Below are 54,076 nucleotides of genomic sequence, written 5' to 3' on the forward strand. Positions count from 1 at the left end.
TAAAAAAAAAACATGTTTTGGGGAATCCCCGCACATAAAAGTCACAAGTCCGATAAGTGGACATTGATTGTATTGAACAGCCTCTCATGAGAGGTGCGTTTAGTTTCAAGCAGGCTGAACAAACAACATGAAAACATTTATTTAGGAGTCAAAGAGGGTGTCACTGCAACAAAAAAAGCAGATTCCATGATTAATGTTGTGTGTTGATTCCTATACTGTATTGAATTGTTCCATTTTAATTCTGTACGGTTCTAACCAACGTTCCCTCTAAGGTGCTCTCGTGCGTAATTACGCACAGCTGATACGCTCTTCGCGCAGCGAAAATCTACGTTGCACACACAAAAAAAAAATCCAACCTAAATTGAAAATAACATAAACACGTAAAAATTCATTCTGCGCTATTCTCCACTGTGCGTCAGTGAGTGGCCGGTGACTGGCTGCTCCGGCTAATGATGAGATTCACATGTTTTTACGCATCTAATAGACGCCATTGTAATCGGAGTTCCAGGACTCTCGGGACCACAGTACACACATCCTTTGCTTGTTGATTTTATGTTTTATTTGTTGATTTTTATCGCTTGTTTTTATGTTATTTATTTTTATTGTGTACTTTGACATTTGCTTTCAAATGTAAAGTGCGTTTAAAATAAAATGTATTATTATGATGTTGCTCAAAGTTGTCCGAGGGACTTCTGAGGGAGTTTGTGTGTTTGCTCAGACGCATGAAAGATTAGAGGGAACATTGGTTCTAACTCATTTCACGGCCTACAGACTATTATTACATATAATAAATCAGGACTGCTCACCTTCAAAAAATCTCTGTAACGCTTCTGATTCATCTACCACGTCCATCCTAGCGGGTTCCACATAAAAAATCCATTAAAGTCTCCCCTGGTCCGAACGAAATCAATTCGGATCAGGGAAACTTTGACACGCGCATCACCGAATTCGGTTGAAATCCTCGGCTCTTCTCGTTTTAAGTTAAATCCAGGGCTTCGTGCATCGAACTTCTTTCTCCCGTTCGGCAACTTTGCGCAGGAGTCGCGTCTCTTCGCGCAACGCTTCCAGCGACGCCTCCAGATAAAGGAGACTATTCAGAAAGTTAGGTCGTTTTTTTTCCCCGTCTTTAAAATTAAGGCGCCGGCAAAAATCCAAACATGCGCAAAGTTAAAAACGCTTCCTTCAGGCGCGCCCTCGCCTCCTCTCCTATGAGGCTCATAATAAACATCGATTTACGCCACTATTGTTAAAACATAATCTACGTTATCCTGCGTAGCGTCGGAAAAACCTGACGGGGATAAATGAGTCTTTTAAAAACTGCGTAAATTGTTGGTTAAAGTTTCTCCCCGGGTCGCTGCTGTGGACTCTTCCTCCTCTGCCTCTTCCTCCTCTGCCTCTCCCTCAGACAGGATGTGAGCAGCACTGAGTCGGAGGAGAGGAGTTCCAGCAGGTGAGGGATGTGCGCCTCCAGGCTGGGGGGGGGGGGGGGGGGGGCTGTTCAGACGGGCCTGCCCTATCGTTTACTTTTCCTATTGTAATTATTCTACTGGACCTTGTTTTAACAAATCTGCAATAATTAGTCGACTACTTTCATGACCGATATACTATTTAATTCATTTTTTCTCGCATGAGCGACAGAAATTCCAACAGTTTTTCTTTATTCCTTCAGTAAATCAAACATCATTAATTTAGGAGTGGATTCAGAAAAAAAAAAGCACCAGTTTATGTAACTGGGTGGAATGGGGGGGGGGGGGGATCCCTGCATGGAAGAAAGGGTCAAAGTTCAAATAAAGGGATGAGTTCATGAATTTCCATTTTTGTCTGCTGGATTAATGTGAAACTTGGGGGAAATTTGAAAATGTGAAAAATCTGTATTTATATATTTTTTTAATACAGATCCTCGCCCAAAATTGTGAAATAATATGTTGTAAGTGCGAGCAGTAATATTAAGAGGGTCAAATGACTGGCTATAGCTGCAGGTTAGTGCTGAGTGTTAAATCAAGTTATTTAATTAAAGATATACTTTTTGGGGGTCTGTACTTGCTCTTTTTCACTTGCTATATTACTTTTGACATTTATAATAAACATTTGAGACAAAGAAATCAGCAGTTTACGACCATTAACGATGGAACTATCTGCTGGTTGTATATTCTACTGTATGTATTTCCCCCTAAACATTTTATCAAGTGAAGCTGACTCATTTCTTTTAATTGTAATCTTGTGTTGGTCAGTTCTGTCCATGATACTGCAGATCTTCCCAGAAGGAGTCTCCCTCCCACCTCTCTGGTACCTGCCCCTGATGCGTCTCCCTTTATTCTAAAGATAGTGGCTGTTACATGGATTTAGCAGGCTCCTGATGCTGATATGTAATTTTGCTGTAAGATAAATAAAACGGATTTCACTTTACCAAGAAAGTTAATTATTAAATATTAAAAGCAACACCCCCTAAATATTTTCGTTCACCCTAATTTAGCAAAAACATCTGATCCAAGCAGCATCAGTAATTTAAAAGATTTCTTTGGTGCCATTTTTGGACTCTTCCATTTCTATTCATACAGTAACAGGAGTGTTTTGTATCAAGACTTCCCAAAGGGAGGACTTGAGGGAATGATCCATCTCTCAAAACCTTATCAGCTGCACCCCCCCTTAGAACAATGCCACTGTGTGCAGCCCTGCAGCCTTGGCGTCCCCCACCCCTCACCCACATGTGAGATGCTGTTGTGTTGTCTTGTTCCCCCACAGCTGGAGCATCTCCCCCTCCACCCTCCACCCCTCTGCTTTTCCTATATTCAACCCAGACAACGCCTCCGTTCTTTCGGCCACACTATCTAGATTGTTTCAGAGGACAAGCACGAAAGAGAAACAGATAGAGGCTGCAGGGGACAATGAAACAGCTGGCTATGCTATAGCAGTTCATTTTGGTGTTCGCTCAGTGTCTATGTGTGCGTGTGAGTAGCCACTTGTCATGACTCATGCAGTAGTCCTGTCTGTTGTGTGAATGTAAATCCTGTTGAAAAGTCACATTTTGAAGACTGAACAGTTCTCCACACGGACAAATTTGAAGTAGCAAATAAAGGTGGATGAGGTCACACAACAATCAGAAACTGAAGCGGTATTTTTTGCCATGTCGAATGTGGGCTAATTATATGCGTGTGATTTGTCTCAGGTATATCTAGAAACCCAGAAGAGGACCCAGACACCAGGGATCAATAACCATTAGCAGTTTCACATGAGCATTTTGGTGAAACACACATGGCAACACATCCTGGGAAATTTGAGATGACTTTTTTCTTGAATTAATTATGGCCACATTGTAATGGTAGGCCATCAGAGGCAGAGGGCGAGCCGTGCCTTCACAGTTGTAGGACAGGTAAGTGTAACCGGTTCATTAATAAGTGTTTATAATTACACAAAATTGTCAGTGTGTCATGTTTCTATTATACCTGGTGTGTCATATGCGTGCAGACTTCAGGTCCTCCAACTACTTCTTCTATGGTTTTATTTCTTCTTCGTGTGTCTGCGTGTCTGTTATAAATACTGAGTTCTCCCGCTGCCTCTTCCCTTTTCGTATGTGATCGCGGAAGAGTTTGGGCCGGATCGTATGCTAGCGACGCATATTGATGTTTTATTTTATATGTCAACCAGATTAAACGGAGAGTGCCTCCAAAGGTTCCCGCTGTCTGCCGTGGCTCCTTCCTGCATCACACGCTGCACGAAATTACACAACGCAGAAGTCCACCGGTCACATAAGCCAATCAGCAACTTCATTAATGATAGGTGTTAATGGCCAAGAAGCAAAACAAATTAATGCATTCCATTCTTACTATGTGTCGAAGACCTCGGGGCAATTAGTCCGCCGAGGAACGTCATTATTCAGTGGCTTTTATCGTCATTGTGCTGCACTCTTGTTGTAGTTCACTCCCCTACCACTAGATGGAGACGTTCGCCGCTTTGAGTCAAAGGAGAACAAACAGAAGAAGAAAGTCAAAATGGCGCCGTCCAGACCAGGTAAACAACTAAACAATCCAAATGAAGTAAATATTAAACTCCAGAGAGTGAACGTATCTTAAAGGAGAACGGAATCAGTACTTCCACTTTGTCACCTCCGCCATGGAGGATCTATTTTTTGACGGCGTTTGTTTGTTTTTGAGCGGGATTACGGAAAATCTGCTGGATGGATCTTGATGGGAAAAACAATCTGAAGATGGGTTTCGGTCTAATTTAGAAATCTTTTTTTTTTTTTTAGAGTTACCTATATTATATAGCCATCTGGATACCAACGTTTGGAAAATGGGCAAAAAATGACGCTTCTGTCTGTCTACAGGTGGAGGATCATCCGGTGTGGTATCCTTTACACGTCAGTCAACCGAGAACATAAATCTCGTTCAAGCACTGAAGTCTCTCTTTGCCGTTGATGTCGAATGTTAGCGCCTTAACTCCTAATCCAGTTGTCATCAGTTATTTTCCAGCTATTGGCGAGACTGACTTCAGGCTACCTTGCCTTCTATTTCCTGTCGACCCTCAGCCTGATCATCTGGAAGAGTGAGTACTGCCTGTAAGCTTAAGTCAGCCCCAGGTTCCTGTTGCCCCCGAGGGTTGGCGTGGATGACAGAGAGCAGTGAATGTGCCTGTCGCTGTCAGGCTTGGTGCTGTCCTATCCTTCTGAGGCCCTGGCCTGGGATGTCGGTCTGCTCTTCCTCCTGGCTGCTCTGGATTTACTCCGTTTGTTCTGCGGTAAGAACCAGTTTCAAGAGCTGTGCCTCTGATGGAGGATTTTAGGTGCATGTTAGACGGCATTATACCAATGTAGTTTTTCATTTTTCTAAAGTTTGGGGACAGACTAATCCAAATTGAAGCTAAAGTGTATCAGATATGACGATGTTACCCTGGCCCCTGTCTGCAGGCGTGAGGGGCACCCTGACAGAGAGCGAGCTCTACATTCTGGTGAACCTATTCGTGACGGGGACAACCATCCTGCTCACGGTCTACTTCTTGGCGTGGCAGACATACGTGATGAGGGCAGATGTGATCATCAGCAGTGTTTTACTCAGCTTCTACGGCTTCGATGGAGTCTTGGCTTTGAGTACTTTGGTCCGACTGACCAGGTCAGTTCCACTCTCACAGGCCAATAACTGAAAGACGACAGGCAACTTACAATATCCGGTGTCAAACAAGTACTTTATGATTCGAGACTGGCCTACAGTTTAGGTTCCATTTATTTTGACTGACATGCGGACAGAATCAGCATCTCACACAAGTGCTTTGAAACAGCAAACAGCACGAGGATTTCCTTTTGTTCATGAAGCGCTAGTTCCCTTTGAATTATTAATATGGGTGGTGTTCATTCAACGGACACTTTATACCTCGTGCAATGATGTCACATCCTAAAATTTTCCTCCCACGATAGATCGGACAAAGACTAAACTAAATGAATCCCTCAGTCATTTCCAGGTTTTCTTTTATAATTAAACAGTATTTCACACACATGCTGTCACACAAGTTGGTCATGTAGTTTAGTATGATAATAACGGAGACTCTTCTTTGTGTCTTTCAGTTTCAATTCATGATGAAGCCTCCTCTTCTTCGTCGCAGACCTCTTTGATACCGCCAGAAAGGACTTGGAGCCATTTATTTTTGTGTTACAACTCAATTTCCGAAGAAGACGGAACCCCCGTTTATTCATTGTTCCATAAAAATGTAATTCCCATTTTTCCAGTGGGACAGCGGCAACAAAAAAAAATGGAAAAGTTGTGAAATGCTAAAAGAAAACAGCTGGGGAGACGTCTCAAAATGAACGAGGTTAGAACGGGTTAGAAACACGAGCATTCAGAGAGGAAGTGTCCAACTCTGAGAAAGACTTAAATCATTTCAGTTTTTAAAATAGTTTTGTGAAATTGCAAAGAATTTGTGGATTATAAATGAGATCATCTGCAGTCACAACATTATTAAATTGATTCAGAGACTCTGAATAAATCTTTGTAAGTCAGGGATAAGGCTCAAAACCAATGTTGAATGGTCGTGAGCCATTATTAATAGTTCCACATCTTTAAGCCTTTAGAATAAACTATATTTACGTTTAGAGTGTTTTAATGAAGAATATAACATTCCTTTAGTTTTGTTTTAACTGTGCTAATCTGTATATATTTTTATATTTTCTAGGCATAATAAATATTCTACAACTACCGGCAACAAGTGTCATGATTGATCACCTTTCCTCCAGTAGAGGGCAGTATTGATAAAGATTTCAACAGTAAAAACATTTCATTGTAAACAGAGGACATTTTTATAGACTTTAACATATTCCTACTGATCTATAAAGTATTTACAGTTGAAATATAATCACTTCTCTCGTACCACAACATTTGAGACAGAAAAGTTATTTTTAATCTCAATGATTTTCAAAATGCATTTTCTATAATATTCAAAAGTAATATTTTTAAATCAGATTGGCTCTGATGGTCAGCACAAAGGTCTCAGAGCAGTTGTCATAAAGGTTCGGTTATTTCCTAATCCACATTCTTCAGAAAGGTAATGATTAAACCACATGCCAAATGTTTCCAAGGTAACCAGCATCAAAACAAATCATATTTCAGTATACAAGCTCACACAGTCGTATCACTGACTATAGGTCACTTCTTTCTATGTGCATGCATTTCTATTTCCACCTTTTAATATGTCTCAGTGTGTTCTCTTTTATTAAAACATGATCATATATGTCGTTCTCCACAAACATGCAGTATTTTACCCAAAAGAGGGAAACTGCATTATGTCTTTGCAGGATCAGAGCGGTGCAAGCTGGACAAAGGGGGGCCATTCTTATCCTGATCCGGCCGGTGACACTGAAACCTGGGAAGTGTTCCACTCTGTTGCTTCTCTCTCATTCACCTGCTGAATGGAACTCGTTCAGACCAGGCAACTTCTGCAAGAAGTAAAACCAGTTTAAATAAAAGAAAAAAAATGGTGGAAGCTACATATATGATTTATTATCATTTATTTAAAACGGTATTTGTTAATAAAAAACAACATATTAGAAAAAAAAGATGTGTATTGTTGCCTTATAAATGCCACCTAAGGCATCTCAAAACCCTGTTTCCTAATGTTGGACACAGAATCGCCAATGAAAAAAATAACATATGAATATGTATTTTGTAATCTATTACATTATAAGAGGTAACTCCAGAATTCAAGGCCACATGTAGACAATATAGATCAATGTCTCCCACAGCGTCGGTATGAATGATCGAAGCACATTTAACGATGAGTCGATACCGGGAGCTGCTCGGTGATTCGGTGCTGTTAAGGGTTAAAGCAGGTGAATGAAACGCGAGTGAACTTCGTCACGGCCGCGCGTCCCACCTCCTCCTCCTCCACTGGGGGGGGTCCGTGGAGCTCCTCCCCCCCACCCCCACCAGGTTGAGTTACCTGTGCGCCGCTCACAACCTATCGCCTCCTCCCGCCGTGGCTCCTCAGCGACCGGATTTCTGGGAACCGGCGACAGACGCTCGCGTTCCGTGTTGATGACAACGGCAGCGCGTCTCGTCCCGGGCGTCAGCTGTTGCGCTTCCCGACAAACAGGCCGCGGTTCGGACGGTCTCCCGCAGAGGTTCTGGTCTTGATCGGGTCCTCATTGCGCATCCCGTCCAGAAAACTACACCGTGAGTTGTTGCAGCGAGGTTAAAGTTACTTTCTAATTTTAATCCTCAGCCGAGCTTCGTAGGATTCGATGTTGGTTTAATTAAATACAAGTTGACAGGATTTTCATTGGCTTGTTTCAAACTCATTCCCATCCAGGGATCCTGCAGCACACGAGTGATTTCAGACAATAGACGTTTATCCAGTTCCTGCAGGTGAGCAGGTGAGCAGGTGAGCAGGTGAGCAGGTGAGCAGGTGTGTGTCCCTCTGGCTGTTCCGGCCTCCTCCTCCTGCCGCAGACGACAGACACGCAATGTAAAATTACCCAGAGGTGTGTTGAGCTGAACTCGTGACGTGCCATCTGTCTTTACCAGCAGTACATCGGATCTGGGCTCCAGCCCTCGGCAGGAATATTTTTGGATCATGACTGTTTGAAGTGACTTTTATACTATTTAATATAAGGGTGCTTTCACACTGCCTTACATCTGGAATTGGGTTGTCTTAAAATAACGTTGTACTTGACTCAAATTGCAAGGGAGCGGAAAAATACATGTTTCTGCCGTACACTTAAGTCTCCACGTCCCACGACCACAATTATAGCATTTAACTCTATTCTGAGAGCAAATCTTTGTCTTTATTTATTTTTTGGTGCAAACTGGACACGAATAGCCTCATAACACGCTCCCTATTAACAACCAATAGAGAAACAGGGCTTAAGGGCTTCTACGTGAACATGTGGATTGTGAAAACGTTTCCCAGTTCTCTTTGAACTTGATTCAGAGCGTGCACACACACCTGCGCACCCAGAATTCACCTGCAACATCAACACCAACAATGTGATTTGACCAGACAGCTGCAGAGGGAGAAATACATCAAATCAGATACCTGTTATCTCGTGGAAAATGCTGGCTCAGGAGAGTGGAGCAAAGTCCAGATTGCTCCTATCAGAGTGGCTGATATTCATTCAGATACATTGTATAAGCGATCGATAGTGTAATAATATAAAAAAGCATTGATAGCGTTCTGATGGGACCTCCTGTTGCAGCCTGCTATTGGCGATATTGAAGTAAATATTTGGGTAGAATGAAATTGCCGTGATAATGAGATATTTAAAAACAGATTATTAGGCTGGAGTTGTTTGTTTGAGGGGCTCAACGTTTCTAATTAATGCCAAGGATTTTAATATGTTGCATATATATGAGCTGCTAAAGTTTGTTCTTTTGTTTTTACTTCCTGCATCAAATCAAATCGTCACAGGGTATTTTTTATTTTTTTTTATCTCTGACTGCATAATCCCACGTCAAATTGGACAAATGCATCTCAATATTCTCACAGCTATTCTCTCATAAATAATTTATTCTCACTCAATTGCAGTGTGAATATGACACTTGTCGAATATATTTCTATAAAATATGAGAATTCAAAGAAGCAGATATTATCAGTAACTTTTGAAAGGAACAGAATTATAGAACAGAGACACCTGATAAGTGTCCTTAACATTCAGCCTCCATTCATTGAGGTTCTAACTAAGGGAAACTTAAGAATGAATCATACTTGTACAAATGCCACTTGCCGAATAAATGAATAAAAAGCAAGTCATTTATAATTTCTAGCATCTCTCAATGAAAATGCAAATTTTCCACAACCCAAAACTGTTTGTAAAGAAGTATGGTCTGGTGAAAGTATTACTGCCCAGCTGGCCGTTTTCACTTCTCCAGTGAACTGTTGACGTGGATAAACTGAGGCTGTGGCCTGAAAACAGGTCTAGAAAGCTGATATTATACCACCGAGACAGACTTATTCTATTTACCAACACTGCACCAACTATTGTTATTTACCTTCTGTTTAAATCAGCCACGGCTTTCCAAGATCGGCATGATGCTACCGGTACGGTTGTTCTCTCAGCTCTGAAATGAGTGGCATGTGATGTAAGGTCTAATGAACAATTATGTCATAAGCAACAAGGTATCAGAGGGGCAGTGTACACTGTGCAGCCGAAGTGTTACAGTCGCCACCTTGTGGTGAGAATGAGGCACTCGGGTTATTATTATTTTTTGTCTTATCGTTATTTTTATTGTTCAGGTGTATTAATTTAGGAACAGACAGTTTTTCTTGAACTTAAAACGTCTCCGTATCAGAAACTAATAACTGCTGGAGAATTAAACTTGGGACGGGAGGCGATCCAGATCATGTTATAATTTTATGTAATTGCCTTAGATTAAGCGTTACTACCGAAGAAAGAGCGACGCTATAAGCTGCGTCGGGTGGAGGTGTACAAAGAGCACACCTCCACACCAGACAGGCATCCTGCACTCCTGCTTTACCTCCCTACTGAAACCTGGCTTAGAGCCAGAGCTGAGAACAATAGTGTGAGAGGAAGATGACCAAAAAAGATACGGACAGAATATGTACGTTTACCTTTAGTGCAGGCGTTACCTCACTAACGTAAATATGACTCGTTTTCTTTGTTCGATAGCGTTTCTCAGTAAGATTTGTGTTGTGTATGTTTGCGTATCTGAGCAACCCTACGTTGTCTGCAGAAACACAACAAACAATAATTTGTTCTGGCTGTGAGAGTTGTCGAAACTGTAGTTTCTTTCAGACGGCAAGAGGAGATTAGCTCTCGAGTTATGTTTATGGCCTGCTGAATGATTAGCCCGGAGGACCCGTCACCTGGAACTGTCAGACATTGATTTTCCCCATCTGTATGCATAGGTTGTAGCTAGTTATGCAAAAATAGGTTTGAGGTTCTGAAAGGTAGTAAGTCCTGTTTTGAGGAAGTTCCTCATGATGCTTCTGTGGACTTCAAAGAAGATGATCCGAACCTCAGCAGCAATAAATAATAATAATAAGTGATACATGGCTCCTTGGAGTCTCGAAATCACACAAGGAAGAAGGTGATTATTAACACCAGTGTTACATATAATTCACCTCCAGGGCACTGCCGAGGTGTCCTTGAGATCGATGTGTGATATACATATGACAACAAAGAGCTCTTAATCTAATATTTTAATGTTAATCTAACCCTATACTTAGTGATTTATATAATGTTCTGATAATCTGAGCATGGATGGACCCACTCTTGTGTAACAGTCATCAGGTGTTAAGTGTTTATCCAAAGTGCACGCAAGCAGGCCTGATATATATTACATAATCTTGTCACCACACAGTCAAGGGTGCGTCTCCACGTCTATAGGGCCACCTCTTGTGGTGCTGCTCTCATTATCAAACAGTTACTGCGGTTGGGTGTGAAACACAACCAGATTAATGCAGATGTAGTCAACAGCAGAGTGGATCTCATTACATGTGGCATATCAGCCTGCTGTCCTCACACTGTCCCAGATCGGTCCCCCGGTTGGCGGCAGCACAGGCCCAACACCTGGCTCTCCACAGGCTGTTCAGCAGCACTGGGTGTCGGCTTTGCATGCTGCATCCAAAAGGGTTTAATGGACTGGTTAATGCAAAAGGCATGCATGTCAAAACATGACCAAACGTCTTTTGGAACTTCTTCATTTCACAGTCCCCACAGAAACTCAGATGTCTTACTGGCCTTTCTGTCATCAGAAGCCACTCTCATGCTTTCGCTTATTCTCATCCTCTTCTTTCCACAGGTGGATGCCTTAAGTCATGAGTGAGCAGGGATCTCCGTCAAGGAAAGCCAAGTGAGTGTTGCACGCATTCCTTCTTCCCTTTACATATTGACCTTTCTGTGTGTGCTAATCGTGTTGCTGTCACACCGGAGAATTGCGGAGCCACATTGCAGAAGGTGGTGCGGGTCACGGACCTCAGGCACAGAGCGCCTCTGTTGAGAGTTGTTTGCTTTGCCCGGTATCCTGGCTCCAGACTTCCCACCACGTCCCACACCCTTTACTCCCTCCCACCTCTCTTCCACCCCCCCACCCCCCTCTCTCTCTCTCCCTTGCGCTCCCTGGCTGATCCATATGCTCAGAATCTCAGGCTAATCTCATCCAGCGCTGGCCAGTCTACTCGGTCTTATTTTACAGAACAGCCTTCGTGAGAAGCAACAGTGTGGGAGTTTCTGGGGGTCGTGACACTCGCATGTAGGGGTGCAGGGGAGAGGATGAAGAGCATGCAGCGTAACCATGTCCCCGCTTCTTGTACTTGCAGTGGCGTGGCCAGAACCGACAGCAGGCTCAGCGCCAAGGCCCTCTACGGTAAGATACTGCTGGGAAGGAGTTTCCAAAACTTTGCGTTTTATATATCTGCCATCTTCAAGTTCTAAAACTGTCCTCTTATTTCCTCTGCATGAGGAACCGATTACTCCAACGGAATGTAATTTAGCTTTAGGGGGATGTGCCACACACTCGTACTAATCTTAGAACGGTTTTCTGAATAGTCTTTGTCATTAATCAAAGCTACTTTTTCTATAAATTAGAAAACATGTTGAAAATGTAATTCATTTCTTGTCGTACTGCTGCCCAACAAAAGTTAAAACGTCCAAAAGAATGGCAGTTTCCTGCTGCAGCCCAATACTCTCCAAAGGTGTAATAATCCGCAGGTGGATGTAAATCCCCAACAGTGAGTCCCGTAGATTTAACAGTTGCTAAAAGCAGAACTGTCAGCAAACAACCGTTTAAGCAAAGTGCCTTAAAGAAAAGTCATGGTATTCTATTTTGGTAGGAGTAATTCACTGGTTGACTAAAGTACACAATGCAAGATTTATCCTTTGATCCCTTTCTCACTGTAATTCATTATTAGGGTGTGAAATTCAGGACTATACTGGGTTCGAATCCCATCTCCGCAGAGTTTTTATGTCCTCCCTGTGTCGCTTTCTCCGGTTTCCTCCCATCTCCAATTCAGGTCAATTGATTACTCTAATTTGTCCATAGGTGTATGAGTGTGTGCGTGAGTGGTTGTTTGTCTCTGTGTGGCCCCGCGATGCTCTGGCGAAGCATTCGGGGTGTGCGCCCCCCCCCCCCCACCGATAGCAAGCTGGGCTAGCCTCCAGCAACTCCCGTGATCTGCAAAACAGAAAAGCAGAAGAAAATCTATGGATGGATGTAAGAATGAACAATAGATTATTCATTCTGCCCCTCTCTGCTGCCAAAGTCCTGCTGAGGGACGCCGTCATGTCCGTCCTCCCACCTCTGTCCGTCACTCAGGGTCACAGCAGGGGGCGGGGCATGTTTCCAGCTTTGTATACACAGTGTACACACATGGATTTTGTTGTTTGGTGCACTTTTCTGTTGTCTGCCTTCATTTGAATTGAACAATATGTTTGTGTAACTGTGTAGCTCTACTTAGTGCTACGTTGCTGAGTCACCGGTTTGGCACGACTGTGACACAGTTATGTCAAGATGTGACGAGGTGTTTTACTCCTGACCTGCTCGTGCTAGGGAGTGTGTGTCTGTGACTAGCACATGCTATGTTATGTTAGCCAGGGTGTGTCTCTTTTTAATGTGCGGTTGGAAATGGGAGAGGGTGTGTCTTTCAGGCGAATGAAAAGCGCATTGAAAAGTGGAAAGGAAGAGGCGGGCTCTCTTTCTCCTCTGGTTCTGCCTTGCGCTTGCTCGGATGTTAGGTCGCTGGTCCTTGGCAACGCCGCCTTCCGCACTGCAAACATAGAGGAACATTGTGTGACACGTATTACACCTAGAGAGAACCCCATACACAAGTATGACAGGAGAAACGGCGTTCACGCATCACTGCAGTGCTCCAAATTTAGAATGGCTTCAAACAACAGATGCTGTTATTGTAGGGACGCAAGATGTTCCAATGGCGTCTTACTGAGCACCTCTTTTCTGTGAAGTATTCTTGTGCCGCACGCACACACACACACGCACACCCACACACTCCCGTGGTCTCTGTGAAGTATCCCACTGTATGTGTGCTGTTTTTCATTGGCTCAGCTAGCGTGACAGATGGTCGCCACTGCGGCTGCAGGATGACGGCAACATGCCTCTCCTTCTCAACTAGAGGCAGGAGAGTTCAGAGCATTGGGCACCATAAAAAAAAAAACGGAGATATTTGGAGAGATATGCAAAATAAACACACAGAAGAACAACGGCAAAAATTTTGATCTTAATCCCCCATATACAAAACCTACATGTGGCTACGTACAGCTGATAACCGATGCAAATGAGGCCCCGGCCCGTTAACCTGTTAACAGCATCAGCCAGTAAAGACCTGTCATCCCAACACTTGAAACCGTGGGGTTGAGTTTCTTGGTTTGCGGTTGGGGAGCTGTTGGAGATCTGACGGGAGCATCTCTGTCAGCTAAAATGTGTTTGAGCTCAGACTGAATTAACACACGGAAATCCTCACTGACAGATTTGAATCTCACCCTTCTCCACTGGTTGGTCTGAATTCAATTTATTCAGTTCTGTCATCAATGGCTCTATTTGACCTGTATCGTTATTATTATAGGTGATTGGCGCCGTTTGTTTGTCTGTCCGTCCGTCTGTTAGCAGGATTACTCAAACCGTTCTGGACGTCACTTGATTTAATGATTAGAAATTTTCTGTAAAATTCCAGTCAATGGCGATTCAAAATGTAATCTGTTGATTATTGACCAATACTTATGGAATTTGACACAGTCATGTAGCGTGGGAACCCCTATCTCACCACCGAATTTCATCTTAATCGGCTCCACAATGAGCTGCTCGGCGGAGGTCTGCGCTCTCTGAGTGCTTTTCTCGTGTGTTTTGCATTAGTCCTGATGATATTTGGACAGTTATCTCTGCATCGTTTAAATGATCTGGGTCATTTATTGGTTTCAGCCATATTTAGCTGGATTGCCTTGGCGATCTTCCTGCTAAGTGGCTGTTTCAGAACTTTGAATTGATTGGCATGAATGTTGGTCATTAATAAGACAAGGGGATCAGCTCAACTTTCAGAACACCTGATGCTTGCGTTTCACTGGGGGGGGGGGGGGGGGGCAGGGGGGACAGGAAAAGGTAAAATACAGGCATGCATCATTTGGACGGTGGTGGTGGACGCGTAGATGTAAAGTAAACAGTGCTAAGTAGAGAGTCAGAGCTCAGTGACCGATGCTTATCAATCTGGAGATATCAAATATTCAAATGGGCTTTGGACCTTTGAAACATGTAAAGTGTTCTATACAAAAAAACAGAGTATTTCTGTTAGAGTCACCACAAAACAATGTCTGTCTGCAGGGTAGACAGAGATCTGGTCTGGCAGTGGAGCTGATATAAACCTGTCCTCAACTGAATGATCACATGTTGTGCTGTGGTGATAACAAACGCTTCGACCGCGTGAGCTGAGGTTCTGATGGCCAAAAGCAGCCGATGAGGAAATGGATGTGATGCCGCAGAGAAGCAAAGTCCACGATTTCACTTTGACTGCAGTAAATCGGTGCCACGGATTAGCCTTAATGCAAACAAGGCTCATTTGATATTTGATAGGAGGCTTTAATAAGAAACTACTCAGAATGTATTTTAGGTTTATACTGAATTAGAATTACGTCAGCAGTTAGCCCATGAAGAAAAGCATACAAACATTATGTGCACCTGCCACTTCCTTATTGCCCCGCTGGCCGACTGGGCTCTCTCGCATTCGCGTCTCGTCTCTCCTCTGGTGTGAAACGTCCAACATGTGGTCTTCAGGTCGGTGTCGCTGCGGATCGTAGGAGGCACAGCAAAATCCGTTAACGGGCCTGTGTGGTTCGTCAGTTTCTTTCTTTGATTGTAGATGTTTTTCTCGTCTACAGAACAGAGGAAAAAATATTCCAACTCCAATTTCATCATGCAAGAGACGTCGCAGTATCATGTTGAGGTAAGATCTGCTCTTGCCATTATGTGTTTTTTTTTGTGTTTTTTTTAGAGATAAAGCAAAGTAACTTTGTAGAAATGAACAGCTCGGTGAAGATCGGAATCTCAAATGCAAAGATCAAATCATTTTAGTGGCTGTAAAAATGAAATCAGTTAATGTTTAACAGCTGTAATTTTTAACCTCACAGTGTTCCTCATTGTGAAGCCGCAGACGCTTGCTGTTTGCTTTACATTGTTCTATTAATCGTGTTTCTCTGTTGTTTATATTTAGCTTTTATATACATTTTCAGTTAACTTGGTGTTATTATTTTGTTTGATACCAGTGGCATCTATTGAACCCTGGAAGTAGTATGAAATAATAACATCAACTGAACTGAATAAAATTGGAACGCAAAATATACTAACAGTATTTAAATGAATACTTGCCGCATTGTATTAACTCAGTAGTTTTAAACATTATGAATATTATGTCCCCAGTTTTAATCTAGTAAAGGATTTCCTGTATTATTTGATTATTATTATTGATTCCTGTCCGTATCTAACCAAACAAGAAATGTGCTCTGTAGATACACCTGTTTGAAGTCTCACTGTGTTGCCACAAACAAGATAAAACTATACTGCAATATACCTGCTAATTAGTTTTATGCCATGCGCAGCGATAAACACTGACTAACGGGAACTCATAATAGTAATAATAATAAATCAATCAAGGCTGCCGTTGCAGTGGCGGGGATCTGACCTGATGTTGGACCATGTCCTCTGTCCATGCAGATAGGACTTGTAAAAACGCCTCGTCATTACCAGTAATCCCTTATAGCTGTATGCAGAACTGTGGGGGTTACAGCAAGGGAGATATGGGGTTAAATGGTGCTGATGTCATAATGAGAAAGTAGCATGTTAGCAGGTAATAGCTGTAAGAGAACCGGGCATAAACACGCAGTAACTTTTAAAGGACAAGTGTCACATCTTTATGTTCAATCTGAAGGTGGAGACAGCAGCATTTTATCTTAGTTTAGCTAATCTCATTTTAGCATACAGACTGCAAACAGGGATGCAAATATTGAGGCGAAATCCGATTCACTAATTAATTAATCTCCTCTATTTTTTTCAATCATACAGCAAAGTGTGTGTTGTGGTTTTCCAAGGGAATGTATGCATGTTTGTCGACTACAGACACTTGTTGTTTGTGTACAAAAATCATTCCCGATCATTCATCCCACGTACACTTCCAATACCTTCACAAGCACAAATGTATTTACAAACCTGCTGTTTTCCAGCATCTCTCCACGTTTGTTATGGACAAGACTGAGTCTATCGCCACTGTGGACGATGCCATCAAGAAACTGGTCCTGTTAGATTCAAAGGACAAAATCTGGACCCAGGAGATGCTCCTTCAGGTCACCGACAAGGCAGTCAGGCTGCTAGACTGCGATACTCAGGTACAACGTCAGATCTGTATGGACGTCGCTGTCAGATTTAGGCAATCTGGAGATAATTGATCTGTTTGTTACTCGGCTCTGTGAATAAATACGTGAACCGAAATGATGACATGCACCTTTAAGTTATAGTTAGTCCAATGGGGCTGGCTTAATGTACAGTTATATGAATAGCATTTACATTCTAACCCTAATCCTCTGTCTGCTGGGATTAGCTCTAGCCCCTAATTTATGAAGGGTAAACTAACGGATAGAGTTTCTGAAAATAAAAAAAAATGCAATATAAAGCGACCATCAGATTGTTTTTGTCGTGAAGGCTGAGATGTTTGTGGTCGTGTCCACTCAGCAACTCTTATTTACTTTCTGGCTGACAGTTTGGCAGAAGATTAAAATCATTATCGCTGCTGCAGCCAGGAGGCAATTAGCATATCTTATCATACCGACCGGTGGCAGGAGGAAATTCTCTAGCCGCTGCTTGTTGCTCCTCTGCAGGAGGAGCTGGAGAACTTCCCTCTCTCCACCATCCACATGAGCCAGACCGTCCTGAATCAGCCTCGCTACCCCTCCGTGCTGCTGCTGATGTGTCAGGACAAGGAGCAGCACAGACCCGACATCCACTTCTTCCACTGTGACGAGGTGGAGGTGAGTCTTAGTTTCAGTGACGCTGACTTGGCCCAGTTTGCTTTTACTTTGTGCATGCATGGTTGGCTTTGTGTTTGGTGCCAGGTGAAGCTGCTCCTGTTGGGCCACCAAATCAGGTTTCACTTCCGTTGCTGACAGTATGCAGGCATCTTTGCGCTGAGAGGCTTTCTTGATGGATGGTGTCCTCCCTGTGGTTTTATAATCTACTGTAAAAATAACTCCTCTCGACAGTTCAGAAGGGTCAAATGTTGAGCTGAACTAAACGACCACAAAAAACGACGTCAGATTGCTCCTCAGTTTTGTAGCGGCCAAAGACGTCGATTATCAAAAATCAAACGGGAATGCACTGAGTAAGTCCAGTAGCCTTTGCTGTACACATCAAATCTAAATAATGGAATATCAGGAGCAAGAAATAAGCCAATCAGCGCAAAGAATGCAGCAACGGACGAGGATCGAGGGAAATAGAGGAAGAAGAGACAGAATGTTTGATTCTGGGTGTCTCTCCAGGCCGAGATGGTTCATGCAGATATAGACAGTGCCATCGGAGACAACAAGCATGGAAAGAAAATGAGGCTTCAGACTCTCAAGTGAGAACAGTTCTTCATTGTACAAACACACACACACACACACACACAACGCTTCCTCTTCTTGTCATCAAACACGACACTCACCTGGAATTAGCAGTTTGACACCCCATGATTGAGTGCTGCTGGTTTCAGTGCCTCATCCTCTTCCTCCAGATTGAACCAGGAGAAAATGAAGCGTCACAGGGAAACGATCCTCCCACCCTCGGGCCCTAAGGGCCCCACACCTGCCGCGAGGGGACGAGTGGCTACTCCGAATGTACTGGGTGAGCACAGACCTGCGAACATGAAGTTCAGAACTTCACATCCAGTAGATGCGTCAGTCTTTTTGTTTGAATGCAGAGAGGCGACACTCCGTACACACTGACACAGAGTCACAGGAAAAGCTGGCCCAGCGCATTGAGAAAGATGTGGTGAGTGTTTTCACCCACAGTGACACACAATGTGTTGCAGCCCTCATGCTAAACCCCTGGACGGTGTCTCCCACAGCAAATCCTCAACTGTGTCCTGGATGACATAGAGATCTTTGTGTCACGGTTGCAGAAGGCAATGGAGGCGTTTTCTCAGCTCAACCATCGCAACAAGAGTAAGAAGAATAAGAAGAAAGGACCAGCAGGTCTGTCTCCCTTTCTTCTCATGCGGTGCCGTGGATGCAGTGACCATATGTTCGTGTTGCTCACATTGCACCCTTTGTGTCTCTTTGTATCCTGATCCTGGTGGTAGAGGCCAGCTGAGTCAGCACTCACCTGCCAATCCTGAGGAATTATCTTCTCTCTGTCACTTCCCAGGAATGCATTTCTGCCATGTTACACACACAGGATTATTTTGTCACTGTTGAGTTTTTTTTTTTTTTTTGCCTGACGAGGTCAAAGTATTTGAGATTTTGAAAGTAGGCAGTGTTCAATATAAAAGGAGCACAGACGAGTCGGAAATATTGAACATTTAAGGGGATTGAGACCAATCGTGTGAGTTTAGTAATGGACTGATAGTGAATTTGGGGAACGTAATAGTATTATTGAAACATGCTGTGTGAGCCTGAGCTTTCGTTTCAACACGTATTCCCTGCATGTGACATACATGAAGGGCTCTGCAATATGACTTCAAATCAATGTCATCATTATTTGGAATTATAATGAATGTAATGAATTTCCTGGCCCTGCATCGATGTGTCAGGGGGGAAACACACCTAAACTAAATGTTGTTTAGCTGCGTGTCATCCCTGACTACAGAAACCGATGCACTGAAAATGATTGATTCTCTATGCAGAGAATCAGTTTCTCAACTATGTTCAAATCCCTCTTCAACCCATTCATGGTCATTTGATGTAAATGGGCTGTATTTATTTTTTTAAACAAAGGTTTCTGTAATTTTGAAGTTGTTCAAATTGACACGCGCTAGCTGAATTCTGGGATTTGGAGTTGTGAGTTGGGAAACTATGTTCTTGAACGCTACACAGAGAGTGAAAACCTGTGTTTCCTGTCTGGTAGCTGGGCTGTGAACTCTGCGGCCTGCATGCTGTCATTGTCTCTGTGGCTGTTTGCAGAGGGCGTGCTGACCCTGCGAGCCAAGCCCCCCTCTGAAGGAGAGTTCATTGATAGCCTGCAGAAACTGAAGCTGGCCTTGAACCTCCTGGTGAGATATCACAGCTCCTCACCTCTCTTCATGAACGCACCCTTCATCGCCTTACTGTGAGCCTGTCACTGCATCCCCCCTGCAGGCCAAACTGAAGAAACACATACAGAATCCGAGTGCGTCTGAGCTGGTTCATTTCCTCTTCGGCCCACTGGAGCTGGTAAGAGCTATGAATGTGATCGATAGAGATGAAGGATGTCTGACTAGAATAAACTGAGATTCTTTACATGCACAAATTCTGAAAACAGTTTGGTGTTTGCACTGTCACCATTAGACCCTTTTTAATCCACACCCGCTGTCCTCCTCCTGCCTGACTGGAGAGACGTGGCTTTAAGCTCTGAATAAGGTGTGGGCGGCCACAGTTGCATAATGCTGGTTCCTAAGCCGCAGTGCTCAGCCACACCCCTGATACTGCTGGATAGAAACACAAAGCTTTGATTAGGCTCTGCTATGGTGCAACCTCTGGACATGATAGGCATGCCTGATAAGGTTGAGATAAAGCCTGGACAGTATTATTCATTTTATTGTCCCGCCGGCAGTCAAGATGCCTTTAATCTATATTTTATTATATTTAAGAGTTTTCAGAACCAATTTATTGTCCATGTTTGTACGCACAATGGGGAATTTATAGTTTTAAAGTCTCTTTAGATTGCACAGTTCAAATGTATTGTTTCATTTGTATTTTTGTTTTGCTTCATCAAACCTTAAACTTCAATCTGTATGAGGTTTGGTTGATTCAAAAGGAGCCTTTCCAGAGGTTCTTTTTTGGGGGGCTGTGTTGATGTATGGACTGTGTTGATGTATGATGAACGTGTCCGCAGGTGCTGCAGAGCTGTGGAAGTCCTGAGTTGGTCCGTTCTGTGATCTCACCTCACCTGTCCAAAGATGCGGTTGACTTCCTGCGGGGACACCTCACCCCCAAAGAGATGACCATCTTTGAGCTGCTTGGTGATGGATGGACCAAACCCAGGTGCAAGGACAGACGCGTGTATACTAAATAACGGGTGTACGGTATTCTGAGCACTCCGTGTATATGAATGGGCAAGGAAAGCATCAGTGATATTCCTGTAGCATATCTCTCAGGAGTCAGGAGCAGGTTGGTTCATTACTAGGATAGATGCAGCCCTTTGACCTCCTTCTCCTCCTCCTCCTGCAGAGCAGAGTGGCCTCAGGATCAGTGTGCTCCTCCTTATTACCCAAAGTTTCGTAACGGCTGGGAGCCACCTGCAGAGTTGTTCAGGATGGCTCCGTGGGAGACGGAGGGACCCATGGGGCCACTGGCGTCTCCTACCAGTCCCAATTACAGACAACAGTCAGCTGAGGAAGTGAGGATTTTGTTTGTCAGCCAATCATTGGCCAGTGTGCCAACAATTACAGCTCCCAGCCACTGAACATGTTATGATCTATTCCTTTCCAGTTTTATGGAACTCCACATTCCCCGAGCGCCTCCAACGGGTATGTGATACAGTCCTTCATGCACCTCGGCATTTCTTTGATGCACAAGAAATCAAACTGGGATAAGAGGATGTTGTGTGTTTCGTTAGGTCTTATGATGGACGCAAATACGCCAAAATCCGCTACCACTTTGTCGCAAGGAATGCCAACGAACTGTCGGTGCTGCAGGATGAAATCCTCGAGGTAAAAAAAGTTGAAGAAAAGTCTGATAGATTTGTCTTTGCGTTTGAACAGAAGTCAGACGTGCAGCAATGCAAAACCCTTAATCGTTTCATCTGTGATAATTAAGTTAGCGCTGAAGATATTTTGGGTGCATTTGAATCAAGCGTGTGCGCAACGCAAGATGTGGACCGTGTCTCTTAGGTGATAGAGACTGACAAGCAGTGGTGGACACTACGAAATCGCAGCGGCCAGGCCGGCTACGTCCCATTTAACATCCTGGATGTGGTGAAGCTCGAGGAAGCAGAACGATTCTACAACCAGGTGACCCGCAGTAACACCCATGAGATTTTGTCAGATAGCGTTGTTAAAAAAAAATCAACCATTCACGTCGCATGCATTTCTGCTTCGCAGCCGTGCGTGATGTTTTTTAATGCAGTATCACAGGAGAAGGTTTTTCACAATTTCACAAAAGATTAATGAGATCTTTTTTTTTAGCAATATATAAATAGTAGTTTATCTTGTGCTCGGTAGATCAGAGTGAAGTGAGGCAGTTGGACACATTTTATGCTTTCAAATATATTTAAATTTGCCTACAGTCATAATCCGTATCTGAAAAGCACAAGTTCAAGCCTGTTGTCAAGAGGTTAGTGAATTCTGGGAAACAAGGGTAATCACTAACTAGGCGGCTCCCGGTTTCTACATCACTGCCTGCGGATAAATATGCTTTATAGTTAGGAGTTGTCGCTTCTTTGATTAAATGTACAAAAGATGACTCAGGCACAAAGAAAAATCTAATTTGTCTCAAAGTGTGGGCATCAAAATGGAGATAAATTCTAGATTGAATACGTAAAACAGTGTTTGAATCAATATTTTTATTCTGGAATGCATTGAGCAGCACAAATAAAAAGCTCATCGATGGTGAAGTAGGATTTTTTGTTCCGGATTAACTTTTCTGGTCGTATCATGAATAATGGCGACAGCATTCTCGACAAACGCTCTGGATTTATACCTTATACATAATACATTAATATTCTCTTGCCTACACCAAAAACTTTGCTTCCCAAAGACCCGCACTGTATGCATTCACCTTGCATGCAGTTTCACCAACAGCCTTCAGAAACTGCAACATACGGCCACTATTAATGTTAGAAAGGATTTCCTAACACATATTTATTCCTCTGGCACTTGTGCAAAAATATGTCAGAAGAGTCAGCTATTAGACAAACCTGTTTGGGAATGATCCCGACTGTTGCTTTCTCATGAGCTGCTTTTTGCATGTGGGTGTGCACAGCAAGGCTACAGGGCGTCACCTTCTGGCTTGCTGAGCCACGAAGACGGCTTCAACAAGGGTCGACCCAAAGACAAAAGTGAGTCAACGCAACCCCGTAAACAGCGATTTAGATCACAGACGAGCGCTGCTCTGACGTCTGCGCCTGATCCGTTTGTTGGCTGCAGTGATGGATGAAGTCAACAATGAGTTGCTGATGATGATCACGGCGAACAAAAGTCAGCCACCCGCAAGGAAGTTCCGTGTGGAGCGACCATCCGGCAACGTGGTGCCGCTCGTCTCTGACTCAAGCCCAGAGCAGGTGACCTCATGGCTCAGTGCTAAAGGGTTCTCAAAAACGTAAGTCGCCCGAGACACACAATGCACCAAATAAAACTACCTGACACCTTTCAATTCTGTATTAAAGCTGATATTTTGCTTGGATTATATTAATTCTGGGTCTGCATGGTGGACTTGAACCAGGAGCGTCTTTCTTCTTTCAACTGCGCCCCACCAGCTTTAAGAAGACATATTCATTATGGAAGTCAAATTACGATGAATGAACATGGCTTGCTTAAAAAGTAATGCAAGGTTGCAAATCTGCAATTCTTGTAAAAAAAAGTGTTAAGTACTGTTAATGCATGACCAATAACTAAAAACTTAAAGAGCACAAACCTCCACTCAGCAGCTCATTCCCCTCCTAATCGGATTTACACCGTCCACATGGTGATCTGGATCATCACCAAAAGGTCCTAGAGTGTTCTTGGTATCTTTATACACCAACCATGAAAAGTCAAAGTGAATCAGGGGTGGTGTGTATTTTTAACTGATTTTTGAATCCTTAAATTTGTTTTAATGTTAAAATGTAATGTTTTTTCCTGACCTCATTCTGGATCAGATCCAGAAGACAATTTTCATGGTAGTTCATATCAGACCCATTTATGACTATGATTTTTGGTGAGTGAATTGACAGCATATTTTACAAGATATGATTTGTTTTTATTTTTAAAGCCTCCATTATAAATAAATGGGGAAAATCCAGATGTCTTTGTATCCAGACAGGTACCCGGATCACTCTCAAAATTTAGTGGGATCAAAATTAGACCAAGACCCATTTTCAGATTTTTTTTCTCATCAAGATCCAATCAACCAGTTTTTCCATAATCCTGCTAACAAACAGACAAATGCCATTAAAAGAATAATCTCCTTAGTAAAATTGCTGAAAAAAGGGCAGCAAAATCTCACAATGATAAAAGATGACAGAAACAAAGGGATTGGTCCATTTAGCTTGATCCTCTCTGCTCAGTTTCCTGTTAATCCATCAAGCAGTTCATTAATTAATTTTAATTAAGGACATTAATGATGCCTCAGTTCCATCAAGTGTCCTAGTAAATCAGCATGCACACTACACACCTCTAAGAAATCACAACACACACCAGTATATGTAAATTGAGGAACGTAAATGTAGTGGATAATAGTCAATAAGAGAGTTGTCTGACTGTCTTTGCTGCAGGACGGTCGACTGTTTAGGGATCCTCACTGGAGCCCAGCTGTTTTCCCTCAGCAAAGAGGAGCTGAAGTCGGTGTGTGGCGATGAAGGCGGCCGGGTCTACTGTCAGGTCACCGTGCAGAAGGCTCAGCTGGAGGTCAGTCGCTGGCTGAGATGAGCTTCCAGACTTCAAAGCCACAAACGAACCCAATCAGAAGTTTATAGCGTGAGGCGGGTATAAACAGGTGTCACCTTTGAGTTTAATTTGGGCATGTTGGAACAAGTGATTAAAGTGAACAATACTCAGGCATGCAAAGGCTAGTTTCAGCCATTAAAGCGTCAAACTCGCATCACTGAAGCAGGTGCAGCCATAAAGGAGGCGCATGCACACTATGTTTAAATATATTTTGTATATTGTCTATCTCAATATACAAAGGAAATGATCCTCTCCATTTCTAAATGAGGCACTATTAGTGATGTCACTGCAGGTATTTGTATATTGCTCTTGCTTTATCTCTCGCTCTCTTACTGCCTCTTACTTGCTCAGAATATTGTCAAGTCATAGTTCAGTTTGATCCCAACGCTCATCACTGTTTGGAATCATTTGAATCATCTGGAAATTCCTGACGTCTATCTGCTACTGGACTCGAGTGTTCTAAATGACAGTTACACTGTAAAATACCGCATTTATCTGATCAGACTCGTCAAACGTTCCGTTAAAGACGTAAATGTACTATTCTAGTCGTTATTCAGTCAAAGCAATGTGGTGAGGGTTGGCGTGTCACAAAGTCAGAGCCATATATAATTATTCCTCCATTATCCCGTCTATCCATTATATCCGGCTTTCCCGGGTGCAGCTACGGTCTGATTGTTCTGATGTTACAGGGCAATTAAGATTTGTGAAAACAAAACCTGTGCTGAAAATATAGATCCTTGTCCTGCTGATAGATGAGGCCGGATCTCGGTGTGTTTTACAGAAGAGCAGCGGAGACTCGGAGCTGCAGGAGATCATGAGGCGGAGGCGGCGGCAGTAGAGGATCGATTCTGGCAGCAGCAACTGAACCAGCGCGGCCCAACTGATTGACCTGCATTGAATATATTCAAATGTTTATACGTTTTTAATTGTATATTTATTTTGTATCGACCAACGTGTATGTACCCGTGTGTTTTCTTATCTAATCATGTTGCTCTTGCATTGTCGCGTTGGATTATTTCATTTGAAAAGAGGAACATATGAACCAATGTACAGTTTACGTGTGCATGCACAACAAACATGTAAACGTGCATATTTGCACAAGCAGATGTGGTCTCTTTTTATGCTCATTGTTAATATTGCAGCTGTTTACTGATTGATTTGGTGAATAAGTAGATGTCAGCTGTTGCTAATCTGTGCCAGCATGTATAAATTATGTTCTTATGTATAGCCAATTACTTTGCATTACTGTTTACAGGTATGATAAGTAATTACACATTTTAGTAGGTAGACGATACTTGAGTATCAGACTTGATCTCATCTTGGTCGGTAAATGGAGATCAGAGTTAGTTTATTAATGACAGCAGCCAGCCACAAAATCAAAAATACATATTTGTAATTTAAATATTATTTCCTACAGACCCGTGATGTGGAGAAAAAAATATATCCTGCATGAACTTGGACAGAACAAGGAATATGGAATCTCTTGCGTCACAAATTTGAGGATTTCCTTGCCTTAAATTTTTTTATTGGTGTACAAGCAAGGCACCATCATCTTTGCATTGGAGGGAAGGCAGACTTCCCTCACTACAGCCGGGGAACTCGCACCAAATAGCCTAGATGGAGGATTTGGGGGGTTTAATTCTGGCAATGTGAAGAAAGTTGCTTTTTATAATCAGAGATGATGCCCTGTTTGCGCCACAGAAACTGATCATAATCCTGCATGTCTGTAATAATGAGAATCTGTCCTTATTGTGACATTTTGCTGTGTGCACATAACATAAACGTGCATGAAATGTAAGGAATTAATCAGTTGACTTTGTTCTGACAATAATAAATTCACATTCTGATAAAACATTCAAAAGATTGTAAATATGGGACACTCTTTAAAAAGAGTATAAGTACAGCAATATGTCTTTGTATATAATTCTAGTAGCTATGTGTGAGTTAATCATACCACAGTTGGACAAACAGTCAGCATGGTAAATTTATTGTATATTGATCAGAGCAAGACAAAAAAAAAGTTTGACTTCAGAAAATTAAACTAAATGCACGTTTTCATCGTTATCCTGATTTATCACATCTGCGTAACTGTAACTTTTGTCACTCAAACTGTAAAAGGTGATTTAAAAAAATTAAAAAAAGGAAAGAAACGGCACTCTAAATGACTCACATTCAGTTTTCATGATTGTATTTATGACATCAGACCACTATTGTGCTATTAGGCGATGTAGAAAAATCCAGCACAAAATGCAAAAAGACCGAATAACACCCGCAATAACAAAAGACAGTCCACTGGATTAGAATAAGAATACAATCACTGTGTGATGCAGAGAAAGAGAAACACATCCGCCCGTCCTTTAAGGTGCTCTTGTCTGTCATTTATGAAGATATGCATCAAGCCAGAGCTCCCCGGAGTTTCTCAGTGACCTGCAAATATGTATCAAGCAGATCATAATATTCCAACAGGCAAGCACTTCTGCAATACTCATCTTAAAATTAAAGCTGATTCTTCCTTTCTGTTTTTATTATAGGGTCATGGCCATTTTATTAATGGTATTTGCAGAATGCTTTGCTTTAAGGTCATTCTGGTGCAATAATACGTATAGTAATAATACAATAATACACCATTAGTATTATTAGACTTACCTTAAAACATCAGCAAGGCCTTGCCTCATGGTTTTCACCTGGTAAGGAATTCCATGTTTCTCACAGAGTGCGTGGACCAACGGCGCCACCAGGTGGTAGTTATGGCGTGGCATCGTGGGAAACAAACTGCAGACAAAGGAGCAGGTATCGCGTCAACAGGTTTTAAAGCACTGCACGGCTGTGGCTCTATTTGTTTTATGAACAGCTCGGATCTCAAAAGTGTTTCTGCAAATGTAAACTTCCATAGAATAAGTTTTGCTCGGATATTTATTTTTCATAAGCTTCAGAACAGGTTCATGTTTACTCAGTTTTCCTACCGTAAGATGTCAATTTAATTTCTTTAATATACATCACTGTGCCTTGTAGTTATTGGGTGCATACAAGGACCACATAGTGAAAATGAAAACAAGCTTTCAATGTTGGTTTTTACCTTAAAGACCCTGAAAACATCGATTGTAAATCATCGTATCAGAAGTGATGCTGTTCTTCATGAACATAGTTTCAATGTGAGGGTTAAAACTAGCGATGTCAGATTTGATTGTTCAGCATGAAACTTGAATGATATTTACATCATATTAAATAAATAAATAAATACATAAACAATACACAAATAACAATTTCATCCTCTTCTTTTTTTTAATGACAGCTTTTACATTAACATACATTAACTTAAATGTATTATGTTGGTGTTTTTAATGTCAGACTTTTTTAAAGGATAAATTATTAGTATGATAATTCCTCTCAGTGACTTTGTGCTGCTGAATGTTCAGAGATGTTTAACTAATGTTTTTTATTTTTACTGTATCTATAGGTCATTTTAGTACATCAACACTTTAGCATAGCGAATAGCATTTTCCTGCACACTTTTAGACCCAATCGTCGACCTACTGGTGTTCGATTTGAAAGTTGAGGTGTCCGCTGAACCAGTCGTTGAAGGAGGACTTCTCAATGTTACAGGTGGCTTGTAACTGAAATAAATGAAGCAAAGTCGGGATGAGTTAACAGATCAGCGCCACCTACGGGTGACTGCAAGGACTGCGTCATAATAAAGCAGGTACCTGCATGGTGAGCCAGTCGTGGTGCTTCTCGTGGTCGATGTCCATTGGCAGGTGATTCATCTGAGTCACCCACACAAACCAGTGGCTATCCAAAAACCTGTTATTCATAACAGTCGTGAACGATGCATCACGGCGTGTTCAAGGCACACACATTTCACTTCCTGAGGAGCCATTCTTTAAAAATGAATGTAAATAAATGTCTTTATTTATGGTCATGAATGAATTGTGGTGTAAATAAGAATTACAGATTTTGGCTACATTTCAGTGGCCTTTATTCTGCGGCTGTTGCGTTCCTGTGAGTTTCACTGATGATGCATGTCTATTTTTTTTTATCAACTTTAACTCAACCATTACTATTCATTTTCAGGTCCAGTATTTATCTTCATTCGTCTTGAAATCCCTGCCAATATTTCTCTCAATGTCATTCTCAGTACTACTTTTATATTTCTATTTGAGTCTAATCTATTTGTTTGAGCAAACTTTAAATCAGGGTGAAACACAGTGAATACCTCCTGGAAGATAAAATAAATATATGAGTGATGCTGTAAATATGATGTTTTGGTGGAAGAAACCCTGAGATTAATTATAACAATTAAACAAAAGTACCAATTCAACAATATAAAAATATACTCCTCTATTTACAATTTATTTAATTACTTAACTACTGCCTGGAAAAGGCAGCTAAGTATCAGGCATGAAAGTGCTGGTTCAGCAGTAAAATTTTATTATATTGAAACATTTTCTTTGGAGTTTCTTAAATGTAGGAATTTTTACTTTTAAAGGATTACATTTATTCCCATCAAAAACAGATTCCATTGTGTAACCTCATCTTTCTTAGGAATTCAGGGCAGTACAAGTCTTTTCTGCTGTGCATCTTGTGGCTCGTTGGTCTAGAGGTATGATTCTCGCTTCGGGTGCGAGAGGTCCCGTGTTCAATTCACGGACGAGCCCTCTGTCCTTTAAATTTGTAAAACAGCATTGGACTGAAACTGCGTGAAAGAACAATGTTTCTTCAGTCCAAGTCAAAAACTACAAATTTCATGGGCAAAAAAAAAAATACTTTCAACAACTTTTTCCTGTTGAAAAATACATGAACGATATATAAAGCAATGCGGCTCAGAGCCATTGATTTGAAATCCATCTTTGGCTTTGGCATGAAAAAATGAAAATATAGCTGTTGTGTTCCTGTAAGTTTCACTGATGATGAATGTCTATTTCTTATCAACTTTAACTTGTTCAGAAATTGGGATATAATTATGAAAAGTCATTAGTTATGTTCACTTTATTTTACTACAATTTTGCTACCTTCTGTAGTGTAATCTATTCATTAATTACTCTTATTTTCAAGATATTGGTTCTTGCAGTGTGTTGCTGATACACTTTGTATTATATTTTCATTTAAATTTAATGTATACAAATATATAAAATATGTATTTTATATGAATACTGCTATTTAAATCCTGTTTTAATCAAGTATTGCCTCATCTTGCTTATTTTATCTTTAGAAAAGTCTCCCTGAGTCAGAACTATCTGACCCAAAAATTCTGAAAAAATTAAACCAATAGTTTTCTTAAAACATATTATATATATACACTTATATTATATACTTTTATATATTATTACCGCCACCAAGCAGGTTATGTTTTCTGCCTGCTTCTGTTTAACTGTTAGCAACATAACTCAAAGAGTTACAGACAGATCTTTATGAAATTTTACGCCATCTAATGTCTGTTGAGGGGATGCTCTGTCATTTACCTGACGAAGCTGATGAGCACTGCTGAGCCAAACAGGCCAAACAGAGGCACATAGCAGCACAGGTAGCGAAGGTAGTAAGACATAGACCAGGCCAGATCCTGCAAAAGACAAAAACGCAATAGGATTTTTTGACTAAATATTAAATCAAAACCACACATTCCTACCTTATGGCCACATTGTCTGTTTTCACTTTCATATCTTACCACCCAGTCGTGGCGGGAAATCATGGTGCGTATTATCTGGGCGTGGAAGTAAACCGGAATGAGAAGTGGCGGTCCAACTGAGAGGGTAAAAAAACAGTCATTGATGCCATTCAATTCATTTTGAATGAATCCAAGAAAACATACCTAGAAGAAAGTACTGGTGCTGGTAATTGTAGGGCATATATTTGATCTTTTTTATGCCATACTGTAAAACAAAAGAAGGCCACGTTAGGATGAGCTGCAAGCAACAGATTTGGCGTAGATCATGCTGATTATTTGAGGCCTGTTTTAAAATCAGCTTTGTGCTACTTGCCTCCACCGGCTGAATTTCTCCGACTACAAAGACATGCAACATGTTGACATCAGGGTCCTTACTGAAGATGTTGGGCTTAGCGTGATGCTGGAAATGCCGATGATTCCACCAGTTGGCAGAGGCTCCCTGAGAAAGCGATGCTTTAACATCGGAGACGCATTCGCAGGAAATAAACACAAGCTTGGGGATAACCGCTGACCTTTAAATGCCCGATGATAAACTTATGCATTATGTGATTCCAGCTGGACTTCTTGAAGACAGACAGGTGACCAAAGTCGTGCTGCAGCCATCCAGCCTGCGACTACAGAGGCAGAGAAATGAGCATTTTGGAATTTTGACTTTGACTTTTTATTATACAATTTAAAGATAATGGTGTTTGAGTCACCTGAGCGATTGCCAGCATGATGGAGCACAGAAACGTCAATGTCCAGCCGGTTCCCCAGAGCCAGATGATCAACCAGGCGAGGGCCTCCAGCACCAGGATGTGACCCAGGTGGAGGCAGAAGAATAAAGGCGAAGCTCGAAACAGACCCTCGCTCTGTGCCTGGTGTCGTAATGTCTGGAAATCCTGCCTGATTGCAGCCTGCGAATAAAGAAGAGGAAGTCGTCATGCTCAAAAGGTGAGATGATGTGACACTTACCTGATCTAACAGGAGGAGGCGTAACAAGAAGGTGATCGCACAGAGGTACACAAGATGGAAGTAGGTAGGTAATGTGAACACGCTGTTTATCCTGACACTAAAGAGGCTAAAGCTGCTGCATGAATAATGTGAGGTTTTAAATGATCTCACATTTTTATTTCTGTCCTGGTCGGGCTCCGTCGCTGCCAGCTCTCCAATCAGCAGGGGCGTCAGAAACTTTTGAACAAACTTTAAATCAGGGTGAAACGCAGTGAATGCCTCCTGAAACACAGATCAAATAAATCCCATGAGTGACGCAGTAAATATGATGATGTGGTGGAAGAAACCCAGAGATGAGTTACATCAATGAAACAAAAGTACCAATTCAACCATATAAAAATATCAAATATCAAAAACAAACATATAATGGCCAAAAAAAAGACTTTCAACAACTGAAGCAGCATTTGTTTCGGTCTGCCGGGGTAAATAGTCTTGTATTCTCTTCCTGTTGAAAAATACAGGAACGACATAGCAAGAGCCAAAGACTTGAATTCCATCTTTGGCTTTGGCATGAAAAGGAAAAGTATCATTAATTCACTCAGAAACAAGAGAACGGGCTGGCTTTTTGTGGCCCATTGGTCTAGAGGTACGATTCTTGCTTCGGGTGTGAGAGGTCGCGGGTTCGATTCCCTGAAGAGCCCTTAACTAGCGGTTGATGTGCCAGCTTTTAACCAATGTTCCCTCTAAATTTTCATGTGTCTGAGCAAACACACAAACTTTTATGTTGAAGGCACTTTATATTTGCAAACTTCATGAAATATAATGCAAAAATAAAAATAAAGACTACATTACCGTCGCATCCTCTCCAGCGTAATGGCCGATGACCCGACACCCCCCAGGGTGCCTTTTGGCCCATTGTGTGATGTTGTAAACCTTCCGATCGATGACCAGCCACTGGTCACTCCTGCGGCAGTGGCTCTGCACCTCCTCCCAGGTGTAAACCCCTCCTGCGCTCCTGCTGCCAGGCTGAGCCAAGTGGCCCCCACCTCCCGTCGTCAACGCCATGCCTCTGGCGTAGATCCCCCTCCACGACACCTGGATGTGGTTATGGTCTGTCTGCAAGTCAGGGAGGACACAGCATTCGGAGCGCGTTCACCTGTTGCGCGCGTTACTTTTTGACCACCCAGCTGATTGCAACGCAAGAGAAGTGAGACAAAGGGCAACGCAACATCTTCACTAATAATTGATGATGAAATCCGACAAGCGGGAGACTCCTTAGTGAAGCAGGGAGGATTTTCACGCGTGGATTTGGTATCATTCGTCTGTGGCATCACCGGATAATGTAATATCTATATTTAGCCTGTCGGTGCGTTCATCCTCATAACAGCCCACTGGAAATAAGACACTCGCCGCCGACACCAAATCGGGTCTAATCGATTTCCGTTTATCGCCTGCAGATCGAATACTTTGACGTTAATTGCATTTAGATGGCGGTTTATTTAGTGTCCGCTTTACAGGCCCGCTGCGCTGCGTGGAGATGATAAATGTTTTATTCCAGACTTACAGCAGACTGTCCAGATTCTGACTGCGCTCCTCGGGCTCCAGACGCATCAACACACCGGCTCACTTTTTGCGCGTTCCATTCAAGTCCATTTTAAAACGCGCACGTCCCAATATTTATCCTCTGTCGCCCCCCCCCCCCCAATGTGTTCACGCACTCACTCGCCCACTCATTCGGGACGGACGGATTCCGAGCGATCATTCGAGGGTTTCTGAGCCAATCGGCGCGCAGCATGTCCTGGACCAGTGGCCGTGGAGCAAATAGGCGCAATGAACGGCTGATCTGAACGTTGCAGGAGCGCTCAGACATGTACAGAGAGCGTCACTGTGCCAGTCCTCCATTACACAGTGGTGCAAGTACGCACATTCCACTTTATTAATACTGCAGTACACGGCAGAAATACTACTGGCAAGTAGAAGCCCTGAATTCAAAAGTCCAAGGTACAGTACTACTAATAAAGAATTACTCTAAAGCTAGTCCCATAATGCAGAGGGATGGAGGAGTAGAATCAGCGTTATGCATTTGGTAGAAGATATCTGACAGTTTTCAGATGATTTATTTGTTTCTGGGTGAGTTTTCTGGTCAGGTGTGGAGAAGACAGGTTTGGCACCAATTTAATGGAGGACACAAACATCTGTGAAAGCCTATCAATTCAGCCCTCTTCCCCAGCGTGAAGAAGTCGGGAGGTTAACCCCAGAGGACGAGCTGCCTCCGGCCCTGGAGAGGACGTCTCCCCGGTGTCCCCCAACCAAGGTTCGGAGACCAGAACCGGAAAGGTTTAACACAGAAAAGATATTTGCATTAGCATCTGTCACTAATAGTCAAATCTTACGAGCAGACCATGATTGGTTTCTACGATCTGATTAGAGTCGTTTAGATTTAATAGCGTGGAACAAATTTAGTCTCAGAGCTACAAATGTAGATTAATCTTCTTCAAAGACAAAGACAAAGATGGATTTCAAGTCTTTGGCTCTTGCTATGTTGTTCTTGTATTTTTCAACAGGAAGAGAATACAAGACTATTTGCCCATGAGGTTTTTTGTTTTTGACTTGGGCCAAAGAAACATTGTTCTTTCACGCAGTTTCGGTCCAGTGCTATTTTACACTCGTTACACATTGAGCTACTATGGAACAAAGTAAAAAGACGGAGGGCTCGTCCGTGAATTGAACACGGGACCTCTCGCACCCGAAGCGAGAATCATACCTCTAGACCAACGAGCCACAAGATGCACAGCAGAAAAGACTTGTACTGTCCTGATTTCCTAAGAAACTCCAAAGAATCACGGATGTTCAAGTGTCAGGAATGAAGATTTCGAGGGGATGAGGTTCCACAGTTGAACCTGTTTTTTGATGGGAAACAGCCAAGATGCCAGTTTTTAGCACCCTTGTCTGCATGGGGCACAGTCCCAAATATAGTATTTTAATGACATTTTTAGGTTAAAGGGATTATATATATTCATTACTTCATTACTTCATGACAGTACAGCTTTAAACTCACAAACACAGACCTGAATCCATGTTCTGTTGCTATTTCCTGCTGTCATTGTGTTGGGTCTGAGATGTCAGCAATTCTCTTCAACTTCCACATCAATCTTTTCTCAGTGGCTTTATTATGAGCCTACCAATTTGCTGCTACTGGCCATTTACAGGTAACAAATTTAGCTATATATCAAAGCTGTTAGAGGAAAGCAGAGTTGTTATTATTATTATTATTATTAACGTAGTAGTAGTGTAATATTATTGTGAAATTAGTCCATTGCAGCTTCCTGTTTGACCAGTAGATGGCGCAAATGTGTTTCTTCGCATGTGAGCCATGGCGTTGTGCTGAGCCATCCAGATCATTTTTGGCAAAAGTACCAAGACTGTTGAGATCGCCCGAAATGGCCAAAACAATTGAGAAGGATCTCTGCAATTTTGCTGACAATGAGCATTTATATGGAGAAGGATTTTAGTTTTTGAAACATGAGGGAACAGTTTTGGGAAAGATATGGTATTCTGCAAGCGAGCGATGTTGCGGTGAACTGTAAAAAGACAGAGGGCTCGTCCGTGAATTGAACACGGGACCTCTCGCACCCGAAGCGAGAATCATACCTCTAGACCAACGAGCCACAAGATGCACAGCAGAAAAGACTTGTACTGTCCTGATTTCCTAAGAAACTCCAAAGAATCATGGATGCTCAAGTGTTGAATGTAATTTCTGTTTGGACAAATGAGCCAAAGCAATTGAGAAAAACTGTAATACAGTATATGAATACTCCCATGTGTTTCTGATACTGGCTGGGTCATGCAGCGCTCCCTCTGCACGCACCACATTCACCGCAGCAAACACATCCGTCCACCACCTGAGGTCCATTGTGTCATTTCAGGGTCATTTCAATGCGATGCAGAAATGTGCAAATCAGCTCTTTTTGTCTTCAGCGTATCAGACAGGATTATCCTCAAGCAGCACGCACGCGGCCTGTCCCCCCCCCCCCCCCCCCCCCCTCCCCGCCTCCCGTTCATCGGCTTCTTCTGCCACAGCGCATCAGGCTGACAGCGGCGCTGCCCATCTGACCCCAGCAGCTTTTCCAGGCTTTCCTTCAATATTATATAACAAAAAAAAATTCACTCCAGTCAGAAAATGTGTCTTCTCTTGTAATATATCCAATAAAGTCGGAGGTGAAGAGGAGTTAGGAATATGTGGGATGATGCTGATGCTGATGAGGTGTTGGTGACCTACTTTGCTGGAGCATTTCGGGAAAGATTTTACACAATTACACATCCTGCACTTCAGATGAAATATTATGTTGAGTCCAGAACATTCTTGCTGGAAGGATGCGAGTGCGCTAACCACTCCATTCTGCTGTCCAAGTTTCCATCCATCGTCTATATAACCATCATCTATAAGTGCTTATCCGTATTCAGATTGCTGGAGATCCATCCCAGCTGTCACTGAGCTATAGAGGCAGGCTCATTCATGAGACACACTCACATTCCCACCTGCATGTGGTCAATTTAGATGGGATATTTACAATTAGTGTTTCCCCTGACTATTCAATATTTTTGAATGGAACACCCAAACAGTATGCAGCCGCTAAAAGGCGCCCCAGGTCTGGATTCAAACCTAAAAGATTATTCCTGCAAGGCAAAAGCACAAATTGTCATTTTAGAAGAGCTTCTTTTTGCCTATACTTTAATATTGGACATACAAACTCAATGCCAGCAGAAATACAATACAGCAATACAAATAAACTTCCTGCATTCAGACAGTTAAATGAACAGATATATCTAAATGGAATAAGATGGATGGCAGTCAATGGCGCAAGTCTGCCAAGTCGTTCATGCATCGCTAAAAATAAGTCCCAAAAAGCTTTATTTTCGCAAAGAAATTTGGAAAGTTTGGAATATATCCGTACCAAGACTTGACGGGCTGTTCTTTGCTGCTTTGTAAACTCTCACAGCTAGTTTCAGGAAGCTTTGTGTAAATAAACTAGACATTTCTCAGACAGCGCAATCCTCCACTGAGACAACTCAGTTCCCCATTGTGTGTGTGTGTGTGTGTGTGTGTGTGTGTGTGTGTATTTCACAAAGCAGAAACTACTGCATCATGTAAACATTGTACTGTGCAAATTAGTTACACACACAGATGGACATATTACACATAGCCAAAAACATAAATACAAAAATCCTACCCATTTAGAAGACGATGGAGTGACACTTTTATTCATCATGAATGCTTATTGAGAAGAAACATCGACCACTACAAAACCGTGTGATGCTGTAATATCCATTATTACTCTGCAGAAGCAGTCTCAGCTCTTTCTCTTGATATTTTGCTTCAGTTCCTTTTCTCTGTGCACTTTTGCCTTTTCCACCGCACTTGAGAACTAACTAAGGCCATGGTTCCCGACGCTCGGAGTAGGTTTACACGGTGAATTAATGAGTTTCGTTAAGGAGATCCAAGTAAAATGACTCCTCCATGTGACCCGTATGTCTGTATCCCTCCTCCTCGAGTTTTTCTGTTTTCTTCTTTTCAAGTCTGTTCTAATGCATGTACATTTCATTTAAGAAAGACACCGGTTAGAAATAATCTACTCAAATAGACTCATTTAATTGGAATTCTTGGCACATACCTGATAAGATATTTCATTTACATATTTAAAGACAGCAGGTTTAAAGTAAATTGCATACAAATCCTCAAATTATTATCAAAATGCGATTCTGTAGATATAGTTTGGTGTAAAATAAATAAATAAATAAAAATGAACAGCTTTTTATTTATTTAACCTCACCTCAGATGAATCCTCTACTCACAGAAGAACTAAGTTCTTTTCCGAGACATAACAAACACAAATTTGAAATGTGAAATTTAAAATTTTCCTCCAAACAACTGTTTACTATTTAACCCTAAACTCGGTTCAATTCTGTTACTTGTTACTTTTAAACAGGAGTTAGAACACATAATAGGACGCACACACATACACACGCACTGACACACCAACCATGTCATTGTCCTCTGCTACTGTTACGACAGGAGGAGGAGGAGGAGGAGGAAGGCAGCAGATCAACGCAAACCTTCTCACCGACGGAGCGACGCTACCGTCATCAGGATCCACTCATTGCGCGGTGCGCCTCCTCCAAACGCGCAACTTCTCCCTCCGGGATCAGCAGCGCTCCGGACAGCGCGGCCTCTACCGGGGGGGGGCAGCAGCACTATCGGACACACTTCCATTCATGTTGTTTCTCCAGGTCAATGGGCTCTTTGTGGGTTTAGACAGACACCAAACAGGAAGCGTGAAACAAACAATTGGTGACCAGAAAGTTCGAGTGTTCGATGAAAGGATGGACAGACACCTGAGATTCTGCCTCGTCATGGGGACTAAAGTGATTACGGGTCCGGCTCACGAGGGTGTTTGGGGTGGGTGGGTCCAGCTTCATGACAGCAGCAGCTCCCAGACTGACGGCTACCCCATCAAATGACTCTGTGCTGACTCACAAGAGTCGAGGGCGGCGGGCCAAAGCATGGGCAACTCCTCCGGTAAAGACGAGGGAGAGGAAGGAGAGGAAGGAGAGGAGGACGGAATGGATGGTGGTGAAATCACAGTGAAGAAGAAGAAAAAGGAGGAGGAGGAGGTGGAGGAAGAGCTTCCTCTCGGGGTGGAGGAGTCGCTTGAGAGTGGGGATCCCGTGCTGGACCTGAGCTACTGTAACTTTAGGCGTCTGCCTTCACTTGTTTGTGGACTGATGCATCTGGAGAAGCTGTATGTTTGTGGAAACAAGCTGCGCACTCTGCCGGACGGCATCTCACAGCTGCAAGGTCTGCGGACGCTCGCCCTCGACTTCAACAAACTGGAAGATGTTCCTCTGCCTGTCTGCCAGCTCACGAGACTCACCCGCCTCTACCTGGGCAGCAACCGGCTGGTGAGCCTTCCACCTGAGCTCAAGAACCTGCAGAGTCTCCGTTGTCTGTGGATGGAGAGCAACTACTTCCAGAGCTTTCCACGGGAGCTGTACGACTTGCCTCAGCTCAAGTCCCTTCAGATTGGGGACAACCGGATGAAGACACTGCCCTCTGACCTTTGGCGAATGGAGGCTTTGAGGGGATTATGGCTCTATGGAAACCGCTTTGAGACCTTCCCCAAAGTCTTGCTGCGAATGAATAGCCTGGAGATACTAGACATGGACCGCAACAAGATGTCGGAATTTCCCAGCCTGAAATGTCTCCACTCCCTGCGCCTTTTCTCCTACGACCATAACCCAGTGGACGGGCCTCCTAAGGTTGGCGATGAGGTTCTTGTAGTTGGGGAAGGTGCCGCCGAGTTCTTGGAGGTGCGGGAGGCCAGGGTGGAGAGACGACGAAAGGCAGCCGAGTTGCAGGCCGAAGAGTCACTCCTGATAGGAGAGGAGCCTGTGATTCACGGCATCCTGAAGAACAGCAGCTCCAACTGCAAGCAAGCGGCAAACGAAGCAACGTGGGCAACAGACCTCAACGAGGAAGAGGCAAAAGAGGAGGAGGAGGGGGGCGCAGAGCGGCCCTTCACAGAATACGCCGAAGTCGAGCTCGGCTACGATGAGGAGGGCGTTGAATACGAGACGGAGGAGCTGATATGTGAAGGGGAAGGGTTTGATTATGAGGGCGAAGAGCTGGAGTATGACATGCCTCAGAATGACTATGAGTATGAGGAGCTGGAGGACGTGGGGCGACAAGAAGAAGGGGCATGAAGAACCCGGCCTTCATCCAGACGCTGACGACATGGATGAACCCGGCCTTCACGGCGCTGCTGATCTTTATCCTGAATTAAATACGGACTGAGGCATTAAGAAACTGTGAACTGACAGCTCCTGTTTTATGTCTCCATCAGATGCAAGTGACTAAATCAGAGCCTGGCTGTGAGTGAGTGTGTGTGTGTGTGTGTGTGTGTGCGTGAGTGTGTGTTTTACTTAAGGGTTATTTATTGAATGGACACAGGAGACCAAGTCTTCCATTATGAAATTAACTAAGATGATGAGTCAATCATTCATGTGAAATGATGTTTTAATAGCGAGCCCGTGGAAGCAGACAGTGTCTGTCGTGCCGCCACTCACCAGGGCCGGTATCTGCTTCTGGACCAGCGCTCGTTTCGCTGCTGTCTTATGGACCGAGACTGCGTGCGCACGGAATGTAGATGTATGAAATATTGATGGCATACTAAACACAACCCCTCTCAGCATTTGCCAGTGTTGTGTAAGCAGTTATGAAATGCCAGTGCCAAAACAGAGAAGGGTTTATTGGGGGGGGCGGTTAGAGCGCTGAATAGCTGGGCTGAATCACCATAAAAGGGAAGGCTGCTGGGGAGCATGAATTCGACTCAGCAAAATCAAGCAGCGTTTTATTCAAAGGAAAGACGGCAGCCCAGTGGGGGCCAGCGACTCAGACCCCCCCCCCCTGACCTTTCTGTAGTCCTCTCTCTCGTCGACGACACCTTTTCCATTCGTCTGTAACTCGAAGCAGGCACGGCCCTTGTTCTCTTTTCATCACCGCGCTCGTTATTCATGAGGGGATCATATGTAATCCGATCCTCTTTGCCTCCTCGTATCCTTTCCCCACGTCTCATTGAAACGGTGAAATATTTATCCCCAGTGCTGAAATATTTATGCTGGTACTCGCGTGGCGTCTCGTCTCCTTTGTCTGCTGGGAAAACAGAGCAGATTCAAGCTGATGACTGCTTTTCTGAAATGTGTCGGTTCTTAATGCACCATGTCCCTTCTTAGACTGATAAATCCATTAATTTAACCCTCCTCTTATCCTCAAATATTACTAACAAATGTCATCCTTAGGGGGGGCTCCCTTGGACACAGGGATGTTTTCCTCCAGAAAATGATTTACAGAAAATTGTTGACCAAGTCAGCGACTTTGTTTATTTGTCGATAATGAAACCTTAACCTGTCCTCTAGCGCCACCATCAGGCCAAACTTTAGAAATAGCCTTATGATGTAGAAGTCTCAAAATCCCGAAAGGCCAAGCGTGTCAAATATAATACAGTTGGCTTTAAAGAGTTAAGTATAATAATATGATAGTCAGTGACTTTGCTCGGCTGCTCGTTCCACAGCTGTGGAGTTTGACACAGCGCAGATGTTGATGAGAATCATCCTGAGTGTAATTACTCTGCTCATGAGTTTACACTCCTCTCATCCTCTGTAGGTCAGTGGCAGCGAGGCGGTCAAAGACAGCGCATCCTCTCCGTCACTCCCTCCCTGGCTTCACTTCAGCAACTGTCTGACACATTAAAAAAACGGCTTTACAGAGAGACGAGGAGCAGCCCAGTGTTTTTGATGGCACAGAAAGAAAGAAAAAAAAAACTTTCCGTCCGTGTTCATTCGTTTTATTTCTGCTGGGTGATAAAATAAAGAATAAAATAGAATCACTTTGTTTTTTGTGCTGGAACCATCTGACCCTCGAACATGAACCTGAAATAAATGATCCGTTTATCGTGCTTCGTGTGTGGAGCTCATTTGCATACCTGTCCATGTTGTGACGATTCGAGCCGTTGTCCAATTTTGCTCCAATAATTCCTGTGCAGGTGTAGCCAGATGGCAGACGCTGCCCCAACCTGCAAAATTATGTTTTTTTTTTAAAACTGGATATTTGTCAACTAAGTAGGTGTCTGGGTAATACCCTGTAACATTTCATCCCAGCTGCGTTGTCCTGTTTAGGTCTGATGTCAGCATCCATCCTAAGTGACAGTATAGTTGTTAAAACTAAATTTGGCATAAAATCCAAAATATCCATTCATATTAGCTGTGAATTGACTGGTCATGCCTCTCCCCCTTTCCGTTACCATACTGTGACCTAATGTTCTCTCCAAATGTATAGCTGTCTCCCAGATCAGGGTTATGATCCTGATCTGGATCAAAATGTGCAAAAAGAAGGACCGCCATGAGTTGTCCTTAATATTCTTCTTTTTATTATGATTTTCTCAAACGTTAAAAATTCAAATTATCTGTAAATGTTAAAAAATGTGGTCCACATTCAACCTCGAATCCATCGCAAATGTATCCATGTTCCAAAATCCACCCTCCATCAAAACAAATATATATTTCTTCATGATATCCTCTCAAACAAATTCCAATAGCTGATTACATTACTTCCTCCGGGCCCTCTTTCACGGAGGAAATTAGATTTGGGAAAGAACAGCATTTTGACAGAATAATAAATGTATTTACGCTCATGTTGCAGAAATTAGCTCTAATGGAAAGCATCAAATATTCACGGTACAATCGTTACAGGTTATCAGGAGCAACAAATGGAGCTTGACTGGTTAAATGTGATGATAAAAGCCCTGCATACCCATGAGGGTAACTACACACAGGGGATCTGATCATCCTACGTCAGTATAATTCACCTGTACGCCGGGGTGATTGAAGCACTTGTGTAAGGGACAGAAAGTCTCTGCTTTGCTGTGACGCCCGCCCTCCGAGAATGCCCAATGACATAAGAAGAGAAGCTCCCCCTGCCTGCGCCTTTGTGCAGATAAGATGCCGAACCCCTTTCTCTCACCACACGGGGCCCTGTAAGATGAGCTGCAGGGTTTCTACTGTGTCGTCGTCCGCCGCCTGTTCCTCTCCTGCTCGGCCATCTGTGAAACCATCACCGTCAACAGTGATGAATTACAACAACAACAACAAACTTTGGACGCGAGTGTAAAGCTGTAAACCAGAAACGAAAGCAGCCAACACAGCTGAACTCCATCCATCAGAACATTGTCATGGCGATTAAAGAATATCGACCTTAAAAGTTGCCTTTGAAAAAATATTGTTAGCGTGAGAACAGAAGCTCTGAGCTTGTTGTTGTTCACACCAGGCGTTCATTAGCAGAGGAAAGCTTCGGCGCCTCCCCAGACGTGCCTGCAGGTTGTGTGTTCAGCGCTCAGGGTTGGGGGTGTTCTTCAGGCACACAGGTCTGTGTTGCTTAGAGATTCAGCACAAGGAGGCAACATCACAGCTCACTCCAGAGACAGAGGCCGGTTACTCCCATCAAACAACAGATAATGGTTCAGTTGAGAACTATGTTTGAAATCTTTAGCTAATTCTAATTCTCCTAAGCTGCTTGTTTTGGGAGGTGAGAAGAAGCCGGAGAACCCGGAGAGAACCCACGCAGACACGGGGAGAACATACAAACTCCGCACAGAGAGGAATCCAACCCAGAACCTTCTTGCTGTGAGGCGACAGCACTAACCACTGCTTCAGCTTTAGCAGTTGAGATACTTTCATTTATTACCTCACCATCTACTTGTGGGTAGACAGGAAGACAGTTATTATGAAAGACTTAAAAATAATATTTAGCTGCCTAAATCTGCATTAGGGGCTGCACGGTGGCGCAGTGGGTTGTGCTGTTGCCCCGGAGCAAGAAAGACAAAAACAAAAACATAGAAAACAAAAGAAAACAAAAGAAAACAAAAGAAAAACACCAACAAAAACATGCACATTTGGTGAATTGGTTCGACCAAAATTGTCCGTAGGCGTGACACATGTGCACATGGATTATTGTCTGCCTGTGGGTGGCTCTTTGATGAACTGGCGGCTTGTCCCCCCCCCCCGCCCTTTTGCCCGTAGACTGCTGGGATAGGCTGCAGCAACCGCTGAGAGCCGGAGTCCGGATAAAGCGGTTAAGAAAATGAATGACTTTTATAATAATTCTATTCATATTACTCTCCTTTAACTCAAAGGCAGATAAAGAAGACTTGCCGAGCACCAGCCTGGACAGTGTCTCCATGCGTGCACTGGATGGCAGTGTGCAGCCACGGCGACGGACTGTCTGCAGTCGAGCCAGGAAACGGGAAAAGGTTATGTAAAAAAAAAAAGTGATGGATGGTTCAAAATTTGCATGACATCATGATAAAAAAAAAATGTCCATCCCAGACCGGGAGTTCTCACCGGATACAGTGAGAGGGCGAAAATGTTCACACCATCGCTGCAGGATCATTTCAGTTTAATCTGGAATATATTAATCCGGTGTAATTAGGAGATCAGGAGAAACAGTCTGAGCTAGATGCGGACATGTTGGTCTTAATTAACTCTCAACAGGGGGGGGGGTCTATTAAATTAAAAGTGTTTCACTCTCAAATATCTTGATGGCTGTTTCTGTATTAGGTGGAAGTCCCAGCATGAAAGGAAATCGTTCTGTGACAACCGTGACATAATTTCCACGCTTCCTTCCACTCTCACTTCCCTGTTCGTCTCATTTCCGTGGACTCTCGTGCGTCTTCAACTCCGTTCCGTCACGTCTTGTGCTCTCTTGTCCCACCATCTGTCCCACGCTGGCAGGCAGAGCCCATCTTTACCAAGCTGCTGCTCGTTCCACAGTCTTTCTTGCTGTCATGCCAAGCCTGGAATGGAATCATTATATTCTCCAGAAAATAACTGCAGGGAAACGCCCGCATCATTGAAACTGACACTCTCACTTCCTGCTTCTTTTCCGAAGACAATGCAGACATTACAGCATGAGCTGTGTAGATTACACCAGATGATTTCCCTTATTAGAACTACTTGAGCCAGAGAATCAAGAGAGGAGGAGTCACCGATGAGCAGAAAGCACCTGCTGCTGGATTCATCCAATACAAGCCGCGTTCTGGGTCACCATCACAACAAAATGAGTGAAATTAGACAAAACTCCTGCGCCGCCTGCAGCGGTTAGCACCATTTAGAATGAAGGAAGCTCAAAACAGGTGGGTGCGGCAATTCTAAAAATAGTTGGAGGTGATGCAATGAAGGGTCTCCCGTCGAGCTGATACGTCTGCTTCGCCTGCAGCCGTCTGTTGTATAGTTTAGGGAGGGGGGCGGACCCGCAGCCCCTGTCTGCAGGATGTCTGCTGGGTCTGTTTCCTGTCTTCCTAATAATCTCCTGCTCTGGGTTTCTCTGTTGGTTATATGGTTCTCTGTCTACCATAGAATAGCAAGGAATGAATATTTAGGGAGACATAAAGGGAGCGATCAGGCACTAAAACCTGTCTTTGTATGTCAGGCCTCGGAGGAGCTGGCTCCGCTTCACCAGCTCGCCGCTCTGGGCTGATCTCCTTGCTTCCTTTTTTGACTTCTATACTTAATAGGCAAATCTGGCACAGATGGTTTGGAGCAAATTGCCTTGTCACCTTTTTTTCCTCCCATTTCAATTCGGCTTTGCTGCATATAATGCTAAAGAAGGCGGGTTATTGTGAGCAGAGGGGATCAGGCATAAAAATAAGACATCTGAAGGCAAAATGTATTCATTGCCTGACATGTGTGAGACAGGCTGTTTTATAACGCAAGGAAATGCTGATTAAATTAAAGAAAAAAATAGGTTTTTCCATTGCTCTGTTGATTATTGCACAAAATTCTTTTAAATAATTAAACAGTACACGGCTGACGTATTGAACCTGAAACACAAGACTGTTGAAATGAAGTGCAAGGTGTCAAGCTAACTAAACTGCATCAACAATGCAGGAACTCATTAAAGACGCAATCTGTCATCGTCCTTGAGACTTGGTCCAGAGTGCAGCAGCTGTGGGATTCGTATGCCTTTGTGTTGACTAATGTGTTGCTCTCAAAGGCAAAAAGCAACCGTTGAAAATTGACGCCTCTATCAGCAATCGATGGAATACGTTGAATTAGAACTGTCGTTGCAGTTTCTAGTTATCTATGCAGCAGCTCAGCTCCACTGTGTGGGTATGTGCCACCGCCACATGGTCACTTCTCACTGACTTTCTGTGGTATGACTGCTTCCAACCCGTCCACCCATTCAGGGGGAACGTATTTTTGCATTTGACCTGCTTTGTTGGCCGACTCATTGTTTGATTTTCTATGCGCTGTGCTCATTCAAAGCCCGCCATCTGTGAAACCACATTTACCAGCTGAGGAAGTATCTCACTGCACACGTGAAAGACCTATTAATTCGACTTCTTGTTTGCACTTCCTAGTATTTATAGGAAAAACATTTTTTCTTTGCTTATTAATGTTCATTATACTGAAGTTGCAAATTTCATGGCAAAGATTCAAGATATTTCAGACAAAATTAAAAATGTCAGTGCAATAATATGGAAGTGGGAAAATCCGGGACTCAAAATCATCCTCTGTGGATCCGGAATACCAGGCACACTCCCGAACGGAAATCTGATAGTAGAAGAATCAAAGACCATCTTGAGACTCGGGTGTTGTAAAAATGATTCTTTAATATGGAACAAAATCAGAGCTCAGCTCCATTGCTCCACCCAACACACTCTAACACTGGTGGGTGGAGGAGAACAAGAAAATCAACCCGGAAAATCACAGTCCGCTCGGCCAAAAAAACAGGAGAGGCTGAAAACACATGGAACGCAAAAGTGCTACCGGGCTTGGCCCTGAGACGCCCTCCCTCCCTTCCCCCCTGGCCAAGGATGTGACCACAGGGACAGGCCTCTCTGCGCCTCCCAGGACTCACCCGCCTCCTCACCTCTGGCAACTTTCTGGAGGTCAGCGTCTCCTTCAGCCAGCCGGTGACCTGCAAGTCGGTGGGGTCAGCATGGGGGGGGGGGGGGGCAGGTTTGGAGGAACAGGGAGGTCTGGATGGCGGCCTTTACGCTGAGCCGGCTGTTTGTGGTGTTCAGAGGGACGTGAACACAGACAAGACGTCTTGGTTATTATCATGGCTCCAATGGAAATATCTGTGGTTCAGTCCTCCTGCTGCTTCGACCCTCGACCTACGCGGACTCTAATCATCGCTAATATGTTGCTCGCTTGATAGCAGATGGAATGTTTGAAGTTTTTAAGGAAATGAGACGGCGCAGGAGGGAGAGGGCGTCTGCAGCGGTATCCCAGTAAGAACCCATGACTATTCTAACACAGGGACATCAACAGAAGTACTACACAGATACTGTATGTACAGAGCAACAAAGCAACATGTTGGAATACTGAATAATAAATCTGGTGGGGGAAAGGGAAGGTAAGAATAGTCCACTACAAATGTACATTACGTTTCAGCGTCGCAGGTCCAGGCGTTAAGGCTATTTTCTAGCTCGCGCTACAAACAGGGTGGCAGTGAAGTTGCCACAACATAGATTGGAGTTCTGTGCTCGGCATCTGAATATGGCTGCTTTGTATTTCTGCGTGTTGAGTCAGCAGCTGCCCTTCTCTTCAGCGATCACAACTATGGCTAAAAAGTGCAGCGATAGAAGAGATAAAAAACAAAACAGGACGGTATGACCTCGGTTGACGGCGTGTTTGTTCTGCATTAAATCATTCTCTAGTTCACACAGGGGGGGTGAGGTGCTCTGAACTATTGTAGAATGTGACAAATAAGATGCTAATGGCGAAACAATAAAAAAAAACAGATAGATGAGGAAGCACAGATTAGTCTGAAATTAGACTCAGCTGGTTTATAAATGACCAGCTGAAAGGAGAGCAAATGAACAATTGGGTGAAGAAAGTGGAAATCTCTACCTGGTAGAGTCGACGTGAGCAGAGAGAGAGGGCATCTGCTAACTCCAGCAAACACATCGTCCTGAACCTTAACACAAACTGCATCACATGACAAACTATATTAGAGATAGGGAGGGAGGCACTGCACAGAGAGCACTAGCACTACCATGGACGGACACACACCTATTACACACACACACTACTGCACAGGGTTCAAGTCTGCGTTCCATTGCACTCTCCTGGCTGCCGGAACCTCGCTGTGTCGCGTCAAGAAAAAACCCCCCAAAGAAAAACACCAAACGAACCAATTTACTAACGAACAGACGAAAAGGAAGAACAACACTTTGGATCCCACTGGCAAAAGAAAACCAGAAACGAAACCTCGATGATTAAGAAGAGCCAGTGGCACCGGGTTTTATAGAAAGCGTTTTCTCCGGCTCTATGCTTTCTCATTTAGTCTACCAAGTATATACTGTTAACCTTACCAGGCAGCTAAAATATATACAGTACTGTTATTTTTCAGATATTTATAGATATTTATACACTATACAAAGTTGGCAAAAATACATAAATAAATACATTAAATTAGATTGTACACATCACAACTGTGTGTTTTAAGTTAGAGCACTCTTTGTTGGAGAGGTGGGCCATGGCAAGACGTGCGAGGAGGTGAAGAAACCCACGATATCCCTTAAGCCAAAGAGGTCACCGTCGGAAACGTTTTAGTCTATGGCATTGGGTCAAGAATGTATTGCTTTTTACCTACCTGATTTCCACATTCGAACCTAATCCAAAATTATTTATGATGAGAAAAAAAAAGTATACAGTTAATCTAAATGATGTCAAAAGTCGTTTTCAGTGCATTGTTAAAATACAGTGTGTAAGTGTGTGTGTGTGTGTGTTTTCTAACCCCCACATGGGAAGTTATGGGAAGATGAGATGCCAACTAAAGGATGGCATTACAAATGACGGCAGGACAGTGTCCACTGTCCATCTCTGCACTGTGAACAGGCCCAGCCATATAAAGAAGGCTGGGGCGTATTGAAAACAGGAAGTGGGTGTACAGACACCTGCAGGGAAAGTAACTGAACTTCAGCTCTGCGTGCTTTTGTATTTTTTGGATGCAAGTTTGTTGCCTGGTATTTGGATGCGGAGAAGGCACAGGGCATATTTTGGGCAGATTGATCCTATTCTCCGACAACTTTTTGGAATGATTGTAATCTCTTACGCTTCCCATGTGGCCATTCCTAGTTTGGCTCTTAAACTAACCCTGGCTTTTGAGGCAGGAGACTAGCTTTATGTGGCAGTTGGCTGTGCTAATTAACTCCAATCCCTAATAAGCGGCTGAATAAAAAGCACGTTAATAATCCTTACAGGGTCAGAAGGATGATGTAAGTCATTCTACGTGAAATCCATTCCCTTCACAATAAATGCCAATCTCCATGTATGGCCTCCAGAAGAGTAATAATGAGTCCAGATTCAATGAGGAAGGCATCGTCAGTGTCAGTACAAGGCCAATCCTGTCTAACACAATGGCATTACAGTAAATCCCCAAGCCTATAATCAGAAAGGTTGGGATGTGATGCCAGGAGATGGAGGCCGACTAACCACAGGGAGGAGAGCAGTATTCAGAGCACTCCGGGTTTCATGCAATAAACGCACAAAGATTGCAAATGGCATAACAAAACAGAGGCTAAAAATCTGCACTGTATTTCCTGGAAGTGCAGGGGAGTAAAAAGCATGTGGCAGTGTTGCTACAGTGGGCCTGGGATGTGTTGGGTCTCACTCCTTCCCTCTTGCCTCGACCCCACGACACCTCCAACAAAAATACAGCGGGCATCAAAAGCCCTTATTCAAGAAGGGCCGGTGTACTCGGTGTCGGCATCATCAGCATCACCACTGTTGTTCATGAATATCGCCGTTTTCTCCAAGTGACAAATGGAAACTTGGCATACAACAAATGTCAATTTTCACCAACAATATTTACATAAAGTTTTCAAAAACATGTAGATTTTCTTATCGCATATCGGTAAAGGAATAAACCCAACACAAGAACACCAAGCACACGCACACGCACACACACACACAGACACACACAGTGATCAAGAAAGGAAAATTATTACTCATTAATGTCATATTCATTTTTGTCACTTTTCAAATAATGCTCACTTGGACCCTGATTGGGAGAAGTCACATTGGTTTTCACCAGATGCTTAAAACAATTGAAAGGGTGAGTTGGAGGAGGCGAGGTCTGTCTGCGCAGGGCGAGAATAGCCGAACGACAAAGGCGACCAAGAAGACTTCTGGGCTGACTCAGCAGCCATAATAGGATTGAGCAGAACAAACATCAGCAGCAGCGCTTCCAGGATGAGATTACTTGCAGCCCGATGTCAATCCACACACACCTCAAGTTCTCCATGCCATAAAGCGCAGTGCACCCTTAATTTAATAATGCACAAAGTACCATAAAGCAGGCACCTTTCCAGCACAGTGAGTCATTGATCTTATGAAAGCCATACCAATCAATGCGAGCATCACAGGAGAAGGAAAGGGCTGAGGGTACAACAAGGACAAACAATACCGTCAGGCTGAGAAGAATATCTTCCTAATCCCTCGGCAAACAGGTGTGAACCCTTCAGCCAATAAAGCTCATTTAGTGCCAGAGTAAAACGAGAGGGAAGGCCGCTGGTGACGATGACGAATCTGGAGGGGATGCACCCATAAATGAACATCCAGAAGATGAAAGTCACGGAGATGGATCTCCTCATTCACTACATCTGGACGGACTGATAGCGTGAGTCGACAGCTCTGCTCAGGAGCAGCGGGATTGTGAGCTAAATGCTAATGTCAGCATGCTAACACAATGGGGTGACAATGCAGCCATAACGTTCCTCTGTAAGCACTCCATCATTCATGACACTTATCTAAGTTGCAACACTGTGTTGCCTTGAAGAACAGAATATAACATCCGTTACTGATGGCAGGAAAGGAAATCTGAATTTACGGCTCACTTCGTGCACCATTGAATGTCTCATACAGAGAGTAAAGGGTCAGCGAATGAGGAGGCAGCTAAGCAACGAGCTGCGGGAGAAGCTGAATGAATATTTTTGACCTGTCTCAATGTTGGCACGGCTCATCCCCTGGGGGGCAAGAATAGCTGCACAAATCCAAGGACTGAATGCAACATTGGTGCTGGATTAAAAATCAGGGATCGTCATTGATAAACCTCAGCGGATCGTGAACGGCTGTCCAATATATGACCCAGTAGAGCCTTTGGCATAATCACACGTTCCGTGTGAAACAAGCTGAAGAATCAAACAGGAAGCCTGTCTGATTGTCAGACTACGAAACATTCTAAAGCATAAACTTGAGCTCGCTTCTAATTTGTTCCTCTTTTGTTCGCTTTGCAGGTGTTCCGTGAGATCTGTCGGAATCCCTAATGAAAGCTCGATGCCAAAACACGATGGAAGTCCTGGGAGACTATGCTGTGACATTGATTAAAGAAAGCACCTCGGGGTTTCCTTGTGATTTTCCATGTGTAAATATATATTCTTTCCTAAAGCAAACAACATTTGGAGTCCAGGGAGTCAATAATAATCCAAATGGCTGTCAGGATATTCTGACGCCACTGGGGACTGAGTCTTAAGATCTCGTTTTTTAGCCTTTACTCTTTCTTGACTGTCATCTTGAATTAAATATTTTTTATCTAGTAATCACCCAAAACCTGTTAGTGTGAACAGTCTGACCTGGAGCGTCTGCGTCAACGTCATGCTCCATTTATGAGCTCAGGGTAGAAGGTCATTGCTGGCGGTGGCAGTGCAACAAAACGCAATACATTTAGACGTGTGAGGCAGGCGGCAATGTAATAAAAGTGGGATTTGGAAATTGCTTTCTCCTCTCTGTTTGGCTCTGAGCTTGCCATTCATTTTAATGGTGTTGCTTTTTGACTGCAGGCGATGAGAGAGTGCAATATTTGGGTTTCTGCTTATTTCATGGAGCGTGTCAGTTTCTGGGTCGTCGCTATTTTGCCCTGTGTTGTGTTTCTCTAATCTTCCTAAGTTACAGTCTTATTTGGATTCACGTTTTATAATAATAGTAAGATAAATCGGTCATTTAAGCATTTAAGAGTAAATGCTATATTCATATCGGCTGGTAAGAGACTACTTTTTTGTTTAACCTAGACATTCAGGTCCTTCGTAAAAGTTTAAACAACCGCTGCATAGTAAGTAAATGACTTAAGTTAAAAGAACATATTTTTATGTACTGCCAAAATAAAATGAAACATGATGTATTTCCTGATTTGGCATTATAAAAGTGGATTTACAAACTTATTTTTGTTCCCTTAATTAAAAACCTAAATATCTTTGAGGAAGATCGTTGGTTCTTGAGCTGTGAAATGTTCCACTGTGTTCAGCAGCTAACTGCTAACGTGTCTACAGTGGGACAATACATGACAGGCGGGGCGAGTGAACAAAAATAAAATAAAAAGACAGCCAAATAATGAGCTGAAACTCACAATCGACCTTTAACGTCAAGATTCAGGATTCCTCTCTCACAACTGACCTACTTCCATTTTCACATTATTTAATCCATTGTTATTATAAAAAATATCAATAGCTGATTTAGAAAATATCAAGTTTTGTGATTATTTTATAATTGTGATTTTGAAGTACACAGCAGTAGGTCTGCATGACCTAAAATATAAATGATGTAACACAGAATTCATCTCAACTTGATGGATAATAAAATTAGATGAACTGTATTTTAGAGTATACCTTCTGGCTTCGCCAAAATGTTACATCACCAATTGTATGATGACTGTCCCCTGAAATAACAACTTCAAGTAAATGTAAATATTGTGTAGTGAATTACGGTTTGCAGGAAACCAGTGAATGCAGTAAGATTGTGGTCCTCCACCCTCCAGCCTGCCTTCCAGGACCAGCTGCACCACGCTGTGTCTCACGCTGCTAAAAATAACCCCATATCCCCCCCAGTTTAGAATCACTGATGACTAGGCTTTGTAAGCCCAGGTAGCACAGCAAGTTATCACTCATTGAGCAGCAGGTAATCCTCATGAACTGAGAAGGCTGAGGTATTATGTTGACTCATCATTTGCACACCTGCACGTTCAACCACTTTTTTTTGACAGCTCCAGCAGCAATCACCTTCTGATTATTTTCCTCGTTTGACTGACGGGTCTTTATCCCTGTCTATCATCTTCATGGCTGCTAATGAGAGAGCTCTGTGTTCTACAAAATGCATGCAAGTGTTATCTCTGCATTGCCCCCCCCCCCCCCGGGTCCACAGAAGCAGATATTGCTCGTTTTTAACCAACTAATGGGAGTGTAATGTGCTGTGACACTGCAGGCAGGAGCTGTCAAAACAGAGGGCCCCGTTTCACAGCTAGGCAATTGTTCTGAAGGTTGCTGGACTGGATCGGTGCAACAAAGCAGCCAGCATCCAGCCTCACATGAAACGCACTGCCCTCAACAGGCTCCGGTGAGATGCCCGGGATGTGACACGACATGAGGACTAACCTAATCCAGATTGGACAACAGTGACCCAGAATAATAATAAATTAATAGATGAAACTACTGCTTAATATTAGAAAGTAAAATCTACTGTAGGACCCATGTGTTTTTTACGTTTCATTATGGTCAAGGAATTGACCACGGAGGTTGTGTTTTTGTGTCCGTCTGTCTTCTAGCAACATAACTCAAAACACTATGAACATATATTAATGACATTTTCAAGAAATGCTGGGAATGTTACCAGGAATGAATGATTAAATTGACCGATGTTTATGGAATTTGACACAGTCATGTAGGGTGGGGATCTCTATCTCACCACCGAATTTCATCTGGATCGGGTCCGGTTTCCGGATATTATAGAGATTTTTCCCAAAAAATGGGAGTACGTTAGCGTTTCGGCCGAGATTTCTAACAAGCGGCGTCTTATAGCTGAGTCGATTCCACATCGGAGCGGGTCAACGGATTTGCTCTGTTTTTAAAACCTGAGGAGACAGATCCAGTTGAAATTGTGGTACATTTTCACAACAAAACGATTTTGTTTTTGGACCCTTTCAATAATGTCTCTCTGATTATCTCCACAAAGGAGGTAAAGTGATTAGATTTGCTCGCTAAGTCAGTCTGACAGGATGCTTGAAAGGCAGATCCTCCTTTAGAAGCCGATCCAGTAAAACAAACTCTTGAGTAGCTGACCGGATTATCCTTCGCAGGACTTTCCGACTGCAAAGACACAGAGGGAAGAGCAGTTGGAGCAAAGAGTGCACTGAGAGGGAGTCCGTATGAGCAGCTCTTAATGGCCTGACACTGACAGGATACATGTTGCTGCTTTGAATTCTCACGCTACAGAAATATTGAGCCGAGCTGAATGCGTCTGAAAAAGCGGGGCGGCTTCCAGGCCACTCTCGTAAAGCACTCAGGGTAGAGATAATGTCTAATCTGCTGCTACAGGATCTCACAGTAGCACATCCGACCATCATGCAACGTCACGCCCACCGTCTGCCACACGCAATCCTTCATCCTTCTGTGAACAACAACAATAAAAGTCCGGCTTTGTAATCTTTCCTGTCTTCCAGAGTGACAGCCACGTCTGTGGTATCTTACTGTTTTCAGATATGCAGCCATTGTTCAGCCTCGCCGACTCTTTGTTCGAGCTCTCGCCGTGCTTGCTGTTAATCAATACTCTGTTTAATAGCAGTGTTGTGTTGCGCGGCCCCCCCATGTGACAGGCGGACGGGTCTGAACTCCACGCCTGACATTTCAGACACTTGTAGTCTGACACCAGGAGTCCGGTGCAAACACACACAAACAAAACAAAGAGGGACAAAGAGAGGAGGAGAGCCCTGCGTCCGTCCTCTGTGTCCATCTCCAAGCCCTGAAGTCACAGAGCAGATGTCTCCTCTCCCCAACTGATGCTCACCCTTTCAGATACTCCTCCCTTAATTTGAACCGGTACTATTATAATCTTCATCAAAAATATCATCATCATCGCTATTATTGTTATTACATTGTCAAAAAAAGTGCAGATAGAACCTTCCCCGCATCCTCGTTCAGGGAGCAGGGAAGTAAAGGAGGATGGGGGGGTATGGCAGTAAGAAGAGTAGCGCAAGATGAGAAAGAGAAAAGAGAAGATTGCTGCCGTGTCTGAATTGCGTTGCTCCCGTGAACACTCGCGCGTGCATCCACACGACGATCAACAGGCGTACTAGCCAGTCGTCGCTGGCGGAAATGGACTCCCTCAGCACAAGACAAGAGCACAGGGCAGCACAAAGCATTCAAAGCATCATTAGACAGGCAGAGGTGTGCAGAAACAGCGCAAACTCAGCTTCCTGCTTCTGTTTGCATCCTAACTTTGGAAGATATTAAATTGGCTTCCTCCGCCGGTGATGCTGTGAAAAATGACATCATCATAGGGGGGTTTGCTTTTGTTTGTTCATCTTCTTTTTTCTCTCTCCATGTTGGAGCTTTTTCATCTGGAAAAATCAGGAGCGATCCATTGCCCCAATTTTCCGGTGTTCCCGCTTCCCGAGCTTCGGAAAGTTCAGTTCATCTATTTCTTTTTATATCTCTTTTTTGAATTATTTTGCTGAAGCTACGGCACAGCACACACATCACACAGACAACGGGCGGGGGGGGGGGGGGGCAGAAAGTCAAAGGGTTCTCTAATATTGTGCCAGAGGAAGAGATAGAGGGAACAATGAGGAAAAGGAGATCAAGAGAAAGAGGAGGCAGAGAAGAGATCAACAATTCCGTCTCACATTCA

At 43.3% G+C, this 54,076-nt stretch overlaps 3 protein-coding genes and 3 non-coding genes across 6 annotated transcripts; 3 read left to right on the plus strand and 3 right to left on the minus strand.

Moving 5' to 3' along the window:
• The first annotated feature begins 3,316 nt into the window (after window positions 1–3,316).
• On the plus strand, window positions 3,317–5,423 carry LOC137894454 (transmembrane protein 80-like). The gene is made up of 7 exons (XM_068739933.1): window positions 3,317–3,370; window positions 3,915–4,008; window positions 4,325–4,344; window positions 4,449–4,542; window positions 4,642–4,734; window positions 4,904–5,105; window positions 5,408–5,423. Exons 1-7 carry the CDS (start codon window positions 3,317–3,319, stop codon window positions 5,421–5,423), a joined length of 573 nt encoding a protein of 190 aa, XP_068596034.1.
• A 6,290-nt stretch (window positions 5,424–11,713) lies between these two features.
• Window positions 11,714–25,140, plus strand: eps8l2 (EPS8 signaling adaptor L2). Its single transcript, XM_068739401.1, has 19 exons — window positions 11,714–11,807; window positions 15,323–15,387; window positions 16,661–16,822; window positions 17,312–17,461; window positions 17,969–18,048; window positions 18,202–18,311; window positions 18,388–18,458; window positions 18,535–18,661; window positions 19,589–19,677; window positions 19,763–19,837; window positions 20,499–20,647; window positions 20,834–21,002; window positions 21,095–21,132; window positions 21,222–21,315; window positions 21,496–21,615; window positions 22,586–22,661; window positions 22,750–22,921; window positions 24,075–24,207; window positions 25,028–25,140. The coding sequence occupies exons 1-19, from the start codon at window positions 11,714–11,716 to the stop codon at window positions 25,082–25,084; spliced, it is 2,031 nt and encodes a 676-aa protein (XP_068595502.1). The 3' UTR covers window positions 25,085–25,140.
• Window positions 25,141–26,621: 1,481 nt separating this feature from the next.
• Window positions 26,622–40,388, minus strand: fads2 (fatty acid desaturase 2). Its single transcript, XM_068739934.1, has 15 exons — window positions 40,381–40,388; window positions 38,132–38,272; window positions 37,784–37,973; window positions 31,694–31,957; window positions 31,013–31,123; window positions 30,607–30,804; window positions 30,421–30,522; window positions 30,222–30,347; window positions 30,053–30,113; window positions 29,909–29,985; window positions 29,706–29,803; window positions 27,951–28,047; window positions 27,781–27,860; window positions 26,893–27,018; window positions 26,622–26,673 (listed from the first exon to the last, which is right to left on the minus strand). The coding sequence occupies exons 1-15, from the start codon at window positions 40,386–40,388 to the stop codon at window positions 26,622–26,624; spliced, it is 1,731 nt and encodes a 576-aa protein (XP_068596035.1).
• Window positions 28,830–28,901, plus strand: trnap-cgg (transfer RNA proline (anticodon CGG)). Its single transcript has one exon. It is a non-coding gene; the product is annotated as a tRNA-Pro (tRNA).
• On the minus strand, window positions 33,551–33,622 carry trnap-cgg (transfer RNA proline (anticodon CGG)). Its single transcript has one exon. It is a non-coding gene; the product is annotated as a tRNA-Pro (tRNA).
• On the minus strand, window positions 34,438–34,509 carry trnap-cgg (transfer RNA proline (anticodon CGG)). The gene has a single exon. It is a non-coding gene; the product is annotated as a tRNA-Pro (tRNA).
• Window positions 40,389–54,076: the final 13,688 nt, after the last annotated feature.

The sequence above is a fragment of the Brachionichthys hirsutus genome, chromosome 5 (genome assembly GCF_040956055.1).
Source record: "Brachionichthys hirsutus isolate HB-005 chromosome 5, CSIRO-AGI_Bhir_v1, whole genome shotgun sequence".
Classification (NCBI taxonomy): domain Eukaryota; kingdom Metazoa; phylum Chordata; class Actinopteri; order Lophiiformes; family Brachionichthyidae; genus Brachionichthys; species Brachionichthys hirsutus.

Coding starts and splice junctions, on each gene's coding strand:
- fads2 (XM_068739934.1), bottom strand. Junction 30,805..31,012: donor ACCAGGACAGAAATAAAAAT/GTGAGATCATTT, acceptor CTTTATTCGCAG/GCTGCAATCAGGCAGGATTT. Junction 29,804..29,908: donor TTTCCCGCCACGACTGGGTG/GTAAGATATGAA, acceptor TGTCTTTTGCAG/GATCTGGCCTGGTCTATGTC.
- LOC137894454 (XM_068739933.1), top strand. CDS start 3,317: ATGGTAGGCCATCAGAGGCAGAGGGCGAGCCGTGCCTTCACAGTTGTA. Junction 3,371..3,914: donor CCTTCACAGTTGTAGGACAG/GTAAGTGTAACC, acceptor CTCTTGTTGTAG/TTCACTCCCCTACCACTAGA. Junction 4,009..4,324: donor AATGGCGCCGTCCAGACCAG/GTAAACAACTAA, acceptor GTCTGTCTACAG/GTGGAGGATCATCCGGTGTG.
- eps8l2 (XM_068739401.1), top strand. CDS start 11,714: ATGAAGAGCATGCAGCGTAACCATGTCCCCGCTTCTTGTACTTGCAGT. Junction 19,678..19,762: donor AGCTGGCCTTGAACCTCCTG/GTGAGATATCAC, acceptor TCCCCCCTGCAG/GCCAAACTGAAGAAACACAT. Junction 21,616..22,585: donor CAGAACGATTCTACAACCAG/GTGACCCGCAGT, acceptor GGGTGTGCACAG/CAAGGCTACAGGGCGTCACC.